Source organism: Myripristis murdjan, chromosome 8, assembly GCF_902150065.1.
Source record: "Myripristis murdjan chromosome 8, fMyrMur1.1, whole genome shotgun sequence".
NCBI lineage: Eukaryota > Metazoa > Chordata > Actinopteri > Holocentriformes > Holocentridae > Myripristis > Myripristis murdjan.
Genome location: NC_043987.1, coordinates 29,694,552 through 29,764,040, shown reverse-complemented (window position 1 = coordinate 29,764,040; position 69,489 = coordinate 29,694,552). Strand labels below are relative to the sequence as shown.

General features: G+C 42.6%; 6 protein-coding genes across 13 annotated transcripts in view; 3 read left to right on the top strand and 3 right to left on the bottom strand.

Moving 5' to 3' along the window:
• Window positions 1–7,808, bottom strand: part of jmjd6 (jumonji domain containing 6, arginine demethylase and lysine hydroxylase) — a 9,874-nt gene extending 2,066 nt beyond the window's left edge. Inside the window, exons 1-7 of the mRNA XM_030056878.1 lie at window positions 7,653–7,808; window positions 7,370–7,506; window positions 5,654–6,042; window positions 4,356–4,642; window positions 2,574–2,709; window positions 1,731–1,869; window positions 1–663 (exon numbers count right to left, since the gene is read on the bottom strand). The exon at window positions 1–663 is cut by the window's left edge and continues 2,066 nt beyond it. Of these exons, the coding sequence (XP_029912738.1) occupies window positions 532–663; window positions 1,731–1,869; window positions 2,574–2,709; window positions 4,356–4,642; window positions 5,654–6,042; window positions 7,370–7,498 (1,212 nt within the window). The 5' untranslated portion in view covers window positions 7,499–7,506; window positions 7,653–7,808 and the 3' untranslated portion in view covers window positions 1–531. The remainder of the gene's footprint in view (window positions 664–1,730; window positions 1,870–2,573; window positions 2,710–4,355; window positions 4,643–5,653; window positions 6,043–7,369; window positions 7,507–7,652) is intronic.
• A 155-nt stretch (window positions 7,809–7,963) lies between these two features.
• On the top strand, window positions 7,964–10,646 carry mettl23 (methyltransferase 23, arginine). 2 transcript variants are annotated; one of them, XM_030056880.1, is made up of 5 exons: window positions 7,964–8,150; window positions 9,067–9,171; window positions 9,269–9,506; window positions 9,622–9,706; window positions 10,106–10,646. In XM_030056880.1, the coding sequence occupies exons 1-5, from the start codon at window positions 8,052–8,054 to the stop codon at window positions 10,185–10,187; spliced, it is 609 nt and encodes a 202-aa protein (XP_029912740.1). In that variant the 5' UTR covers window positions 7,964–8,051; the 3' UTR covers window positions 10,188–10,646. The 2 variants fall into 2 exon arrangements, with proteins under 2 accessions (XP_029912740.1, XP_029912739.1); XM_030056879.1 differs by having other exon boundaries at window positions 10,022–10,646.
• Window positions 10,647–10,829: 183 nt separating this feature from the next.
• Window positions 10,830–16,268, bottom strand: srsf2b (serine and arginine rich splicing factor 2b). 6 transcript variants are annotated; one of them, XR_003928565.1, is made up of 5 exons: window positions 15,687–16,268; window positions 13,804–14,128; window positions 13,041–13,288; window positions 12,424–12,489; window positions 10,830–11,160 (listed from the first exon to the last, which is right to left on the bottom strand). XR_003928565.1 is itself a non-coding variant. In XM_030056881.1 (3 exons), the coding sequence occupies exons 1-2, from the start codon at window positions 16,049–16,051 to the stop codon at window positions 13,819–13,821; spliced, it is 675 nt and encodes a 224-aa protein (XP_029912741.1). In that variant the 5' UTR covers window positions 16,052–16,268; the 3' UTR covers window positions 10,830–12,489; window positions 13,792–13,818. The 6 variants fall into 6 exon arrangements, 1 of the variants encoding a protein (XP_029912741.1); XR_003928566.1 differs by lacking the exon at window positions 13,041–13,288 and having other exon boundaries at window positions 13,792–14,128; XR_003928564.1 differs by having other exon boundaries at window positions 10,830–12,489.
• A 685-nt stretch (window positions 16,269–16,953) lies between these two features.
• On the top strand, window positions 16,954–25,906 carry mfsd11 (major facilitator superfamily domain containing 11). 2 transcript variants are annotated; one of them, XM_030056877.1, is made up of 14 exons: window positions 16,954–17,281; window positions 18,018–18,181; window positions 18,291–18,346; window positions 19,728–19,835; window positions 19,947–20,026; window positions 20,120–20,216; window positions 20,343–20,401; window positions 20,537–20,696; window positions 21,852–21,895; window positions 21,994–22,059; window positions 22,175–22,300; window positions 22,418–22,592; window positions 23,322–23,457; window positions 23,944–25,906. In XM_030056877.1, exons 2-14 carry the CDS (start codon window positions 18,086–18,088, stop codon window positions 24,103–24,105), a joined length of 1,365 nt encoding a protein of 454 aa, XP_029912737.1. In that variant the 5' UTR covers window positions 16,954–17,281; window positions 18,018–18,085; the 3' UTR covers window positions 24,106–25,906. The 2 variants fall into 2 exon arrangements, with proteins under 2 accessions (XP_029912737.1, XP_029912735.1); XM_030056875.1 differs by having other exon boundaries at window positions 16,954–17,365.
• Window positions 25,907–37,311: 11,405 nt separating this feature from the next.
• Window positions 37,312–55,839, bottom strand: ubald2 (UBA-like domain containing 2). The gene is made up of 3 exons (XM_030058230.1): window positions 55,555–55,839; window positions 48,830–48,886; window positions 37,312–41,987 (listed from the first exon to the last, which is right to left on the bottom strand). The coding sequence occupies exons 1-3, from the start codon at window positions 55,672–55,674 to the stop codon at window positions 41,616–41,618; spliced, it is 549 nt and encodes a 182-aa protein (XP_029914090.1). The 5' UTR covers window positions 55,675–55,839; the 3' UTR covers window positions 37,312–41,615.
• Window positions 55,840–62,795: 6,956 nt separating this feature from the next.
• foxj1a (forkhead box J1a) lies at window positions 62,796–65,525 on the top strand. Its single transcript, XM_030058657.1, has 2 exons — window positions 62,796–63,380; window positions 64,659–65,525. The coding sequence occupies exons 1-2, from the start codon at window positions 62,796–62,798 to the stop codon at window positions 65,523–65,525; spliced, it is 1,452 nt and encodes a 483-aa protein (XP_029914517.1).
• The last annotated feature ends 3,964 nt before the right edge of the window (window positions 65,526–69,489 follow it).

The window sequence follows — 69,489 nt, the reverse complement described above, 5'->3', positions numbered from 1 at the left end:
CCTTTACCCTGTGGGACAGTATGAACGTTAAGACTACAGCCCTAGCAATGTATTTAAACCACTGGCGATGGTTCAGTGTATCTTTTTTTAGTAAAAGACAAACCTCTAAAACGCATGCCCTATATCAGCTCATTTTAGAGAAAGCAGCTCTGAGAATTTTTAAGACAATTAATCCCTCCATGAGGGATCACCTTCCTCCCAAAACATGATCATCCCATCACTTCACACACCCCCTTCCTGTAGAAGCTACAGCGACAGACTGGATATTCATGTTAAAAAGCACAGTGGTGGCTGGTCTCCGGCAGGCCCACACCCTGGAGGATCCTCCTTCTTTTATCTCGACCACGGCTCTCAGCAGCAGCCATCTTATCTCAGACTGGGCGTACAGTTCTGCCAGATGCACTCCTTCCGTATCCCCACAAAAAACAAACAACAAATATGACAAACAAAGAAAAACCTAAAACTGGTAAGCGATGTTGCTCTGTGCATGAGTCGCGGCTGCGGCTGGGTGGAGCGGATGGGTGCTGGAGGTCACCGGGAGGAGCTGCGCTCCTTGTTGATGCAGTCGTCCTGGCTGGTGCTGTCTCCATTGGCTGCCATGCTGCAGGTTCTCCGCTTTTTCCTGCGGTGGGACATGGCGTCCCCCTCGGAGCCCGACTCAGCCTGCAGGGAACAGAGTGTACAGAGGGTGAGGAGGGGGTGGAGGAGGGTGTGTGCACGTGTGTGTGTGTGTGTGGTTGTTGACTGATATGTACACACACACAGCTCCGCCCGGTGACAGTGTTATGTTTGAATTATGTGGAGGAGGGAGGAGGAAGATGCATGTCATGTTTTCACACCTGTTGCCAACATGTCAGATTTAAAGGGGATTTCTGCTGTCAGCTCAGATTCCCTTGTCAGCAGAACAGGATAGCAGCGCATCAAAGACTTTCTGTTCTCTCCCTGTCCACTAATTTTCCTTAATTCTTACTTTTTAATCAGAGTTCCCACCATAGCCTTCATGTTAAAAAAAATTTGACTTTTAGATGATTTTCTGTAATAAGATCTGAGGGCATCCATGACCTAAAAATATTCCCCATTCCCGGTTTGTTCATGTTTTTTTCTAAGAGGGTGAACAGGCTGGTTTTCACTGCATTTGGGATAAAAATAACCATCTACTCTGACGAATATGCTCAAAAGTACTTAATGGCAGATTCCAGGTGATATGTATATCAAAGTCACTGATATTTCCCTTCCTTCTAACTGATCAAATCCTCGGACTCAGTCAATGAGATTTCATGAACACTGGGAAGCTGGATGTTTTTTTTTTTTTTATCTTGTGTGAATGAGTGCCAGTTTTGTGTTTGGTACAAACTTTAAACCAGTTTTTGTGAGTTTGTGCTTTTCACTACTGAGGATACAAACAAAGCACTGTAACTTTTCCCCAGCTGTGTCGTACTTTTGGGATCGACTGCCAGCTGAGAGGGTTCAGCTGAAAATGCCAGCGCACATTTAGCAAGAGAATGACCAACTCCGGAAACCTAAGACAGATCCCTTCCATATTTCCAGCTAAGAGGAAACACTAGACATTACAGTGCAACTCTGAACTGACTGGTGCCTGGTACAAGTGTACACCTACAGGATCAATCAATAATAAATCAACATTTTCTCCTATGCATTACCTTATTTATCTGTTTATGCACATAGATACTTTACTTGGTTTGTGTGTGTCTGTAGCGAACAGCACATACATCAGAGTCAGAGTCAGACGAGCTGGAGGAGGAGGAGGAGGAAGAGTCGCTGGAGCTGTCAGAGGCGATGCCAGTCGACTCCTGCAGGTCCACTTTGTCTGCCAGCGCCGCCAGGTCGGGCCGCTCCTGCTTCAGAATACTGCGGGACAGTGAGGAAGACAAAACTGAAGGGTTATGGCAGGACCGCAAAGCACGATTCAACACACACACACCATCTTGAACTGAAATCAAAACTAGAGCTCTGTCCTAAAGAGGAAAATTAACTGTGGCAAATCCTCAAAGAGAAATTCCAGGCTGTGTTGACACAAACTGCTGAACTACAGACACTAATTTCTTACTATTTACTATTTTGAAAACATATTCTCAAGGATTTTTGATTTTAAGAATGATTCATCATTTAATTGTCTTTTCTTAATGAAAAGCTAATGAATATATGAAATGAACTGTGCAGAATCACCACAAATTCTGTTTTTTTCTTCATTTAAAAACAAAACCAAATTTAAAAAAAAAAAAAAAACAAGGTTAGTGATTTTCTTGAGGAGCTTTTCCATAATTTCTCAGGGACAGTAGCTAAGCTGTGGAAAAGGAAAAGGGGCTGTGTGACTACGTTTAGCAATGTGATTAAAATGAAGAAATGAAGAAACCCTGAGCCAGGTGGAAAAAGAAGAACTCTCACCGTGTTTCCTGCCATTTATTTTCAGACCTCAGCAGTATTTTTAAGGACCTGCAGTCACCCTGAAGTGGCTCCAGTTTTTGTTTTACACTTTGTCTTATAGCGGGTATATATGTTGCATGACAAGCAGCAGTTCTGTACATTATGACTGAGACGTGACGCGTCCTTACCGATACCACTTCCTGGAAAGTTTGGGACGGCCTCGGACGGTCTTGTGCCACACGATGGGGAAGTTCGTTGTGCTGGCGAAGTTCTGGGTGACGGCGATTGTCGTGTCCATGTTGAGCACCACGTGCCACCAGCCGCCTGGAAACACACAGACCCACTTCCCATCAACAACAGGAAAGCCATGCTAGTGCTTTTCACTGATTGGTCATCTGCACGCTATGCCTTTAGGGAGGGTATGGAAAAAAGTGTGCAAAAGTTCCATTTGTTAGAACCAAGGAGTCGACATGTCAATATTTAAAACTTTAGCACTGTTCACGGTGGAGTCGTACACACATCAGATATGTGGTAAGTTTGGCTAAAAATATATTGGCACCTGTATCAGCTTTCCATAACTCGTACTGATCAAACTATATCGTAAACAAAGTACGGGTCATTTCCATACACAGCTGGCCTAAAGCAGCCAATCCAAACTAGTTTAAGTAGCTGCTGAGCGATATGGTCAATGGTTAATGTTCGTTTTCATTGACAAAAATGAAATGAAAATGAATCAAAATGATGTTGAGATGATTTTTGCTGGGGTCTGCACCAAACAGATACATTTTCTTACATAATGAAGAATGTGACTTACAGGCCAGGGCATCTGCACATTAATTATAATGGATTTTGTCAAAGTTTACTTTTATCAAGACATTTCATCCCCTGATGTTTGGATAACTGCGCTTAGCCACATTGTGATTTCAATGTTTTGTTTGATTGTTCAGCCCTAATTCCGATCACACCCTCGTTTGGGTGTGTCGCATCATTTGTTGTGGTTGCCATCAGCGACCCGTGAGGACTCCAAACGGCGGGCATGTGCCAGAGGAGCTGAGGCTTTAATCCACTCTCAGTGCCACCTTAAACCCAGTGGGAATTAGGGGAATCTAGGTCGCATCAATATCACAGCATGCTGTCTCCTTGACTGTGTTGTCACGCGCCACAACAACAACCAGCCATTCCTCTTGTGACCCCGCCTGTCACTAGAACGCCTGTGAAGTCAGGGAGATGCACTGTCAGTGTTCACAGGTTTAAAAAAGAAAAAAAAAAAAAACACCTCAAACTAGTTTGGTGTCTTATTGTGTCGCTTTAAAAGTTCAAACAAACACACATCTTACTCAGCAGCTCAGCCCAAACAGTGATTCTACACTTTTGATCTGGGCTATATTTTGCTACCGGTGAGATGCTACTTTGGTTATTTTAGAGTGAAGTGTTCAAGACAGCTAGCTTCATATCTCAGGTGTGGAAGACAAGACAAACTCAGATCTTTCTATGGATTTGTCATGTGATGGTTTTGCTGCAGGGTTTTTCATGGTTTGTTTCCAACATTTTTTTTGTAAAATAATGGTGTCTTTTCTCTCTGAATGCATAACTACAAAAGAAAAAGAAACACACTCACTTACATGAAATGTGCTTTCAAAGTTGGACGTCTATTCTAAAACCAAATATTGAGATGTTACAGACCCCCAATATAGAGAAGTCAGGGCTACCCCTAACCCTGTCTACACTTGATATGGGAGATGAACGTGATGCGAGTGAAGCCTAGGATTACAGACCCCCGGTGGTCCCTGAACCCCACTTTGAGAAACATCGTCCTGAGGTATCGTGTCAAATCGTGCAGCCCAATTCCCCGATGGGGACCATTAAGTTTCATCCTAAATGGTTTCTAAACAAAGCAGATCCTATTAACAGCACAGCAGTGACCAAGAAGATTAAGACGGACGCAGTAAAGGAGCGGCCCGCTCACGGACCCGGGACGAAGACGGTCTCTCCGGGTTTCTGCAGGATCTCCAGGGGCTTGAACTCGGGGGGCCAGTTTGGCTGCTGGGTGCGGGGGTACACCACGTTGAACCAGGTGATCGCCTCGTCCTGCTGGTTGCCGCCGTCCTCCCGGGTCACCTTGATGAGTTCGCGGGGCGTATGGGTGGGGAAGAGGCACCAGCGCTTGTGTCCCTGGACCAAGGCGTTCCAGGCGCTGGTGCCCAGCGGGTCGATGTGGATGCCGGTGCCGGAGCGGGCCGGGCCCATTACGAACCATCTGGAACGGAGAAAAGATGAGAACGTAACTGTGTGTTCATCACACAACTGAACTTCTCACAGTCATCAGCCACTCGGATTTACAGTTACATCTTTCTTGTGGTTGTTCCTTGATTCCCTCCTGATGTGATTTTGTTTCATGAAGAACTGTTTTGTCTGTCAAATGCAAGTTGATAACAGCCAGTTACAGGTTCCCTACAACTTTCGTTTGAAAAACTGAACAATAATAAAATTAAATAAGAGAGAGGATAACTTGGAAAGCATTTATATCCAACACTAGGAATGAAGGTATACTTGGGAATAACTTGGGTTTTTTTGTGTTTGCTTTTTATTGGTTACAAATTTTTTGAAGTTTCATTAACTGATTAGTAGGAACATAAACACAGAAAACAATTTCTAGCTAAAAGGCTCCGGTCCGAAAACACTTATTAACAAGAGGCAGGGAGGCAGCGCCCAAAACTGTGTTTGTCTACTGTTAGTTAACCAATAATGGATTAGATGAATTAATACAACAGCTTTGTCTGTTTTCTATTTCAATGTTTGTAGCTGCAAGCCGCTGCAGAGCCTCTCACACCTCCCACAACCAGTCAGAGCAGGTTGAACCACCTTTCTGTCAGTGTTAAAGTAGGGCTGCATATTTAATCGTAATATTACTGAAACACTCAATATGGCCATATGCAATATCCAAATGACAGGTGCTGCAATTTTTTGATAGAGGTAAAATGTGTGACAATGTTTCAAACCAGAGATTTTTTTTTTCTTTAAAAAGAAAAAAAAAAAAAAACAGTTTCTTAAGCAAAAAATAAAAATTGTAATGCAAAAATTATCATTCCTACTATAAATGTCAATCATACGTTCGCACTGTCCGACAAATTAATTACAACATGATTTACCGTCTTGTTCAGCCCTAACTCTCAATAAGCCATAAGGTTGTGTTTCATGGTATTTAACACTACATACAGCCGTGTGTGTGATGTTAACAGACCAAGAGGTACAGAAAAGCAGCCCAAACCTGTAGGGCGGCCTTCGCTTCTCCCCAGCAAACTGGAACAGGTCGTCCATGAAGAAGACGGGCACCTGGTAGTCCTCCAGCAGCTTGCGGCGCTTGGCGTGCTCACCGTAGCTGCTGTCGAAGATGTAGAGCGGGCTGTCGTCCCTTGTCGACTCCAGGTACTCCACGTAGTACTTCATCTTCATCTTCACCGAGTAGCCGTCGTTGTCCTCCCCACACTTGAATTTCTGGTTGCGGTATTTGCGTTTGAGGCGCTCCAGAGTCCATTTTTCTCGGGCGGGCCAGCTTTCCTGGCAGTTCAGCAGTACAACAGGCTTGTAAGGCCTCTCAAAGCGCTGGATGAACGCGTCAGGAGAGAGCTGCACGGCATCCACCCGCTCCACGTTGTCCTGGTAACACAGCTTATGTCAATGCACAAAGCAAACAGGTGTGTATGTTTGAAAAAGACATTCTTGCATTAAGGAGTGTGAGTTGGTGGGGCAATGCTGGGTTTTACAAAAGCTCTTACCCAAGGCCCAAACAAAATCAGAGAACTGCATAATTACAACATCATGTGCTTGAAATGTAGCCAAGAGATATTTTAATCAGCTGAACACACAGAACCGCTCCCTCTCTTAAGACATTAATATCAAATCTCGTGAACGGCTCTGCTGCACTCCCTTGACTGTCCAAAACCAGACAAAGGACTAAAGCCGCCTCAGGCATCTAAGACTCTACAGCTACAGGAGAAATGATCTGACATGGCAGCAATCTCAGCAATGTTGACCTCTACGACATGCATTTTTGTTTCTGTTTCTGGTAAATGATGAAACCTCACTTCATACCTTTTGACAAAATGCTGGCTGACTAAAAGTTCAAAGCAGTAAATCAAACTGCTGACATTATCAAGGAAGAATTCTATGTGCAATACACAGATTTCACCCAGCGGTGCTGAGTGTAATGCAGGCATGAGGCGTCAGGGATAAAAACGGATTCACTTAGGTATCTGCATTCTTTTTAATACTGAATCAGTAATTATTATTATTGAAGGTAATTACTGAATTACAAACTAAGGAATCCACTAGTACCAAATAGCCTATGTCATACTAGGTTGTCAGCAAGGGGAATAAATCACCAGTGTATGCTTCTACTTAAATGCCCTACTTTCATGATATAATATCACTGTAGCGTGAACTTTTTACATTTTCCATAAATTGCACCCAAAAGTCAAATATCCCTAACTTTTTGTGAGTAGTGTATGTATACATGTACGTATGTGTATATATGACATATATATATATATATATATATATATATATATATATATATATATATATATTTATTTATTTATTTATTTATTTATTTTTTTGGTTTGTTTTTGTTTTTGTTTTTGGTAACTTAATGGTATAGCACTGTATAATGTATTTCTTCACTTTTGCGTCTGTTTTATCATTTTATTTTCAATTTCATTTCTTATGTGGACCTTGTGTCTGAATAAAGATTCAATAAGCGAGTCTTAACTCATTTACTACTAGGAATAAATAAGGCAGGATCAAACTGTATTCCCCCCCCACATTAAAGACTAGAGTTGATGTTTTGTCAGTGCAGCAGGCAGCAGCGCGTGCCGGGGGCCGGCTGCCTACGTGACCAGCTGCACTGCCGGGTTTTGTAACGTGAAGCGGTTAGCTAGCCGCGGCGGCTAACGCTAGCTTAGCGTGAAGCGTCTGACAGTCTTACCTTGACTGTCCGGTGTGACAGGTCGAAAGTCTCACAGTAGCCGTGCTTTGTCCAGTCCACTGAGTCCTTCAACTCGGGCCTGGCACTCCGTTTGGCCTCTTTAATCCTCTTCTTACTCTTATGATTCATTCCTCCTCCTATAATCAAAGTGTGAGTGGTGTTGGTTTGTTAGCTATCTAGCTACGCTGCGATATGTGGAGAAACACATTCGCTAGCCTGCGCCGGTTTCCCACCCGGGTAACTTTGTTTATTCAACAATACATCAAACCCAGAAGTAGCTTACTGTGTTAAAACGCGTACTCTGCTGTGTATCCACCAGTGTGATTACTGTTTTACAACTACCTGCTGTACAAAATTAGATAAACACCCAGCAAGAGCACCTCATTAGCTCTAGCGTACGATGTGACGCGATTGCAACCGAACTTGACTGACAGTGTGAGGCTCCGCCCTCTGTCGGAGCAAGAGACAGCTTATTGGTCAGAGCCACGCGAGAGTGAAATCACTGATTGGGTGAAATGTAGAATACGCCTTCCCGCCAGGACTATACGTAGATTTCATTGGCTTTTTTTTTTTTTTGCATGCCCCTCTGTTGGGTTTGGTTGATGCTGAGAGGAAGATGAAAGCGGTTTGATGTGAATTTCGGGTTACAAAAATAAAAATAGATGATGAATATGCGGCTACAATGGACCACAGTGGAGCCGAAACAGCCAGTATAGCACACAGAGTGTTTACATTTGAAGAAAACAACACCCTGCCGTCTCTAACCGTCTCCATACCCGAGGTTTGTTGTGTTTTTGTTTCGCATATCATCTCCCCATGTGCCATAGTCCAATACAAAACTGGTCAAAAATATAAAGTTTTGCTCTCGGCGATCCTGTATACCTGGTAGTACACACATAAATATAGTGTACGAAAGACTGGGAGCCGCTCTTCAATTCGGCATATGTCTAATACACCAACAAGCATTTCTTGTAATAATATTTAAAATTTTAAAACTGTCCCACCTGTCATTAACAATCAAAATAATCAAAAATGATGACTTCGGATGAACAACATGTGAACCTCTTCAATACTTCAATTCGATTCAGTACTAACATGCTATCAATACTACCATGATACTTGGGTGCCGATTCAATAATGTATTGCATTTCGTAAGTATATTTCTATTTTTTTTTTTTTTTTATAATCCTTGTTTATAGTGTTTATATTGCTTACTGCTATTTATCATGTGTATACTGTATATTTCTTCTAAATTTGCACATTGACCTACCTCTATGCACATTTTATACATCCATGCACACGGTTTTTTCTGTTTGTTTGTTTTTTGTTTGTTTGTTTTGCACATTGCTTTTTGCACACTGGGTTGTACTCAGATCTTATTCTTTCTTTTTTTTTATTTTTTTTTTATTTACTTAATCTGTAATCTGTGGATACTGCTGAGAAAATGTGAATTTCCTGCGGGATGGATAAAGTATCTATCCATCTATCTATTGCGATTCTACATGTATTGCGATTCAATATTACGATTTATTGCAGTTTTTGTTCTTTGAATTATCCTCTAGTTGGTGGATGTAAAGCTTCACGAGGCTGTCATCCTAATGGTTACAATGGGTCATTTCATTTAGTGATGTGAAGTTAGTCTTCATTTCCTGCTGCTCATGTAAATGGCTTCTCATAAGTGTGCTGGATGCTCCCAGGTCCTCGATCCACAGTATGGCATGTATGTGTGGCCCTGTGCGGTGGTGCTGGCTCAGTATCTGTGGACGCACGCCGAGGAGCTGAGGAACAAGACGGTGCTGGAGGTGAGGCGCATGTTTCAGCTCGTAATGTGAGAACTGATCAGAGTCCAGCCGGTTGCCTTCTTGACCGTGGACTGGTGTCTGGCACATTTCCTCGCAGCTCGGTGCAGGTGTGAGTCTACCAGGTGTGGTGGCTGCAAAGTGCGGGGCGAAGGTGATCTTGTCGGACAGCGCCGAGCTCCCACACTGTCTGGAGAACTGCAGGCGCAGCTGCGAGGCCAACAGGCTCCCTGATGTGCCGGTGCTGGGGCTGACATGGGGCGAGATTTCACCAGATCTCGTTCTCCTTCCTGCGCTGGACATCATCCTGGGATCAGACGTTTTCTACGAGCCAGAAGGTTTGCTTCCGTCTGCAGTCACATTTGCTGCCCGTAAAATAACTTCTTAAAGTGGAGTCATAATCAACATTTGATGTAAAACTGCCCCCTCTTACTTTTTTTCTACCTATTTTAGATTTTGAGAATGTGATTGTGACCGCTGCGTTCTTACTGAGGAAAAATCCCAAGGCCCAGTTTTGGACAACATACCAAGAGAGAAGGTACTCTCGTTTTCTTCTTTTGTTAACAAAGGCAAAGTGAAAACATGTCATGTATCTAATCCTTATTTTGCTTTTACAAATCAGTCAGTTCTATTACCTTGTTTATTTTCTGTATAGCGACTTTCACCTTTAAATATATTTGGACAAAATATTGGCTATCCACAGGTTCAGTTAAAAAACAACAAATTGGTCCCAAAACAACATATTGGTCAAACTAATGTGACCTTTAAGAACCTTTATCTAAAGAGTGGGATAGCTCAACACTATCGATCTATATTTATTTTTAACAGCCACATGTTCCCTTCTCGGTTTCAGTGCTGATTGGTCCATTGAAGCTTTGCTCCACAAATGGAAGGTGCGGTGTGTTCATGTTCCCTTAGAAGTCTTTAATGCCAACAGAGCTCATCTGGCTGGATCAGCGCTGCCGGGGAACCACACCGTGCAGATGATGGTCATCACACTGAGGACAGAGGACAGCTGACACACACTCAAGCTCAAAAAGATTTCTTCTGGAAGAATCAACTTTTATTTGCCTGTAATACTGATAATTATTTATGCTTCTCCCAATCACTGATTTCCAGTGAAATCTGTGAGACATGAGGCCCATGTGAACCATTTTTAATGTTGGGATAGTCTTAAGTAGAGCTAAAATATGATAAAAAAAAAATGAGGGCAATTATTTTTACAATTGTGACAGCGGTGTGAGCCACAAATGTAATGGAAATGCCAGTTCTGGCATCATAATTTTCATTTTCAGTGGAAAAAAAAACAACTTAAAATGACTTTTGCCGGAGCCTGTACCAAACAAACATGCTTTCTCAGGGCGTCTCTGCAGCGCCACAATACTTTTCTAATGATGTTTTGCCTTTCTCAGTGTCTGATGAAGCGCTAAGGTTGGAAATGTCATATTTTGGTGGTAATAAATCCACTCTGGGAGGAACAGTGTGTGCAGATTCATCTTTCTCTCACCTTTATCAATATAATTTGGATACTGCACAGCCATACTGCGATTTTGTTAATATTTTGATCAACTGTTCGGTCCTAACCTTGAAACACTGAGCCAGTAACCTTTTATACACCGTGTGCATCACTGTGCATGTGACAATTAAAATCCCAAAGTCCATTTTAGACAAAACACCAACTCTTTAATGAAATTCACATTGGTGTAAACACACTATCAAGAGGAGAAAAGAATGCAATCTGAGCAGGACAGGGTGCATTAATTCTGGTAGAAACATTAAGAAAAAGGGAAACAATATACCATGCTTTGACAATACAAATTACCAGATGGAAAAAAAGGAAAATCAGTTCTGCAAAAGGGAGAAATTGCAGCGACCATACCATGGGCAGTCACAGGAGCATTCTGGAGAATACTGGAAACATCCAAGCACTCAGCAGAGCAACACGCCACCTTAACAGCTAACCAGCAAAACTCAACTGCTACACAACTGCGCCTAGTGCACAAAAAAATACAAGGAGGATTAGAATCGCAATTAAAGGGAGAGAAAGAAAGAGACCTAAAAACAAAGTCTAGAGGCTAGAAAATGAGTACCATGTTTCATCAAATTAAACAAACATGTAGAAACATGTTACGCCTTAAAATATGTGATGACCTTTCACTGACCTGTTTTTTTAACTTAAAAAAATAAAAAAAGGAAAGGAGAATACCGGTGTGTCTGTCTTCATCTAGTTTACATTTACCAGGGTCATTTAACAATGCATGCCAAATTCACCATTTGATCTTTATCGTTTTTAAAAAGTTAAATGTAACAAACCCTAAATAAGACGACATGGATGTAAATGATAAATAATAATGGACCAAACCAAAAAAAAGGCATGGACTTCTTTTTTCCTGTGGAGGCTGTTTCTCAGGGCTGAGAAATCATGTCATCATTTGACTGTTTATTTTCAAGACTTCAGGATTAAAAAAAAAAAAAAAGATCATCTATGTGACAAATTGACGGGGTTTTCCCAAATCCTTCTAAATAATGTGAAATTTTCACATTAGTAGATGAAAAAATCCACATTTTTTTTACCTGAACGTGACAGATTTTAAATAACAAATTGCCAGTGGTTAACATTAAGTGGTGAGTCGCATGATGAGCAGCCACCCTCCTCTTCATACTTTTATTGGTATGTTGGATTGTGTTAGCTTTTTCTAAGCAAAATAATGATTTGAGTCAGGAAGCGGGAGCAGAATTCAGCGGATCCAGACCCATTTTGAAAGAGAAACATGCAGATTATAACCTCCAAGTTTTAAATGGCAGCTTAAATCTGTGAAATTCCACATTTGGGCCAAAGTTTGCAGTCAACGATATATCAGACTTGTGAGGCCAATCGCTGGAAGCAAATGGCTTCTTCTGAAAATGAGTGCTGGTATTTCCAACTATGCTGACAGAAGCACAAGAACGCAGAGGAGAGGTTCACTTAAAACCAGCGGCCCTGACTTGGAAGACAAACACCGGTATTATCCTTTAAACCACTACAAAAAAAAACAGGCCAGAACACAGGATACGGTCCTCTGGCTAAACCATACAGATCAGGAACTCTGCAGTCTAGCTGTAGGTCATGAAATCAAAATCATGAGCACGTTATGAAAAGGAAATGGGTAAAAAAAAAAAAAAAAAAATCACAGGACATTGATGAAATGAAAGTTAAGCCTTTTGGGGGCCAGAGAAATACAAAAGAGACCAAGGCATGGAAGACACAATAGTAACCTTTTCCATCAGGAAACTGTTGCTTGGGTGGGATCCAGTCTTGGATTTGAGCCTTCAAGTCTTCACCTGGAAAATGTCAAAACAAAACAATGGTGAAAAGGGGAGAAAAGTGTTTTATATATTTACTTAAAAAAAAAAATAATTAAAAAAAACTCCATTATTGATGTGCCAAAGCCCTGCATCATTCCCATCTCCCTGCAGCACGCAAATGACATGTTAACTAGGGTTGGACCGATAAACTGACCTTTTGTTTAAAATCTGATATTAATCATTAGGGCTTTCATTATTACATATTACACTTGATCAGAATTCATCCCTTAACCTGAATTGATCCTAATGAGATGCTCAAATTGGATTCCATAAGTGTGCATCAATTACTATTAACATTTTAATTGTTATTATCCTGGGTTTCAATATCTTCTGTTAGATATTTTAAATTTGGTTTTGGCCTTTAGATCAGTCAAACCCTAATCTCAGCTTTAACAAAAATCATCGATGATGTGTAATTGGATATTTGTTGTGCTGAAAATGGTGAATATGGACAGACGTGAGCAAGAAAATGGGAATAAAAAGGAGAAAAAAAAATGAAGCAAACATGGGATAAGAGTTGGACAAACCTTGGTTCCCCTCAGGTACCATCGTCCCCTGGCTGGGGACACGACCTGGAGGACTGTAACGTCCCATGGCGGGCAGACAGACGTACCTCAACACCAAACCCCAACACTGACTGCAAACTCCAACCCGCTGCATAGCAACCCTCACCAGCAGCAGGCGGCCCGCGGGCAGCTCAGCAACACACCCCTTCTACCTGCTCATACTGCCTCAGCTCAGCTCAAACTCCACTTTTGCAAACAGGATGCCGCAGCTTGGGAAGGAGAGAATTCCAGATTTGATTTACCATTTACCATTGGCTTGATATCGATAAGATAAAAAAAAATGAACCAGGCGTACACTGGGTATGGCATGCCGTAACAGTGAATGCAAGAACTTACGCTGCAGATCAACTTTTAGGGCGGAAAGTCCCCCGCCCACTAGCTTTTTTTTGGTTTTGATTAACAACAGCGGCTGGTTCAACCCGAAAGTTGCCAGTCATCGTCGCGTCTTTACCAGATAAGGAGGCCAGAATAACAGGAACTTCAAAATGGTGGTTGAGTAGCTGCCAAAGCGGCTTGGAGAGTGTAAACTTACAAGCCACAGCCAAAATCTAGCAGCATTTGGGCTTGTGGCTTGTATTTCACCTCCCATTCTGATGCCACTCTCTAAAAAAAAAAAAAAAAAAAAAAAAAAAAAAAACACTAGAAAAAGGAATAGAAGTTAAAATCTGAATCATCTTTATCAAGAAACAGCTGTAAAATGTTCATGTCTTGCCTTCAAACCTACTCTGTTGATGATGCATCAAGGAGAATCGCCTCCATTTTCCCCCGCTGACTTGGGCTGGCTTTTCGATCTAGACCTGGAGCCTCTTTTCGATGAGGGCGTTTGGCTTCTGGACCTGGACTTGGACTTGGACCTGGACCGGGACCGGGACCTGGATCTGGACCTGGACCGAGACTTGGCCTTGGTCTTCTTCCTCTGCGGGGAGTGGGACTTGGAGCGGGAGTAGGACCGTGATCTCGATCTGCTGTAGCGGGAGCGGCTTCTGGATCGGGAGCGGCTCCTGCTGCGGGAGCGGCTGCGTCTCCGGCGTCTCGGGCTGGGGGAATAGCTGGGTGCATTCAGTGGGTTGAGTTATCATCTTACAATGTTTTAACAGCTGTCACCAAGTTACGTGTCACTGGAGTTCATGTGCAGCGGCAGCAGAAGAGGATGGCTGCAGGTCTACTCTGTTGTTAGTATGGATCTACTGTTAGTATGGATCCAGGCCCCCTGTGGGTATCACTAGATCAAACTTACTGTACTTTTTGCACACAAGTTAATGCAGTAAAACCTTTGAGGTTTTCAGATTTGTTACCAACAACAGATATAGCTATAACTATGCAGTGACTTACTGTAGTGCAACTCACTAGTAGCCCAGACAACATATGTCCCCTATAGAGCTGGTACTGAAGGCTCCTGAGGTAAAATTCCCCATTCATATTTGCCCTAGCGAATGTTAATGGCCACAAAATATTTCCTATATAAGGTGCACTTATGATCAGCTATGGAGTTGTTATACGACAATGTATAATTGCCCTTCAAGAAGCCATTATGTACTCTGACTTCAACTTTGTTTTTAAGAGACTGACTTTATTCCTGATGCTCATGCAGAAGTGCAACATTACCCACAGTTCTTTTATCAAGTTTTACCAATCAGAGAGCTGTTTCCGTGGTGACAGGAACAGCATTGAGTGTGCCTGGAAGTCTATGACAAAACAGGTTTTTGGTTTGTAGTTGCTCTAGCATGACTTTGAGTCAAACATTTTGTGTTTTTTTTAGGTATGAGGAGAGAAGTATCAGCAGGGGCCAGGATAGGAATTAATTTTTTCCCTTGAAATACAGTTAAATACACAGTTTGCATGAAAATTATGATGCAAATATGATCATTGCCACTAATAACCCAAATATTATTGTATTGTATCTATCAAAATGACCGCAATATGATTCTTTTTTACTATATTAGGCAGCCCTACCTGCCTGATTCATGCCATTTCATGAACTCCCATAGTCTTCTGGTAAATTTGGCACACAGCTAATAAGAGTGTACAATACATCAATACTGTATCAATATTGTGATCAGAGAGCTAATCTGGTCTGTTATTTAGAACACTGTAATATTCAATAGTGTTGTCTTTTCATCATGCAGGAATGATTTTCTGTTACTCAGAAAACTAAAATGTTTATTAAAGATCTCTCATATGTTAATAATAACTAAGCGCCAATACCATCCCTTCCATGTTGTGACAACACCGATATCGCGGTATTCAGTCAGCGATATGGTGATATGTGGTTTTGCCAATATAACCGAGCCCTAAATCAAACAGACTGTTAATCTGATGCGAGAGAACCGTGGAGAAACGCGGCGAGGCGAGTGTGAGGTTTCAAGTTTATAACATCATTTAATTGAAAAGAGAACTGTTTGGATGTGTTGGATACGAGCCGAAGTGAAGAGTGGATGCTGCTGTTTCTAAAAAGCTCTTGAGTCGTGTTGTGTGATGTGTGTGCGCTTCCCGATACGAGAGAGCGCCTCGCATTGGTGCGTTTTCCAAATGGATTCTGGCACCCCGCTCTCAGACCAGCGACAACGGAGGATTTCGGAGTTTTTAAAACCAAGGAAATGTGCTTACCTTCTGCTTCGGCGGCCGTGGCCCCCGTACCTCCGGGCAGGGGCTCCCCGCCGCCCTCCTCCACCGTGATGGGAATCGGGGGGTCTCCCGTACCGGGCCATCTGGACCCGCAACTCCCGCCCGTCCAGCAGCGCGCCGTCCATGGCGTCCATCGCGTCCTCGGCGTCCCGCTTGTCGTGGAAGCGCACAAAGGCGAAGCCCCGGCTCTCCTTCGTGTAGCGATCTCGGGGGATGTAAACATCTCCTACCCGGCCGTACTTCTCAAAAACGCGTCGGAGAGTTTCGGGCGACGTCCGGTAGGTCAGGTTGTCCACTTTGAGGGAAGTCATGCCCTCGACGTCGGGCGGAGGCCGGCCGTAACTCATGGCTAATCTGCGAGGCCCGACAAGCCTTCCTGAGAAAGTTTAGACGTTAGCCAGGTAACGGTGACGCTACCTGCCCGTGCGACGGTACAAACACACGATGACGCAGCGTGTATTGACCTCCTCTCTGTGAATTTGGGCTGAATTAAACGCACAGCCACGGAAATAAACGAGCCCTTCTCGGCGGTTGTCCGGAAGATTGAGCGGCTACGATCTGCGTCAAGTCCGCTGACGTAAGTACAAGCAGACAGGAAGTTTACCGTCAAAATAAAAGCATGAACTATGTCCCCAAAAAAAGTACAATATCTTAATACGAGTATATTTCGTATTATTAATTATTGTATATTTAATTGAGATTCACCCATGTATTTTGTTTTCACTTCTACACCATGTCAATTATTTTCATTTTATCCAGGTGTTATTTTGTAGACCGGAAGTTTTATGTATATGTGTTTATGGATGCATATTATCATTTTTTTTATTGTTCTGATCAGCACCTGTGATTGTCATATTTCGTTATTGTTTCTATGACCCAGTGGTGTTAAGAATAATAATAATAATAATAATAATAATAATAATACATTTTATTTATGTAGCGCTTTTCAGAGAACTCAAAGACACTTTACAAAGAGATATAGGAAAAAGAAGCAGTGTACAGAGGTATAAAAATAAGAAATATAAAATCAAAGATGCAGTACATAGGAATATAACACTCAAATATAAAATCTTAACACATAAAATCACGACACAGGATATTAATCACACACTAAAAGCAGTTAGTTTTGTTTGAAATATTTTTTTTGTTTTAACCCGGAAGTCGAATTCTTCCAGACGGATGTTTCCATGGTCTGCGTTTAACTTTTTTTTTCCTTATACAAAAAAAAAAAAAAAAAAAAAAAAAAAAACTGGACTGGGTGTTGTTAGTTATACAAGTTGCCTTCCCCACTTAATGTAAATCGACGAGGAAGCGGCACACGGAGACGGACACACGGAGGATGACACCGAGGTGACGCTCCAGTCAGCTGATTGACTCACATGACAGCCTTTTCCAGTTTCAGGATCGGGAACAGATACTGCCAGATGCGGTCAAAATGCTCAGAAACATTTCGCTTTAGTCGTCAGAAAAGAGAAAAGTGCTTCACCTTGTAGTTAACTCGCTAACTTGACGGAGGCACGGATGGCTGCGGGTGTCGGCTGCTCCCCACCGAGCTACCTGTGATGCGAACCGGGGCGGTGAGTCTGCACAAACCGGAGCAGCTACGGGGTTAGCTTGAGGGGGAAAAAAACACAAAAAACAACAAAGCTTCAACGTAGCTGGTGAGTTATTTTCCATGATGTACCTTTTTTAACTTACATAAGCGCAATAAAGAACTTTTTACTCGCAATTAAAGCCAGTCATAGCCCTAAATACGTTCCTTTCTCTTTTGAAAGACTGCAGCCCCAACGAGACTAACTCCATTCAAAAATATGCGGCTTCATGCTGATTTGCTTGTTTTGGAAAAATACGTACTCGTTAGAACATGAATAAAGACACTATAGGAAATAACACGATCCGCTTTATCATTCGGCATATAATTAACACACCAGGCAATCTTACTTTAAAGAAAAATCCAACTTTTATGGTGACTTGTTATGTCATTTCCAACAATAAACCAACAAGGCAGCCGATTAGAAATGCCAGGATTTTAAAAAATGCATTGAAGCTGGTTGGATCACTTATATGCCGAATTTAATCTTGGACACCCCCGAGTAGAAAAAGTGCTCAATATCTCTAATCGATATACATTTGTCGATCATATTGACAGATTGCTCAGTGGTAATCTATTTTGGTGTGACGCTTGGTCATTTCAAGAGAGGAATGTGGGAGCTCACAGTGTTTGACTTTTGCTGACAGATCCACCGAGGAATCTTTTTGGTGTTGTGCTCCTCTCTTATGTGTGTTTTTGTGTTTTTTATTCATAATTCACAGATGTGCTTCTGACTCCGGTACAAGTTTGCATTCATTTCCTTGGAGGGGTTCAGTGTGACGCTGCCAAAATGAGTCCGGAGGGGAAGGCGCTCCTCAACATTGTCATTCTAGGCTTCGGCTTTATGTTCATGTTCACTGCTTTTCAAACGTGCGGCAACATCGAGGTGGGTTTGAATTTTTTCCCAGGTTGATCACGTGCACAACCAAATCTCTCAGCCCTGTGCGGTCGTGAGTCATCATGTTGGCACTAATCCATTTCCTCTATCTTTTCAGCAAACCGTTATCAAGAACTTCAACAGCTCTGAGTTCCATGGCAGCGGATACACAAGGTAATCTGGCCGGATTACCACACGGCCACGCTTGTTACACTTCACATCTCAACTCTTGGCTTATGCTCTTTACGTTGAGCGCAGCGCTTCTCCAGCTCTGACTGTGAGCACATCCTCTACTTAGAACATGTAATCAAAGAGGCCTCAGACATCATTTAATCGCAGGTAATCAGTTTAGGGAACAAAGCTGACATTGAGCTCTGACATACCAGTTGAGCTGAGGCTTCCAGAAATATCCCTCATGCTGTATATGACTGTGCCGCTGCCTGTTTTTAGCTGTTTCTTTCTCTTTTTCCTTTTTTTTTTTCCCCCAGAGAGTTTAAAGCTGCAACGGGCAAGACTTTTAACTAAAAATGACTAAATTACGACTGAAATACTAAAGCGTGAGCACGACATGACCGCTGGGCAATGACGTCCCTCAGAGGGTTCATTTACATTCAAACCTTCTCACCAGAATACATGGAGGCCTAATAGACATGTTGAATTTATTTCCTGCCTCAAAAGACGTTGGCTAAGCCTTTATTTGAAATATTTTGAAAGTAGCGTTGTGTACGTTGGCGTGTGTAAAATATGTCGCCTGATGCTTGTGGCGTGCTGGAAGTGGAAGAAGATTTGATGTAAACGCAGCTTCTTTCTTCTTTCCTTGCAGCTTCTTATCAGACATATTCTGGATTAGCAGTAGCTAGATTACGAAATTATCTGCGTTCCCGGGTCTTCTGCTTTCCCTTCTTGAATGGCGAACGCAGACTTCCACCACCTGCTGGTATGGAGAGTCATTTCCTCTCATGCAGGCGCAGAACGTACGCTGGCTGCCGTGTTTGCGGTGTGTTCAGGTGCAACTTTTTGGCTCCAACACAGAAGACGTGAGGCGACGCAAAACAGTCGGCCTTTGTCGCCGCTTGTTGCCACATTTGATTCGCATGTGATGATTTTAGCCCCCATAGGAGCTATTTCATTGTAGTGAGACCATTTTTGGAGCTTGTACGACATCACTGTATAACATGACCCTTTGTGACCTTTAGGATAATCACAGCTTCATGAAACTTTACATCCACAAACTAGAGCATAATCCAAAAAAAGCAAATTGACAACAAATCTTAATATGGAATTGCAATACTTGTAGAATTGCAGTACAGCCAAGTATTGTGACAGAATCAAATCGAGACACTAACATAGTTCGAAAATGTTCATCATCCCTACTTTTCACATGGCAAAAATCAAGGTAGAAGACAATTTTTTTTTACCTATTTTACCTAGGTAAAATAGGTAAAATAAACATCTTCTACCTTGATTTTTGCCTGAAAAAAGTAACAGTAACTCACATGAGACACCAACATATCGTCCCAGCCCTGCTAACTGTCCTGTCCTTCCCCACTTGAAGCATGTCCATCATCTATGGAGTTTTCTCTGCGTCCAACCTGATCGCCCCCTCAGTGGTGGCTGTGATTGGACCTCAGCTGTCCATGTTCTTCAGTGGACTTCTGTACAGGTAAGCAGCCGGTACAGCCTGACCTGCTTCTTGCATGTTGTCCTTATATATTTGTCTGTTTGCTCATCCAGGCTCCTCATGTGACTTCATATTGTTGTTTTTTTCCCACAGTGGGTACATTGCTATGTTCATCTACCCGTACACATGGAGCTTCTACACGGCCTCTGTGTTGGTTGGAATCGGAGCAGCAGGTGAAGTGATCATTTCTACCTGGCAAATTAATTCTGTTGCACCTTTTAAAAGTTTTCTAATCTGTATGATTTTTCTTTATTTTTGTGTTCTAGTCCTGTGGACGGCTCAGGGAAACGTGCTCGCTATCAACTCCACCGACTCCACCATTGGTAGAAACAGTGGAATATTTTGGGCCCTGCTGCAGTTTAGGTAAATATTTTTTACTCTATTAGGTTTATTAGTTTTATAGATAACTGTGTTTTTTGGTGCACTTTTGAGTATACATACATTTTCAATACAGAGAGTTTTTCCAACATCCCTTTTCTCTCTTTGCAGCTTATTCTTTGGAAACCTGTACATATATTTTGCCTGGCATGGACACGTTCATATAACAGGTATTTGGCAACGTTTTCTTATTTTGAGTGTCAAAAATAGGTCTGGTGAGCATGTTTCATACTATTCGTAGATTTCAGTTCCCCTTCTTTTAGGAAATCTCATTTTAAGCGCGTGACTCATGTTCTGTGTCCCAGACGAGGACCGCCAGACGGTGTTCATCTCTCTCACGGTCATCAGCCTGGTCGGGTGCTTCCTTTTCTTCCTGATCCGGAAGCCCGAGCCTGAAGCGGCGCCCTCGGAGACATCAGAGCCGCTGCTGCCGACCGAAATCTCCGAGAGTAACTCCACGACGGGGTGAGTGTCATCCCGCCCCGAGGAGGAATGATACTCTCTGTTGGAACAGTGCAGGGCAGGATGGCTGACCTTCAGCTGCAAATGCTGCCCTTTGTTTTCTGCGATACAGTCACCACGACAACCAAATGCGATTTGGGAGCGGTGCTGGTGCAATCGCTGAGAAAAAAAAATTTAGACCTGGAGCCTCTAAAAATTTTATTTTGTCAAATATTAGTCATCACTAGTTAATGTCATGTACCTCTGATTATAAAGGGTATGAGTATGTACATGACTGACATCCGTCAAATGTCATGACTGACGCTCGACTGACGCTCAACTGATGTCAGTCATGTTTAACAGTTTTACATTAGCTGGCTTTCCACTGAGGCGCCAAACGCGGGCGTGCTCGTGTGTCCCAGGGCCAGTCGCATTTCCATTGTCAGTTCTGGTCTCCTCAGTGAGTCTGGTGGGGCCAGTTTCCAGGTTGTAATGCCCCACTGAAAAAGAGAAATGAAGAATAACTGGCCGTCCTGGTCAAACGAGGACATTTTAGCTCTGATCAGTACATGCACCGTGCCAGGACTTCAATTTTGCAATTGTGCAGAGTCATTTTGGCCGGGCCTTTTAGTTACAGAAGTTAAAACTGTACCTCGATGGTTTCCAGCCGGCAGTCTCACTAAAGCAGAAATGACTGATAACACACTGTGGAAAAGGACTAGCACGTCTGGTTGATTATGGCACTTATTAAATCTTTTTCTTAAGCGTCGTCAGTGCTGAGATAGCTTATCATTTATACGTTCCAGTTTCTATTTATTACAACACACGGCTTCTAAAGACATTATAAATCCACTTGCAGCTTATTATGAGTTACTTGCAAGTGATTTTGATTGCATTAAATGTTTTGACTCTCCTGGTTTGGAGAGTTTCAGTGTCTCATGGTCCAGTTACTGTTTCATAGCATCTTACAACCTGACAAAAATATAATGCCGGCACGTGGAATCACTTAACACTTCTTTGATTTTTTTTTCCCACGCAAAAGTGAACATAAGAGCTACACAAAATATTGACTGTTGGCATAAATTACTTTTCAAAGCCCATGAAAGCTGAATCCTAGTGCACGTTTCTGTTTGCGCCACAGCTAACAAAGTCATGTTTATATCTTCTTTCTCTTTGCAGGCCGTCTAGCGTGGGCCTCTGCTCCCAAGCTGTGGACGCTTTTGGTAAGATCATATAATATTGCACATGAAACGACCATGAGGCTTTTATAGCCCCAGTGTGGCATGACCGTGTCTTACATAACTTGTACTTTCTCTTGCAGTCAAAGCGTGTAAACTGTTGGTCACCAAAGAGATGCTGCTGCTGAGTATCTCCATAGCGTACACCGGTGGGTAAAAGGTCAACGGTGGAAGACAATGAAGTTAGAGCAGATATAAAACAGATACGGCAAATTAGAACGATTAAGTTTGAATTCTTGCCCTTTGCTCGCTCTTTGCCAACAGGTTTGGAGCTGACCTTTTACAGCGGGGTGTACGGGACGTGTATCGGAGCCATGACGCGGTTCGGGCAGGACGCCAAGAGCTTGATTGGCGTCTCGGGCATTTTTATTGGCATGGGGGAGATCTTAGGTCAGTCTGCTTTGCTGTGCTGTGTCCTTTTGATGATCTCAGCACATGAAAATACAGAGAACTTGGAAATCTCACAAGGCGATGACGTCTTTTCTTTTTGTTCCCCTGCGTGGCCAGGAGGGGGCTTATTCGGGATGCTGAACAAGTGCAACCGCTTTGGGAGGAACCCCGTGGTGCTGCTGGGCCTCATCACGCACTTCGTCGCCTTCTACCTGATTTTCCTCAACATTGCCAGCGATGCTCCTCTGGCCCCAGAGGCAGGGACAGATCTGCAGGCTTACATCAACCCCAGGTACTAAGAGCGCCGCAGGCCGGAAATAGACCAGAACTAACTGAGATAATGAACGAGAGGTGGAGATCAGGTCTGGAAAGTCTGGAAATGTGCAGTGTCTTGGCACTCTAGGCCTAAATGGGTTCAAATGCGCCATCCAAGTCTATGATAAGCTGGAGCGTCCAAACATAAGAGGCCTCCTTCCAAAAGAAGCTCACAAAACACAATAGACACAGGACCTAAATCTTAAAAAAAAAAAAAAAAAAAAAAAAATTATTGCTCTGCAGTTACTATAAAACAGAACACGACAGTCACTCCTGAGTTATGGCTCCTGCATTCAAGTCTCAATGAATTTTGAAACTGCCCAAAAATATATCGTCATACTGTCCTGATTTACATAGAAAATACACTTTTTGTGGTTTTATATCCTTTTGTTGAATTTTATTGAACATCAAACAAAATGAAGTCAAGGTCAAGAAAAAGTATTGGATTGTGGGAATCCTGAAACACAGATTATAAATGATCAGACCAGCAGCGTCCCTGAAGAAGACCAACTTTTCCCTTTTAGATGTTATTTGCAACTTACAGGAGAGACCCAGCTAGGAAAAGATGAGTTTTGTCGTTGTTGCTGCAATTCCTGCAGGCTGCCAACAGAGGTCCCCAAAGGGCATAGATTAGTTAGTGCCCCTTTAACTTGAGGTTGTGCTGTCCGTGTGTGTGTGTGTGTGTGTGTGTGTGTGTGTGGTTCAGCGTCGGCGTGGCGTTGCTGTGCAGCTTCCTGCTGGGTCTGGGCGACAGCTGCTTCAACACTCAGCTGCTCAGCATCATCGGCTTCATGTTCCGCGACAACAGCGCCCCGGCCTTCGCTGTCTTCAAGTTCATTCAGGTACATTAGAAAGTTACAATAATAATAACATATATAAAGGTCAACTGTGCAAAACTGCAGAGGGTCGATTGAAGGCGGGACCTTTTAGACTCGTGGAATAACGATGTAATTTAATTTAATTCGAGGCCATACTGATAAAACCCCTGCTTATTTCTAAATTTGGACCATCAAAACAAGGATTATTTAAAGATGATTATTATTATATAATGATTATTATTATAAACATAGAGTAAAGATTATAATCGATCAGTGACTCAGGCTGAATTTGAGGACCGTGGAGACTGAACCAAATTATTAAACACATTATTTTGTCATTTTAGTTCAAACGGTCCTCACTTGAATCGATCCTCAGAAACTTCATATGTTTTATATCTCAGAAGCAGAAGAGGCTGTTTGGTCAAATATCTCTTTCCAGTTTGGTTCCACTTTGTAACCTGACTTTGTGTTTTGTTTTTTGTTTTTTTTTTTTGTTGTCTCCCTCCACAGTCCATCATGGCCGCCCTGGCCTTCCTCTACAGCAACTTCCTGCCGCTGCACTGGCAGCTGCTCATCCTGGTGCTGGTCGGCTTCCTGGGCTCGCTGTCCTTCTTCGTGTCGGAGTGGCTGGCCGAGTCCAGCAGGCTGGACTCCGACTACGACAGCATCTGATCTCGCTGGAAAACCCGTGTGGGTGGACGCCTTGGTGTACAGAACTCCGCCTGCTGTCTCTCGGTTGGACCAGACTGACGCTGTAATTCCTCCGTCTGGGCTGGACGGAGCCGGGCGGCGGCTGCAGGACTAAATATTTATTTCAAAGCCAGGATTCACCTCGTCACAGGCACGGGACGGGACGGGACGGCGTACGCACAAGACTCCCTCATTCCTGTGTGCGTGCATTTTCAAAATCCCTGTGAATACATCAGCTAACACTAATAAACATTAGTACACTTAGTTGAATCAGACATGAACAAATCATAATGGATAGAGATTGATCCTGCAGCCCTGTTGTTAAGTAAAAATGTTGCCTGCTAGACTTTGAATTTGTCACGGTCGACTTAAACATCTCTCTGCACGCCACAGCACAGAGAAGAAGTTGCTCGGGTGCCACATATCGACTTCTCCCTGCGAGTTTTTGCAGCTCACACGCATGTTTCACATCTCAGGCTCACAAATGGCATGTGGTGTGCAGAAATCAAGACGATGAATTTTTTTTCCTCCCCTAGCAGGACAACTACTCCCAGGCTCTTCTAGTCTATTTTGTTTTTAAATATTTTTTGAAGTGCAATGGACACTGTAATTCTGCGTCGTTCACTCTACACGGATCAGTTATTTATATTTCTGCACGGGACGATCTCCGCTGTTCGCTCTCCTCGTTCCTTTTGTCGCTCACGGTTCACAGTTCTGCTGGTATCACGAGGCTGTCACCGGTTCGCAATAAAGGCTGTGATTCCTGCCCTCGCTGTCGGTCCGAGCGAGTCACTTCAGCAGCGGGATCTCGTTTTGTTCCACTCGAGGACTCGCTGAAGCCGCCGCTGCATCAAACGGGAGCAAAGCGTAAAGGGAAACACCGGGAGATCAAACTTCCTATGCATCTTTTTTTTTTGTTGTTTTGTTTTTGTTTACGCCGTCAAATGTCATTTTCTCCTTTGTCGTTCCTCTCCTGAACATGTTTTTCTTCTCTTTTGTATGTGTGTGTTATTCATTTACTCATCCACTTTGAGTGCTGTGTAATTGGTTTAGTGGTAATAAGATCCAAGAGGCCAGTGACTAACTCCTCGTCTTGAGGCCAACCTGGGACTCCTCCTCCTCGTTCCAGGAACCTTTTCACGATTTAAAGTCGGGCCTCGAATAATTATCCGAGGCTGTTTTTGATCGTGCCAAAGAAAGAAAGAAAGGAAGAAAGGAGTCCTCTTTTTTTTTTTTTTTTCTTGCAACTTTTACCTCTTTAGCCCTCGCCATCTCCAAGGAACAAACATCAAGGTGCAACGAAAAGGGTGCAGGGGGAGCAATTTAATGTTATTTTCACTTTGCTAGGAAATGAGTTGACACTTTTTTAATGCCAAGGGTGGTTTCAGATAATTCTCACTAATTCACAACAAGTTGGCACCAAATCAGCAAACAGTTAAATACAGGCCTTATGTGTTTTTGTGTTTGTCTCTCAGACCATCATGTGACAGTGGGATAGGACAGCTGAGAACTGGATCTTAAATGCTGTGTTTTTTTTTTTTTTCGTTGAAAGTGTCAATTTATGAATTGCGCTCTAATGTCATGTAAATCGGAATGAAGGTTTCGGGGGTTTGCTTTAGGTTTATTCACGTTTAGTCCATGTTGAATGCGTTCTGTCTCTGGGATATTAAGGGAACTAACTGCCTATGTGCTGTACCATGAAGGTGATTTTATACTTGAATGTAGAATGACACCCGAATTTTCATGCTTGCTTGTTTTTATTATCAATAAAATGTTGTTTTGATTGTTTGTTTTATGTTTCACCAGATATGAAAGGCTAGAAGTGGCCTTAGCTTAACTTAACCTTTTTTAAACTCTTTTTAGGAGTGGTAGATGGCAAGTTTAGTCGCTTATAAACAATAATTGATTGAGTTATAAGAGAATAAAAGTGATATTTCGATGGGAAGAGCCTTCGAGGTGTTTCCAGCCGCTCCTCCGGTTGCTATGGCTCTGCCTCCCGTTGCCTAGCGACCGCGGACGCTGCGAGTCCCGACGCGCGGAGGATCTGGCAAGTCAGAAAGAAAAAAAAAAAAAAAACATCCGGTCACACTTTTCAAAGTAAGACCATCTGTTGTGGCGTCCTTTTGTCCGTAGTTACTTGTCAAGGTAATACAGGTTACTCTTACTGTAGGCTACTGTCATTTCATTAATGGATAGCACTTGGTCTTTATTTTGATAATTATTAATATGGATAATATGAAGATAGAGGGTTCGTTTTTGTGTGTTATTCATTTATTTATTTTTCTTCTTTTTGTTCTTCACCAGACTGTCCTTTCCGGTTTGGTTTGGGTTGAATTTTCTGTTTGTTTGTTTGTTTTTTTCTTTCCTGCTACCCACTGGTGGGGAAAACAAACCAGTGAGCCAGCAGCCAGCACCTTTTTACTTTTTCACCAGAATGAGTTGAGCTGAAAGCCAACATTTTGAGATGGTACTGAACATCTTTAACTTTGACCAATTTCATGCTAAGAGTTTTGTTTGTTCGTTTTCCAACAAACTTATCTCTTATCATGGTGGAAGGTCTCAGAAACAGCATTTTAGATCATGGGAAAGCCAATGTAATATTATTACAGCTGAAAATAACCTATCCACTCATTAGCTAAGTGTAGGGTAGCCTGTGTGCCTTTAGGCAGCTAATATAGGCTTGATCAATAATCGATCAAACTGCGCAGGAGACCAATCCACAATCAAGTTTCACTAATAAGAGAGGCGAATATAAAGTTGCGACGCCATGCGCTTTTATTTTGAAGTCCAAATCGCTCCACTTCCGGCCGGAGTGTGTCCAGCTCGCCGCAGCTTGGACCCCCTCGGTCCAGTCGGACAGCAGAGGTGAGGCTGTTTCCACGAAATCAGGAGACAAGGCTCAGCAAAGACTAAAACTATTTCCATCCATTTAGACAGTTTGTCTCGTTTTTAATCGCTAAACTGTAAAGTTTTCTTCTTGTTTCCGTCTGAATCTAATAAAAAAAAAAAAAAAAAAAAAAACAGCTGCCTGTCTCTCTGTCAGAGGAGGAGGAGGAGGAGGACTTGGTGAACCTGACAGGTGTTGGTGTCCCGCTGCAGGACAGGCTGGACCGGCTGGAGCCCCGAGCCGTAGGTAGGAACCAGCGCACCTGTCTGTCCATCCATCAGTCTGTCTGTCTGTCTGTCAGTCTGTCTGTCTGTCTGTCCATCCATCAGTCTGTCTGTCTGTCTGTCAGTCTGTCTGTCTGTCTGTCCATCCATCAGTCTGTCTGTCCATCCATCAGTCTGTCTGTCTGTCTGTCTGTCTAGTTATTAACAGAATCACATCCAGTCAACATTATTAAAACAAGATCTAGTTAGCTTTGAGGGATATCAGTTCACCTCTTTGTGATTGTTTTCGGCTTCCAAACTGATCTCTGGTGATTTTTGCTGATCTTTACCCGGCACACCTGAACGTATCACCTTTTTGTCTCTGATGAGGTCTGATGAGCGCCACACTTTGCCACATGCAGCTGGCGCCCATTATCTGTCATGTAGACATGCTGTGTCTATATAGCAGCTACTATACACACTGTGTGAATTACACTGGGTTTCTCTTACAATCAGCTGTAGGGGGAGGGAAGACCCACACATGCAGGGCTGTGAGTTTCTGATTCATATCCGACTTGTGAGACTGCAGTTATATTTGTAGGTCATGGTGTTGGCAAGACATTTCCTGAACTATACCTCCTGTGTTATCAGCCCAAATGACTACCTGCGGCTGCAGCAGACCAGAGCGTCCCTCCTCTTTTTCCACACTGTGGTCACCGGTTGGATATCAGACATGCAGGACTGTCTCCTTAAAGGCTGAGTTGCACCAACAAGGATTCATTTGATCTAAAATCAGCTCCAAATCAGAGTTTAGCACAACCAGGTTTAAAATTACTGAATCCAGGTTTCTTTTTAAGCTGTTGCACAATTAACAACTAATCCTGGTTTAGTAAATCCAAGTTTAGAGATTTAAACCGAAATTCAATAAACCAAGATGGTGATGCTTGCTTACCTGGAAAAGAAATATATGAACGAACGATCGCATAAATAAACAATGAAAAGGCATAATTGCAAGCTGCTCCGTGTTTTTGGTGCAACAAATTGGAGTTAATTGGAGCCCTGCAGTGTGCCAGCTGTTTGTTTTTGTTTCAAACATGTTTGAAAAACAATAACATGTAGAAATATAAAAACATTTTTAAAATAAAATATGAAAACATCCTTTGCTCTTTGACCAAAAATATCATCTTCATCAGTCAAAGTGTTGATTTAAATATGTTTGACAGAAATACAGAGACTTTGCTGTCGGTTTCGGAGGGTTAACCTCTCTGTGGGATTCAGGGACTTTCATTAAGAAACCGACCTCCTTCCTGCCCAAATCTGACAGCGTCCAGCTCGGACGGTCCCCGGCAACCCAAACTGAGCAATGCTGCAGGGAGCGTCCTCACGGCCCCGTCCCTCTGACCTCTGACCTCTGACCTCTGACCCCGGCGGGGGGGCAGATGTTGACAAAGACAACAAAGCACAACCCGAGGCTGAGAGATAAGACGCGTCAAGCTGTTACACTGTCGGCACATGAGGCGTTCGAGGTCCGCGGCTGAGAGTCAGTCACTGTGCTGATCGTACGCAGCCATCACTTTAAATACTTAATTTAGGTTTCCTGTGAGGCTGTGAGACTGAGTTGGCAGAGCAAACTGTGAATTTTCTTTAGGGCCCTCCAAATTAGGAATGTGTGTGTGTGTGTGTGTGTGTGTGTGTGTGTGTGTGTGTGTGTGTGTGTGTGTGTGTTTGTGTGTGCAATGAAACAAAGGAAATTCCTCAGGTGGATTTGAATGCATGCCTCACCCTTTGGCCTTAAGTTCAACCTAAACAAATGGCAGAAAACACATAAAGATTCGTATTTAATCACTTGTTTCAACTGTTGCAGCAAATATGGAGCGAAATAATATTGCACTGAGATGCCGAAAATGTAATATTTTGTCACGCAACACATTCCCATGGGCTTATTTTGAATGATATGACTGGACTTGATGTGGTTTGTGGTCACAGATGAGGAAACACTGGTAAGGTAAACGCCCGTATCAGCTGGAAAACCTGAACGTTAAACCAGTGGAGAAGTGTTAAATAAAAAGGAGAGGCTGTCAGTCTTTGTTTTGTGTTTCATGTAATTAAATTCATTAATCCTGGCAATTCATATAACTATAAACTTGCTGTATTAACATATGGTTGTTGTTGCAAATTAAAGTGTTCATATCTCTGTAGGACCGATTCAGGCTGTTGCACCTGGATTATCCAATTTTCCCATTGTCCAAATCTGCTGTATTTTCTGTTTTGTGATGTGCTGCGTAACACTCGGGTGTAAATTTCATCACAGGGACAGCAAAAAAAAAAAAAAAAAAAAATTGAAAAAATACTTTAATTTTGGCAGTGCTGTCTACTGCTGATTTTACTGTCCTGCTCTATATAGATAAATCTGGCACATGAACGTGGTCTCACCCTCTCCAGTTCAGGCTTTTTCTCCAGGCTGTCTCTGAGTTGTAAATTATCACACTTTTCAGTTGTTTTTCCACACTAATAAATAAAGGAAATTAAGGAAATTTTCTGGGCACAACTATAAATATGTTGAAACAAGGCAAATTGTGCCACTAGTATCAGTAAACAATGGCCACTTGATTCAAAAGAAATTCTGGAAATAAGATGATTAGCCCTGGAAACAAGTGGGGTTATCTCATCCCATTGGCAGTTTTTTCAGTTTGAAAAAAAAACAAAACAAGATTTTAACACTGAAGTTGAGACTGAATGACTTGGTAACATGGAGATTTTTGCAGCACATCTGGGTTTATGATAGCTAAGCAGAAGGGAAATATCAGGAGCAGGATGCAAACGGGATAAATGAACAGCAAATCGAACTGACAAGAATGAAATGTTGAAAAATCCTCGGAGCAAAACAACAGTGTGAGGTTAAACTGACGTAACTGTCCCAAAAAATTCAAAAGTTATCTGTGGCATGAAAGCAGGAGGCATTAAGCTTTATGTCTGTTACTCTTTAAGCTGTCGTCTCATTAAAAGAGTCAGCCATTAACTGGACCTGACTAATATTGCACTTGGAGCAGGAAACAGCGACCAGCGGCAGAATCAGAACAGACGCCACGGGGGGTTTTGACGGCAAAGCCGACCTTTCAAGAACAAAAGTTTCCCTGGCAGGTTGATCGGTGAGGCCTGGCACCGGGCCTGATCCGTGTGGCGTGTGGCACAGGCTCCACAGCTTTGGGAGAACGGGGGTCCCAAAGGGGTGAGGCAAGCTGGAGGACAAGGGCACCCTGGGGAACGTCGGCACGGTAAAGTCAGCGGATACCGCAGCTGACCCAAAGCATGCCCACACGGGACATGAATGATTCAGGTGGGATTTTCAAAGATGGAGCATCACCTGGTCCTGCCCAGCGTTCACCTGAGAGCTATTCATACCCTGACAACCAGAGTCATCTCTGCAGGGGACTAATTACCCCTGATCACACTCACACACAGAGAGAGAGAGAGAGAGAGAGAGAGAGAGAGATCAGGGGCGAGATAGGGAAAGGCATGGGCAAGTCTGGGCAACTTCACAAAAACACCTTTAACATTTTCTGCCATCAACCAAACTCCATCAATCTTTAACTTCTCCCATTGGTCCACTTTGTCTCTTCACAATAAGAGCGTGGAGTTGGCGTAGCAGCACAGGTGGCACTCCTGAGCGACTGCAGGAAGTGTCTTTACAGAAACCTGAACAGAGACACTGGGGTCATCTGAGAAGTCGGGGTGGTGCCCGTCCCCCTTTGTGCTCCGCTTGTCATCGACGGCCTCACACGGCGCTGAGCAGGACGTGAAATATTCACCAGCGACAGCCAGAGAGGTGCCTTGTAGCACCTCTGTCCTTTGGACCAGAACCAGACGTTCTCTCCTGAATAGATCTTTGCATATAGACTATAAAAATCTCATATGTATGTCGTTTTGGATAAAAGCATCTGCCAAATGTGAATTGTATTTGCAACTGAACTGAAAGCTAAACAATCTTTCCTCCTTGTTAAAGAGACCGTCCTTCGATCAGAAGGCGTCCAACCTGCCAAAGTGTCCTTGAGCAACAGCCAAGGACAGCGGCTGCGGCTGTTCTGTGGCTCTAGGTTCCCTATGAGGATTCATCATATTAAAGGCACATTACGTAATTTTATTATCTTTTAGTACCATTTAGCAGCTATTGCTATCTATGTCTGCATTCAGACTTGATTACAAGCTTAGTGGTATTTAAGTTATCATAGCTAGAGGTTGTATTTCTGTACCACAACACAACTTACGTTGCTACATATTATATATGCAACAAATCATATTGGTCACAGAAGTTGAAATTGAAAGTGAAAGTAGTAGCAGTATCTTGCTATTCGCTAAGGCTAACTAAGCAACACACAGCAAATGTTTCTAACCTGAAAAACAATGGAGCCCACATCAGCCTGGCTATGTGTGTGTGTGTGTGTGTGTGTGTGTGTGTACTGCATTGGAGCAATACTTTCACACAAAATAAAGTGCCCTTCCCTCTCTCTACAGCTGACTATAAGAGAGGCTCAATAATAATTAACACAATAAGATGGCCTTATTTAATTTTATTTAACCTGTTTGTTATTCTTAAAGATATTTATAATTGAATAATTATTGATCTCACACATTTTTATATTTTTAGACAAGATGCAATTTTTTAGACAAGCAGTTTTTAAAAATATACTTAAAAAAAAAAAAAATGAAGGGAATTTTCCCCCAAAAAAAACATAGTGGCGGGATCCTGTTGCTGTGTAACCAGCTGTGAATATCATCATCATCGTCATCATCATCATTATCATCATCATCATCATCAGTACCATCTGACACCAGTTGCCTCCCCGAAGAGAAGCAGTTCCAGCCGTTGCATTAAGGTTAGTGTGAAGTTTGAATAATAAAAAGCAATAAAAAGCAATTAAATTCATATAATCAATATTAAAATGTTAAAGCAAATGATTGCAATACATTTTAATTTGATCATTTTGTATGGCTCTCGAAGGATGTTCTAAAAATTGAAATGGCCCTCAACAGGAAAAAGGTTCCCTACCCCTGACCTAAACGGTTGAAGGGATGTATTTTTGTCATCATCAAATCATGATGCACAACAATAGATAGATAGATAGATAGATAGATAGATAGATAGATAGATAGATAGATAGATAGATAGATAGATACTTTATTCATCCTGCAGGAAATTCGCAGTTTTTCAGCAGTATCCACAGATTACAGATTAAATAAAATTAAAAAAGATAAAAAAATAAATAAATAAATAATAAGATCTAAGTACAACAGAATAAGATCTGAGTACAACAGAATAAGATCTAAGTACAACCCAGTGTGCAAAAAGCAATGTGCAACAACAACAAAAAAAACCAGAAAAAAACATGTGCATGGGTGTATAAAATGTGCATAGAGGTAGGTCAATGTGCAAATTTAGAAGAAATATACAGTATACACATGATAAATAGCAGTAAGCAATATAAACACTATAAACAAGGATTATTTAAAAAAAAATAGAAATATGAACAATTTAAACAGAAGTATTAACAATTTAAACAGCAGTGGAAAATAACGTAACCTGAGGTACCAAAAATGGTAGAAGTAACTTTTTTAAACCTTTTTTTAGGAGATCAGCACTGAGACACAGTTGAGCCTGACTGTGTCCTCCGCTCAGCAGCAGGTGGAGCAAGAGACTCAAAATCTTACATTTACAGCATTCAACCCGTCAGACCCTGTGATGAGTCCATGTGAGCAGCAGGATGAGTTTAAACCTGAGAGACAGCGACCTCTAGTGGCGTAACTGGGTCACTGCCAGGTTCAAGACACCACGTGGTTTGTTCCGGGCAGCTCAGGTTTACACAGAACTGCAGCTGAGCTAATCTTAGAGCAACATATATGCTGACAAAACATCACCAGACAAGGAAACGCAGCCATGACACAGCAGCCAAACTCTTTGTGTCCGTTGGTGTTTGTTTGATTGATTTGTCATGGCCTTAAAGGGGCACTACACAACATTTCCTACGGTCAGTTGAACAAACAAAAACGTGGAACATGCATGTCACCTATCAGTGAGTCCAACAATGATAACGTCTTCATGAATCTACAAATAAGACCATTTTCCCTCTGTTCACTTCTCCTTAGATACCAAAGTACATGATTTTTTTTCATAACTTCACTGTTTTTGCCACCTTTAGTTTAACTAAATCATACTCAGAGGATAATAACACAAAAAAGACACATACAGTGGGTAAAAACATTTGTGGTATCAAATCAAAATGTATTACAGTCAGTTACAGTAAGGAGCTCGCCATAAACAACGCTGAATTGATCATTTCTATGATAAATGAGTATTCAGACAAACTGCATCATGTCATCATGTCATGTCATTGATGGGTAGATAGGGCTAGGTGATATGGACAAAATCAAAAATGATATGATATTTTTTAACTGAACACCTAAATAGTGATATTGTGATGATAATTAGTTTCACCAGATATTTACACAATTAGATTTTTAATAAACAATCATCAGTAGTGTGGATATGATGACTAAGCAGGTTGAGGTGCATAGAGGACCACTTTGAGCAGTTTAATAAGTTCAGAAAAATGCATCCCCTTACTGTAATGGAGCCTCTAACATCAGGAAATAGCACCATATTAGGATATAAACAGTCCCAGATGATATCTAGTCATGACATCATGTTGATGTATCACCCCGCCCTACTGGTAGACGTGTTAATTTTTAATCAAAAAGCCAACATCAGCCTGAAGTATCTCCAAGCTGATGTACCAGCCTGCACCAACAGGTCACATGCAGCACATGCATCTGTTCCCACAGGTCTGCTTGGTGGTTCGGTGTCGACCCGCACATGTCTGCCCTGCGAGGCTGGTGTGTGAAGGGCCAGCAGACGGGATATCCAGCGCCGACCGCTCAGATGGTCTCCTCATGGTCAGTGAAGGCACCTCCGAAGCTTCTAGAGTCCCGCTCTTCAACCCCCGGGCCCTGTTATGCAACGGGTGTTAGCATAATGACCACATGGCATTGTGTTATGTCTTTAAACTCGCTGCCCTCGGCCGGCTTCCTCCCTCTGCACCGTGGAAGGGGAAGGCAGGGAGGGAGGAGGTTAGCGGTATTTGGGAAATGGAAACGGGAGAAACAGAAGGAGAGATTGATGTCTGGTCAGGTTGGGATCGGGGGGGGTTGGTTGAGAGAAAAAATGTTGGCTTGTGGTTGTTTGAAGTTTGAAGAGGACTCCATGCCTCAGAGCAGGGGTGGTGTGAGGACGAGAGGTGGGGCACGAAAGGAGATGTTGAGGAGGGGGCCGTTTGGTGAGGAGCTTCAGCGCAGGAGGAATGTTTTTGTGTTGAAATGATGGCGTGGCCAAGAGAGCATGTGAAGGGCAGTTTAATGGTTACACCTCAGACAGTTTTCGGTGCTGGTGCAGGCCGCGCCGTCGACAACCACCCTGCGCCTGAGAGGCTGAGGGGAGGGAAGTAAACCCAGTGTGTGTGTGTGTGTGTGTGTGTGTGGGGAAGCTGGTTTAATGTTCCACACTGGAAAGAGAAGCAAAAGTTACTGAGTTACGTAACAGCCAGCGGGGCAAGTCTGGAGCTGCCTGCAGAAGTAACAGAGGAAATGCTGTCTCATTCATCACAAAGCCTCAGCTCCTTACATCTGACACTAGGAATCACAAACTGCACAACCTACAGCTCGACTGCAGTGACATTGTCCTTCTATTAAAAATCCTATAGCATCCAGTCAGCGTGATCACCATTACACTTGTTGACTATGGGGAAGTCCTTGAAAATGACCTGATTTAAATGCAGCATTTGGATTGGACAAACATAGACGAATATGTTCTTATTCTTATTATTTGTGCCCTGTGTTTCTGTAAAGATATTAAAACATCTGACAAAAATATCAGCAATCCGTGGCTTCAGTCGAAAAAGTAGAGGAACCCCACTGAAAACAAAAGCCTGAATGGTTTATGTACAACGTGCTGAAGTGATCCCAGCCTGTATTTTGGATCTGAGTTGGAAATGTCAAGGACAGGTAAGGTGTGTTTGGTGAGGTGTGCAGTGTTTGTTATCGCATGTCAGGGCCAACATGGCACGCTGTTCCCGTGTTGTGACCTGCAGGCACGTGCAGGAAAGGCAGGGCCGAGCACATTTGAAGAACTTTCACATGTGCTGGCTTTATATAGACACGAAGCTTTGCAACAAAAATTGTCTTATAATAAAAAGAACGACCTTTATCACTGGTACCAAAATGACCCAATACTCAAAATTTCTTATGTATTTTTATAGAACCAATCAATTTTAAGTTTTTAATGGCTTTTTTAGGATTTGTTTAGTATTTTGGCTGTGACTGTACTAAAAGAAATTGCACTTGAGGACCTAGAGTGATTTGTTAATGCAATATTTCACAAGTGCATGGGATGTTCGAAAACTTTTTTTCCACCACTGTATTTTGTTTTGTTTTTTTGTTTTTTTGTTTTTTTTAAATTACCCGCTGCAGAGACAGAGAAGTAGCGTGCTCTCCAGTTTGCAGTCACAGTGAATTTGGTGTCAGTGACATTACAGGAGGTGTAACATAATGGCCCAGTTCCATTTTTTATAAACCAGCTGGAAGTGTTTAATAAAACCAATGTGAACCATTCATGCGCCGCATATAGGTCAAAGATCTAATGTGGCACATCAGCCAGCGACAACAGAGACAACAGTGGGGCTTGTTTTCTATGAAGCTCTGTTCATAGAAAGTGTGCATTAGTCATGTTTGAGTTTGGTCGATCATTTTAAGCTAACTTCAGCTAACAACAAGAAATGCCGTCATCAGCTGAGCCACTTTTAACTTTTGATTCACAAATTTTTAAATGCAATATACAATAGTTTTGAGCACGCTCCTAATTTCGTTGTTCTTGTACAACGGCAATGAAGGCTTTCGATTCTATTCTGAGTACAAAAATGGAACAAAAAAGCCATATTTGACACAATTCTCAGCTAGGGAATGTTAGTTGGTCTTCCCCAAGTCATGTGAGGTTGTGTAAAAATTCACTGAAACAGTTTTAAATGGCAAAAAAAAAAAAAATTCCCCATCTCTGAAACAGTGAGAAGTCACCCCCACCTCCACCTTTCAGTGCATTGTTACACCTCTTGTAAATATAGGGGCTGTCATGGGCTGACAGTGGAGGGCACCTGCACACGTAAAACAGCCGGGCTCATTAATCTCTTCCACATGGCGTCCCCTTCAAATGTCACAGCGCTTCAGTCCCTTGGCATTTATCTGATGGACATACCTCGCATCTCAACATATGAAATGTCTGGCCGCAGCTCTGCCTGAGCGTGGCAGCCCTCCAGCGCTGCGCCACGCTCGGGGTGTTGCATCATGAGGGGAAACACACTACTACTAGCAGTGTGTTGTACATCCTGTTCACAGAGACGCCGGTGTGAGGGCGGGGCGAGGCAGGGCGCGTGACTGAAGAAACTTGAAAAGCAAGCGTAGGTGTACTTGCAAAGAGAAGGCGGGGACAATTTCCTTGAAATAAGGCCACCACTCGGTCTAAATTGTTTCCTGCTGCAGGCGAATGTGGTTTTAATTTGTGTCAACTGACTGTAAGGCTTTGTAACCCAAGTGTTTGAAGATCTGTACTCATAAAAAGGACTTGTCTGTGTTCTGGAAGAGGCTAGATTGTTGTGGTTGAAGCATGAGTACGCTCTCTTTTGCGATTGTAAAACTCCACTATTTCTTCCTCACTCACTGCAGATGTATGTTGCAGCTTTGTGCAACAGTTTTGTTTTTTTTTTGGTCTTATTGAGAAAAAGTGTTGGCTGCTTCTTTAAAGCAGTCATGTTAGGACACTTGGGTCCATCACACATCAGTTTCACTAACTGAAAATTGACTGGGTTTGACACAGAGCTGCGACCACATCCTTCCTCAATCAACCGCTTTTACTAATGCAAGAGAAACTTCAAGAAAAAAACTTCACCAACCGCAGTCGTGTTATTATTGTGAGGCCTCAACCGTCTCTGTTACAACAAAGACCAAAACAAGTGTGATGAAACGCATGTCAGGTAGTGAAAGACAGGCTCCAAACAAACGTAGCAGATCATACTTTGTTTTATTAAACATATAAATACAAATTCAACAGAGGAAATTAACACAAAGTACTTGAGAGAAATCTATATAAAAGAGCCATGGATTAGAACAGAATGAATTTCTGAGGGTCCGTGAGAACAGGATACCGTTATCCGAGTGATCCGCACACTTGATCAAAGCAAAGTTTTCACCAAGAGACCAAGAAATCCTGAAGGGGAGGTCAAATGTCAGCATGGACATTTTAAAAAAAAACACCCAGGTTGTAAGTCACTGGGGTGGTGAGGGCTGTTTTGGACACCAATCATCCTGTCAACTGGATTTTACTGTAAAGTGAGACTTCTCGGTGAGGGGGGGGGCATGTAAAATATTGTAATGAGAAGGGGTCGGATCCCCATGGGAAACCATAATCGCCCTCCACTGCCTGGTGTATTTCCATAACAGAGCTGAGCCAGTAATCCACCCTGCAGGAAGCGCTTATAATGGCTCCACTGTTAGCCAAACCTCCACCCCCCACCTTGTTCAATACACACACACACACACACACACACACACACACACACACACACACACACACACACACACACACACACACACACACACACAGAAAGTACATACCAACATCTCTTACAGAAGACAGCTTCAACTTTCACCACAGCGATTTTATCCACAGTGGAGAACAGCAGAGTCTGACAAGGACCACAACTGATTTTCATGTAATTTCGACTTAAAGGAGAAAAAAATCCACTCTGCAGCACACTTAAGCTGTTAAATATGATCAATCTGTGACGTGCAGATGATTCCAGGAGTCATTTTACAATGTAGATTTGCAATTTAACTCCACTTTCCTTCGCTTATTGATGTCCTACGTTTCCCAGAATGCCTCTGAACAGACACGTTTCCAATTAAAGGTCTATGGAGGCTTCTGTGAGTGGAGTTTGGTTGATTTTTTAAAATATAAACGTAGGCTATTTCCTTCACTTTTTCATCTTAATACGGGTTATCTGTTGTTGCATGGATTCATTACTGACTGAACTACAGTGAACAAGTATAATTTTGCACACCGCCTGCCTGCCTCTCATTAATAAATGCTGTAGCACTGGAGTCATCATATCAATAAACTGTTTGGAAACATATCTGTGTCTTATGTCTATATATTAAATGTCCATTTCAAGCTTTGCTGGAGAAACTGCATGCATCTTTGAATTGATTAATGTCACTAATTAATCGAAACATGTACAACTCATGTATGACTGTTGAACACCGCTATCGCAGCTATAAATCTCTGTCATCTCATGTCATCTATATTTTAAGTTAACAAAAATACACCAAACAACGAAACGAGCTCAGAAATGTGACGTACATCAGCTACACATTTTTTTTTAAAACTCTCCTAAGTGTTTTTAGGGTGGATTTTTTTCTCCTTTAAGTCACACGCAACAAAAACTCTTCTTAGCATCTATGTTGCACAGGATAATGTAATCGTATCAGGTCCTGAATCTGAACAGCTGACTCAAGTGAGCAATTTTATAAGAAATTGAGTTTCAAATATCACACTGGTTCCTCCCAACCATCCCAAAAACATAGACAGCTCATTCCTGCAGGTACAAAGGTATTACTGCACATTCAAACAGAGGGCCATTAACAAAAAAAAAAAAAAAAAAAAAAAAAAAAGCATAGAACAAACAGTTGATTGTCTGTGTGACGATGTGAAGAACATAATCAGCTGGAAAGGGTCCATTTCATTTTTTTTTTTTTTTTTGACGGTGGAAAGGATTTCTTTCTGCATGCCGTCCCAGCCTGATGTGGTCAGTATTGTTCCTTCCTTTCTCTGGCGGTGATCATAATGTGAAGATGACTTTTCTGTCTCTCAAAATTCAAGTTAAAAGTCACTACTAATCTAACGGTGATTTTAATTTTTTTGTTTGTTTTTGTTTGTGTTTTTTTTTTAAATGTTGTGACACACATGGGGGATCTTGTATGAAGAGCATGCTGAAGTCAAAGACGGCTAAAAGAGTCTTGTCCCTGGGCGAGAGGCTTCACGGTTTTCATTACACTGGATGCTTACTGCTGTGTAAACTTGATTCCAACAATTGCTTAGGATTCACTAGTTACCTGGACTGATGTGTCCAAATTTCACCTGTCCATCGAGCTGTGGTGTAATTCCCTTTCTTTTGGCAGGAATTACCAGCGAGAAGCACCAGTTTCTACTTGTTTAAACCCATTGATCCTGTTTCTGTAGTAGAGAATACATTCAGAGCGCATGTGGGGCCTCTCCCATTCAGACAGAGGTAGGAGTGGTTGAGCTTCTGCAGGTTGTGTGGAAAATCACTGAGTTGGCCTCTACCGCCACAGACAGAGACATGGTGGAGGTGCTGGCAGCTCACGCCCATCTATGTCAAAATATTCACCAATCAGATTAACGCGTTTGTGAGTTTGTGAGTCGACGGCGAGCTCTACATTTTTGCACTTTTGTTTTGGCCGAGGCTTTATTTACAAGTGAGTCAAAATGTTCCCATAATTGTCACAGATAAAACTGCCTTGCATTATCAAAAACAACAGGAAAAAGGGACATCGATCCGCCCCGCCTTGTTAATGAGGTTGCTGGGTGGAGTCGCCACACCAACCGTCAGGAAAAAGAAAAAAAAAAACAAAAACAAAAAACTAAAATAAACTAAGTTTTGCTGAAGTGATGCCTTGTTGACAGCAAGCCTAGGTGACATCATTACCCCTGCACAAAGTCTCTTCCTTGACAGACACAGGGTGAAATTGTCCCATTAAAACAGAAAAAATACTATATAAATGTGCCAGCCTTCTCTCTGGCAAAGTCGAAAAATCAAATTATTGCAAGCTTTGCTGTTCCTGCAACCGCACTGAGGCGGCCAATCACGTTCGTCTCAATAATTCATCCGTGTTCGTCATCGTTTTCTGACGTGTTCCTAAACCTAAGATTAGTGTCTGCACATGGAGCTCCACCGCTCTGCAGCCACTGAGTTAACATTCACTCAACCAGAGACTTTTTATAACAGGAGATGGGGCACGCCATCTTTGAAAAGCCCCCAGGCAGTGGGATCAGAGCACTGTCTCTCTGAACGGGGAGCCTATATCAAATCTTCTGTTGCGTGTATTATCGTTTGTTTGCCACATTTAGGGACACTGCAAACGGCATGCAACACAAAGTTGTACGATTTGTTCAGGCTGACATTGGCGCCACAGAAAAATAAAAAAATTTCAATCACCGCGCTAGCCACAGCCTCACGAAACAACAAGATAAACACATTCTGTTTTGTGGCAGCCCTTGCCGTGGTAACTGTAAATAGTCATGTCAGGCACGTGGTCGAGCTACAGAGGTTCTTTTGAAAAAGCATAAATTTGATTTTTAACTGTGTCACTGTCAATCGTAAAAATCAAAGTAATGTAGCTCTGCAAAATCTGACGGTGACGGTGCTGCCATCTTTAGCCTTTCAAATCTCCTCCTGTTACATAAAAAAAAGTCTCTGACTCAACCTGATGGCTACAGATTAATACATGATCTATAATCCTACCCACACTATCCACATAATCCATACCACAAAAAATGTGTGTACTAAAATATTTTTACTTGGGCTGTCTGAGACTCCGAGAACAAACCAGAACCAGTTTGATGTGAACAACATTCGGGTCTGTGGTGTCAGCTGGTTTTTGCCAACTTCCTGTCAAGATCACTGGAACGCTTCTGAGCCCTATGGGAAAGCAAATATCTATAACAAAAAAAGAAAAAGAAAAAAGGACCAATCACAAAGCACTTCAACAGATCACATGGCTCCAATCCTAAACAAATGTAAGTGCTCTTTTAGGTCCTGGGCTTGCTTGCATTGATGACCAAAAAAAAACCCAACAAAAAAAAAAGAAAAAAGAAAAAAAAAGAAAAAGAAATTCATGTCCCAAAAGTGCCTTTGGGCTAAGAGACTCCGGCGTTCTGATGCTGTCTTCATCACTTCCTCAGTGTTGTTAGTGGTTGCCCCGCCCCCCCACTCAGGTTCTTCCTAGGCTTGTTTGACTTAAAATGGAGACGGAGAGGATAAAGGTTTCTCCTCAGAAGCCGGACTGCACATCATCAGTTTAGAAAACCCAGAGAGGAAAACAGTATCTTGTCTTTTCCCACATGACCCCTCAGACCCGCTCTTCCTCTCAATTGACCCTTGACTCCGCCCCGACCACAACCCTGCCCCCTTTGAACCCTCCCACTCCCAAAACAGATTCATTTGGCTACACTGGGCGCCAGCCAACCCCGCCTCCCTCCCCGCCCCACCCACCCCAAGTGTACAGTCTCATCTCTGGCCGTGGAGCGCCGATACAACGGGGGGCTGCTGGGAGTTGCTGGGCTGAGACACAGGGGGCCACATGGGAGTCTGGTGCATGTGGTGGTGGTGGTGGTGATGGTGCTGGTAGTGGTGGTGCATGTGGTGGCCTGTGGGCGAGGAGGGGGGCAACCAGGCCGGCTGGTGGCTGGGCGGCGACGAGGCCCAGAAGGAGCCGAAGCCCGACGTGGACGTAGGCGCCGGGGGGGAGCAGGCCATGGAGACCTGGGCGGGCCCGCTCCCCGTGCTGCCGCTGCACTCGGACGCTCGGAGCTTGGAGAACATGGTGATCGCGTCGGGGAAGTTGGGTGGCGTGGCGGGAGTGTTTCTTGGAGTACACATCTGAGGAGGAGGAGAAGGGGGGAGCAACAGACAGGGTGCAAAAATACATTTTAAAATCAATCTAGCATTTAGGGTGAACAAACTGTTGGAAATTTAGGCTAAAAATGACTATTCTAGGTTTTAAAATAATCCAAGCTGTGTTGTACTATTTCAATTTAAACCTACATTAAACAGTATTCAATACATAATGTAATTTGTGATTAATTTCATTAAGTTCATCCGCTGTACTGAATTATATGTGATTCAAAATCATTTTCATGGATGGACAGAGAGAAGTAAGTTGGCAGCAGTAATCATTTCATTTTTTGTGAACTGTGCTGAAGCTTTTTTTACACGGGCCTACTCACCAGAGATGTCACATAAAAGAAGCAGCAATTTTAACAGAGTTGGTAAAAATAAATAAATAAATAAATAAATAAAAAGTAGCTCTATGTTAAGAGGACAAAGAAAACCAAGAGAGGAAAAAGCCAGCAATTCTCTCAGTGCCATGTTTGATAGCTGCTCCAAATAACAGAGTTCTCACTGAACCTTTAGCACACTGAAAGTGGAAATTTTTCAAATGTTTCAAAAGGCTTGGGTCTGTCCCTTATTTTCTTGCAATAAACTCTTTCATTTTGCTCAGTCCAGCTCAAACATGCGGCCACTTCAAACCACCTCTGAGGCAGTTTAAATTCAATCCCCAATTTACATTTAATTCTCAGTAAATAGAGCAACAGAAATAAAGATAATGTGGGTTTACTGATAAAAAAAAACCCTTCAAACCAGATTTTAAGTTTGCTGCATCAGGATTAACAGAATCCAGGTTTAGGCTTAATGCTTCTTGGTGCAATCCAGTCTTAGTATTGCAAACACATATCAAACCGTGTTTACACAATAGATGTTTCTGTTCAAGCACTCTGGTCGACAGCCATGTATTATTTACTATAACATCACAGGAGCCGCATCACTTGATCTGTATTATTCCAAATGTTCCTAGATGTAACTTTTGGTTAGGATTATGAGTCTGATGAAGAAAATAAAAAAACACGATGAAAGTTACTGTTCATAAGATCATAGATTACACTTGTAAAGTAGAAGGTAAGCTGAATAAACTGGAGAAGAAATGCGGAGCCACAAGACAGATGATATGGGCCCTCGATTATTTTAAACAATCAGATAGAAAGCAACATTATAGCCGATGCAATTTAATTACAGTTGATCCGTCAGATTGGTTTATGGTGCTGAACGAGTCTTCTTCATTTGGAGAACTACACCTTTTGGCTGAGCATTAAAAACGGTAATCAGAATGTTATTTCAGTGTTTCATTTCAAATAAAAACAATATTGCTGCAACAAAATCATAAATGTATTATAAAAGCAATAGACAAGTGGAGATGTGATGTCATTTACTACAAACGCACAGCCTGTTCTATCCCTTAATTGTAAGTGGCTACAAATTATCTATCTTTATCTTTAGCTGCCACCAAGCCCAAACTTGGTAAGCTCATAAAAATAATATAGCAGACATATGTCAGGGTTGGGAGTTCATGTCCATGGTGCTGCTGGCCTGAGGGGGTGTCCATCTGACCAGCATTTTTTTAAAATGGAGCAATTCCTCAGTTTAACAGCCACAACCTGAACCCCAAGGACTCAGAGAGCTCCTTCACCTGGAAGACTGTCCTACATCGAACTGGATGTATGTGCCATGTGACGTTGTGCTAAATGCCAAATGTCTTCAATGGAGGACATCAATTAAAATGCAATTTGGAAAGTGGTGTGGTGCTGGCAGCCAAATCACAGAAACAAACACACACATCCGTACAAACACACGGGGATCAGGTAGCCGCCAGATATAGAGGTGGAGACCTCTCAGCTGTGCAGGGGGAGGCCAAAAGGAGGCCTGTTCTATTTATAACAGACTTCCAGGCACACACATGCATACACAAATACACTCAGCACAACTCTGAGACATGCATGCATGCATGCGTGCGTGCGTGCGTGCGTGTGTGTGTGTGTGTGTGTGTGTGTGAGACTGGTCCGGTCCAAGTCAGTGTTTTACTGGCTAACGTCAGACACGACTGAGCAGGTTTCCATGCTATCTGGGCTCAGGATGTCAACCTGAAGAAAACTAATCTCATACCCTTTACTTAAAGGGTTTGCTCTTGAAAAGATACCCCGTGTTGTTTTACTTGTCGACACATCTGGTTTTGTTTCTATTCAAAACACCTGGTGTGTGTCCTTAAGTTGAGCAAATTAGGCAAGAGATGAACTGATGAATAGAAAGAAATTAGTAAAAAGTTTCAAGAAAATAAGCACAAAAAACAACGAAAATGAGCTACAAAATATTTCTAAAGAGGACCCCCTGGAAGACCGACTTTGAAGAACCACGGGTGTAAATATCAACCAGCTTGTGTTCAGTTTAATTTAAAAACCCCAGGAGCAGCGAGGCTGGAGAGGTTAAAACAGCAACAGACTCTGAGCCGCTTCTGCTGAGGAGGCGAGTCTGGACCGGCCTGATCTGACACCCACACGACCCCGACACGTACACACTAACACACAAACACCTCTGAACAAAAATACACAAATGCAAACACAAACCCACACAACCCAAATGTGATGTGGTGTCTAGGACTGGAGAGATATGGGGTTTTTCCAAGGACAACAGTGATATTTTTGGATTCAAACTTTTCATTTTGCTTTTAGTGCCATCAAACAGTATCTCAAAGTTTGTCCATTTTTGTGCACAAAGGATTCTAAAAGCACGACAGTCTTTTTCCAAGAATTTTACTCTTGTCAGGGTGGAACCAGTGACCATATAAAAAAAGTAAATGAAAATAATTATTATAGTCAACATCTTAACACAGCAACCATGGAAGCTAATCTAGTCCACCACGATCTGCAGCTCACAAATCTTGGCTGTATTTTCGCGTCTAAACTGACCGATGGGACTGGAGCAGCATTTGCTATGGCTGCTACAAAGCCTGTCACTGTGCTCGATCTCATCAGCGTCCTCTTGTACATTCTCTGCCAAAAATGGTGTTTTTCTTTAACTTTGAACTAATTAAAAATGCCATATAAACTCAGTATTTTGGAAGTGGTTACTATTTGCTCTCCAAAGGGAGGGAAAACCGTGAGCAAACAGGAGATGGGTTGTCTTCCTTTTTTGGCAGAAAAGTAATCAGATTTCAATCTAGCTGACTGGAGACACATCTAACCACCGACTGTAAAAATAGGCCCCATTTACACCTTGTATTAAAATGCCATCTGTTTCCGGACATGTTGTCTAGATATGGGAACATGTACGTTAATGCAAGGTGTAAATGCGCAGAGAACTCCCTGTGATCAGAATGCGATGTGGTCTGCCAGACCACACATAGCTCGCATAAGGATACGATCTAAGCCAGGTGTCAGTACAGTCCATACAGCTGGGACACTTTCAGGAAATAAAATCCACCCAGAAGTTTAAAATATCTCCGTGCCTTTTCTTCCCACAAGCTCTGATAAAGTTATTTTGAACCAGGTGTTGTGACTTGCCGTAAAGAAGTTCCTCCACCTGGACAGCCATGACAGCCAATGAAAACACACTCAAAAAGTTTTTTATTTATTTATTACACTTTAGTTTTTTTAGTTGCAGTGATTAGTGATGTAGTTGCAGTTTTTGTTGCCCCTGCCTACTGAGATCCAATCACAATGAAGCAGCATCCGGATAACGATTAACACCTTGAATTAATGATGATAATGCAAAGTGTAAATCCAAGTCCTGATATCAGATGCCATTATCCAGATAATTTATCCAGATACAGAGAATTACATTTTAAATGCAAGGTGCACGAGGCTGTAATGTGGTTAAATCTTATCCAGATACATGAAATGGCCATGCGCAAATAGGGCCTAGTAGTACTGCACGCGCGCGCGCGCACACACACACACACAAACACACACATGTTGTTCCTGGTGTACACATGACCCTCATATATCACGTCCCAACAAAAAATGTCATCTGACTGGTTCTCTCTGCCTTAACCTTCATCGAAACGATAAACTTGAAAAGCCGCCGTGTCGTATATGATAACAGAGCCGCTGAGGCATCGTCCCAGCTCTGAACCGGTTGCAACACACAGCCAAATTCAAGTCGAGACCCTTGAGTTTAAAATGATTTTCTCGGAGCGTCTTGCAGACAGATCTGTTGTCAGCACACAGTTAATCTTTGATTAAGGGCCACGCTCTGTTCATTATTGCTGCAACACTGAGCTCTTTCTTCTCCACGCCCAAGTTTTCCCAACATGGCTCCACGAGGGCCTCAAGGGTCCAAGGAGATCGCAGAGAAGGGAGTGGGGGGGGGGGTTACCAGATCTGGAACGAGCTGGCTGGCAGCTGACGCTCGTCCTCAGCTCCCTGCTTCTTGTTCTTTCACTCCGTCTCTGACCTCTCTCTCCTGTCTCTACTCTCAAGCATTCAGCCTTGTTTTCTTCCATCACTCCTTCTCCACACACACACACACACACACACACACACACACACACACACACCCTCCAGGCCTATGATGTCATGGCACTGCACCCAAAATAATAACAAACTCCCGCCCCCGCCTCTCACACACTTCCTCGCTCTATGAGTTAGAACATGCCCCTCCCAGTGCTACTGAGAAGCACGTACTCTCCAACCAACGAAAGGACTGGGACACAGACGACGAGGGAAAAAAAGGAAAAAGAAAAAAGAAAAAGAGGAGAGGCAGAAAGAAAACAAAAACACTGTCTCGCTGTTACAGATGTTAGTGGGGCAAGGCGGCAGAGTGCATGCTGGGCCTGCGTGCTCAGGATGAGAGTGTTCCCAGATCACGGCAGCCACGTGGGGAAGCACAGCGTCGCTGGTCATATACAAATTCAAAACACACACCCGTATTGGCTGTTAGGACAGAGTATTGCATAAGCAGCACTGGAACAAGGACAGAGGCAACCCTTGTGCTATTGTTCTCCTGTGTTGAATATAAGTAAAGCAAACCAACCGTTGCTCTGTGGACGGTGACGTATGTTGGCACGACACAGACAAATTACCTAATTCACTCAAACCACACAGAACTATTCGTCAAGTGAATCCTTTCCACAGCCTGGTAATGACAATGATTTTATTACCAATGAGCATACCCATCCAAATGGACAGTTTCTGTATTTTTGAAGTTCGGCTTTATTTCTGACTCCAATGCTGCTGATGTTTATCGGTAAATAAACCGGTAAATTTCGCTGATTGTGTTAACACTGAGGAACTTGCTACTAAAAACTGGGCTTCAGCTTAACTAAAGACAGCCTAGGAGAAAAGTCAGAAATACTGCCTAACGTCACAAAGACAGAAGCCGTAATTTTAAATAAGGGGACCTAGCGCCAATTAGCTCTATTAATGTAACAGCAGCCAAATGCGTCTTTTTTTAGCATGAAACTTAAGAGTTCAGAGTTTCATGCCAAAAGTCCAAAGTGATGTGAAATCATATGTAAACGAGAGGTGATTTCACATCAAGGGGTGCATGCCCTGATTTGGCCCTGCTACATGAACAAGTTACTATGTAAGAAGTCACTTTTTGCAATAACAAGCAACTTAACTTATGTTTTTGCACTGCCGGAAAGCGAGGGCTTATATATCACCATGTCGGTGCAGATGAGCATATCTTTAAATCAATTTGGTGGATAGCCGCAAACTTTGGTGATAATGTTGCTGCTAGCTAGATGATGAAATCTGTCCATTTTGGAGATCCCATGACCTTCCCTCTTGTGCCACCAATAGGCAATATCTTTAATGTTGTCTACAAACCGAATTTATCATTCCTGTGAAATTTGTTTACAACATTCATGTTGGCTGCATGATACTTGTCAGCTTTGATGACTCCGTGATGTTCCCTCTACTGCCACCAGCTGGCACAGCAGGGCAACTGCATTACAAATAATGCACTCGTTTACATGTAGTAGTTCCTTGTTCAGTTATTCAGTTATTTTGGAAAACATTACTTTTATTACCTTTTACTTAAATCCATAAAGTTTAAAAGAAAACCTCACGTGGCAACAATAAATGACGTGTTGGTACTTAACTGGTGGGTTGCTGACTTGATGGTTTATCTTACTGATGCTGTGTTGTTGGTAAGCAAAGAACATGTAACATATAAGGTGTAATGTCAGTGTCAGCCATGCCGTTGTGTTGTTATTGTGCCTGGTGCCTGCAGGAACAGGAAATGAGGTCCGTGCAGAAACTAGTGGCTTGTAGCATTTACTCTGTGTGAGTTTGATGTGTTTTTCTAAGAATGGAGAGTAAATCGATTCAAAGCTTGTTATCTGGATTCAGGCTGACTTGTTGTTACTTGTGCATTTGCTGTCAACAAACATGGAAAACATTTGCTCAGCCTGAGTTATTCCGATAGATTCAGGTGAAAGCTCTCTTGCCTGCAATCATTTTTGACTTCACCAAAATGCATCACCAAAATGCAAATTTAAAAAGCATGCTTCAATGTTAGCTTAAAAGTAAACTAACATGGTACTTTTACTAATGATTAACAGTACCTAATTAAAGCTATTATTTACAATTTAGGAGCATTAACTTAATAAAGAACCTAGTTACTTTCAAAACTAACTCTCCCCAACACTGCACATGATTTGCTAACACAGAATAGCTGCGCTTGTTTTGGCTGCTGGGAATAGTGCTGGTGTCTGACGGCCAGCTGCAGCTGCTCCAGTCCAGCAGGTCAGTGGGTGCATTCACCTCCCTGCTGCTGCTGCACTGCAGCCATGTTGTGAATCAGCCTCCACTTAGCCACTGACAGGATATAATACATGCCTTAAGACGATGTTTCTTTTTCTTTTTTAGGGAGGCAAACGCACTTACCATCTGGTGGTGGTGACTAGGGATGTTCGCCTCCTGGAAGAAGGAGCTTAAGGCCGTCTGTGGGGAGAGAAAGAGAGAGAGGGAGAGGGAGAGAGAGAGAGGAGCAGGGAGAAGACAGAAGCGAGGAAAGAGAGGATAGCATGTTTTTATGAGCTCTGGCACTTGCTTTACTCAAACCATGCACACATAAAATACAGTAGGCACACATTTGCCTTCTTCCCCTGCCTCAGAGAGTGTGGTTCCCCCCCATCCCCCTCCTTTCACAATCAGCCTACGGGTCAGTTGACTGAACTGGTCACGTGACCCCAGGGTTAAAACTATTATCTTGCATACTGTGGTCTAAAACAGGGTTTGTAGACCACAGAATGGCCTGGTCAGCCTGGATGAAGGCTAACTAACTGCGAAGGGGAACTGAATATAGACTGGGAGGCTGAAAAAATGGCAAGTCGCTGAATTCTAAGTTTCACGTAAACCAAAGTTTCCCTCAACTGTGCTCGCTTATGCTAAAATATCAATGCTCAATTATATCAAACAATAGAGAAGTGGAAAAAACTGCTGTCTCACAACGAGTTCCCAAAATCATTCAATGGAGGTCAAAAACCTAACTGGCCAGGGAAAGAGAGAGAGAGAGAGAGAGAGAGAGAGAGAGAGAGAGAGAGAGAGAGAGAGAGAGAGAGAGACGCTATAAAATGTAAACAACAGGTTTCAAGGCTACCACCCTGTGCAAACAAGGAAATGAGCTGGCTAACTTGTATTGTTCCTCTTTGTTGTGAACACAGCCAAGGCTGAAAAAAAAAAAAAAAAAAAAAAGACATGACCTCCTAGAAACAGAAACAACATACTGATACCAAGCCAGCCAAAACACAGACTATCCCTTCAACTGACTGGTAAGCTACTTTGCTCCCAGCAGGGAAAAAAAACCCCACTCTTCTTAACTCTGACTAAAATGTGATTCATGTGAATGCTAGGAAAAACAAGGGTGAGTGCTGGTGATGTCACTGTTGGTAGAAACAAAATCAGCAGTGAACGCTGTGGCCTAAATAAATCCAAGTCTTCTAGCATGTGCAGTTCAGCCCAAGCATTTCATCAAAAGTATGTATCAGGTTATGAGTGTGAGCCCCTTTGCTGAAGGCCTCTTTCTTGCCAACACTTCAATGAATGTAGTGGTTTCCCCTCGCAGCCTCCCTCCCCCAACACACGGTCTCGTTGTTTGACAACAGCAGCGGCAGTGCAGGAATGTCTGCCGTACAACGTGACACACATATCAAAGCGTGAAAGTGCTCTGCTGCCATTGTGCAACGAGCCACTGGGTCCACGCCGTTCTTTGTCTTTGCATAGTTTATTTTCCGAGCCCAGGTTTCGTGCACGTTAGTCACAAGCGCCACACTGTCAATTCGCATTTCCTGCTGCTGTAAACACAAACACTGGTGAGTGAGTTGCACAAATAAGACCACAGAGGAGCTAACCTACATATGACCGGCGACGTTACAAGGTTTCAATGGTGCTTTCACTGGGTAAAAGATCCATTTACATACAGAGCAGTTAAAAAAATATGCAGAGAGGAGACATAACATACTGCTGCTTATGTAATGTGACACTACAAGAGCGGATGTAACAAATTATACATACTTTTACTACTGTACTTTAGCAGCCTCTGTGTACTTTTCATTATCTGGGGGTAGTTTTAAAGCCAATAGTTTAGCTTTTAATTCAATGCATTATAACTGATTGGACTTCCACATACAAATAAACATAAACATGTTCATTGTGAAATTCAAGCTTGGTGTGAACAATAAACCAAAATATTACTGATAGTGTTAAGTGCAATATCCAAATGAAAGGAGCTGCAGTTTTTTGATGAAGTAAAATATTTGGCAAGATAGTATTGTAAATAAAGTATTGTGGTGTTACTGAGATGCTGAGGCCTACTTTGTCTTCTCCAGACATAAAAACATGTTTGTTTGATACAGACCTCAGCAAAATTCACATCATTGCTTAATAGTTTTTTCAGTGAAAATGAAAATTACAATGCAAAAATCATGGATCATATCACAATATCTGTCAAAATAATCACTGCATTCATACATGAAGGGTGGTTTCTAGTTTTGGTTTTTATTTTATTTGTGTGTCTCTGTGTGCTGCTTCTTGTCTTGTCCTGAAGAAAAGAGGAAAGTTGTAACTGATGTATTCGTGTTTGCTGAAAACACTAAAACTGAAATTTTAAGCACTCCAATGTTTCCATCACAGTACCTGAGTTAACATTTGTCCATTCATCCAGCTGCTGTATTATTGGTTTGCATTAATCTGGCTGTTGCTTGTTGCAGAAAAGCAAAAGCAACAAAATTATTAAGTAATGCAGACTGGAACTTTCATTTTGTTTTCCCAGAACAAATTGTGACAGGAACAGAAAAAATGTTATTTGTAAGACGCTCAACACAACCAGTAAAAACAAAGTATCACATTGCGTGTCGGCTCGCTCTAGCCACGTCAAATCTGTTATTTTACATGAGCTACTTTTCACTCAACTTACTTTTTTTTTTTTTTTTAAACAAGTAGTTTTAGTTCTAGTTAAGAAAACTAGCATATTTCAGCACAGTAACATTGCCTCTACTTCAGGAGCATATTTTGGTCAAGTCACTTTAACCTGTTAAGAACAGAGGCAGTAAAACTCAACAGGATACAACAAGCCTGACACCTGAGCTCGCGTCCAACTCATCACATAAACAGACACAGTTGCTTTCACTCAAACTGTCATGTTTAAATTTTAGTCACGTGTTTGTTATCAAGAGAAACAGAATGAATACACATTGTTCCTCCTCTGCAGTTTTTTGTTTCTCGTTTTCTTTTTTAATATTTGTTTTAACTTGTAACTGTAGTTAATGTATAGCCAGTGTGATGGTGCTTTGAAAAGGACCCAACAAATAGTCTAATCTGTTACGCATTACCTTACTGGCAACATGCAGCAAAGGAAGTTATGCTGCATTCAGTGTTACGGCTCGTAAGATTACAACAACTTTCTGGCTAAAGCATTCAGACCTGTTTGAAGCGGTTCAGGTGCCATGACATGAGTTTTCTCAAGACTTTGGTTTCTCCTAATAACCTTTTCCACTCCAAGCACACGTGCACTTTTTGAGTGATTCATTTGAGGTCACATCTAATGATCGACCAAATATTACAATGTCAACCACAAAGAAAAAAATCCAGCACAAAGCAAGTCCTGCCATGATACCACAAGAGCTGATTGAAGTGCTGATTGCAAAATGGCTTACATGATGAAACCAGCTCACTCTGCTTGTTTCATGTGAAATGACAATGTTATTCCCTGCCCTTAGCCACAGATATTTCCTTGTTGGTGACATCAGAATGCAGGAAGTGAAAGAAAGTGAGGTAAGGCACAAAATATCACATTCCTAAGCAGTATTTCCTTTCTGAAAACTGAAGGGAGCAGTGTTATCTAGTAGTATTTACCATTTGAACACTCATGTGAACAGCATTTTCAAGTAGGGAAGCCTGTATACTTTGTACAGTCTCTCCCATAGGATGCAGTGTTGGCAATGTTATGGAATTGAACGAGAGGCCTCGGGGAAATGACTGAGGACGGAAGATGCTCACAGCGAGTGCTGAGAAAAATCAGGCCACTGCTGTCACAGAGAGGAACAATAGCCTGTTTACTACGCTTTCACACTGAGTCCAATCACAGAGAGGAGGGAAGTACAATAAATCCTTGTGTACACCAGTCTCATACATCCGCACTGACCAGTTAACCACATGGGAACGATTTAAAACAACACACCTTTTAAACTTCATATTCTAACTACGCCTGGGGGGAAAATCTCTCTTTTTAGAGATCAAAGCTCATGGTCTGCTTCAGTGTCTTGCTCAAGGACACTTCAGCAGGGATAAAGGCTTGTCTCTCTAGACAAAAAGTAGTGCTGCGCAATATATAAATATCTTATGGATATCGTGATTTGAATCTAGATATCAACTGGAATGTCATTATAATAATATCAGGATATGGTGTTAAGTGTTGTCTTCTTTGTTTTAAGGGCTGCAACACAATAAAAAAAAATACATTTTCTGAATTTATTAGCTGTGTTATTGTTTGTCTCGACCTGCTTGGTCATCATTTCAATATTACTGATAACTATTGTGTGCGAAATATCTTATGGAAGCAGCCTTACAATATCAATATTGAGGTATTTGGTCAAAGATATCATGATATTTGATTCTGGCCATATTGCCCTGCCCTACTATGAGGCCATTTTGCCATCCTCTGTGCAGGAATCTGACAGAGTAAACCAACTGGCTGACGTCTCTAGAAGCCAAAACAACAACAACAGCTACATCCCAGGATAAGTCAAACCCCTCCACGTCTGGGAAAAAGTCGCTGCACTGTGATCCTGAGCAGGTTGTCTTTAAGAGACTCGTCCAAACACCGCATCCACTACAGTCAATCAAGCTTTCCAAACAGTGGCAGCAGCCAGAGAGGAGCTGAGCCGAGCCACCTGGCCCCAGCCGTGGCCAGACACTGACCGCAGCAACAACAGATTGGTCATTAACAGGCACAGAGGTGTGGTTTCGGGGGAAAAACCATCTGGAACCAAAGGCTTGGTGTCAAAGATCCTTCAGGTGTCCTGCAGGCTGTTCAACAGGCCGGATGAATATTTCAAACCAGTAGCCAGAGGCCTGCCTCATGTTTATGTTTTCATCTCCAAAATTTTGGAAACCCAGAGCAAACACCTACCCAAGAGACCATTTGCATTTTAAATTTAGTCATCTGGAGGTAGCAGTGGAACAGGGAGTAAGAACACATTCACAGCATGGCACCTCAGGTTTCTGTATGGCAGCAGCTGGAAGGATAATGCATCTTAATCAGCCTATATATAGCTGCCTGTCTTTAATACATGCACGCAAGACCAGGATCAATGTTACACTACTTAGCTGTGAGTACAACTACAACGAGTGTAACCTCTTTATTTTACCAAAATTAAGTTATTTCTGTAAGACTAAGGCACATATTTAGACATAATGCACACACTTTTTTTTCAACTACAAATAATGCACAAGTAGTATTAATGTACAGAATTATACATAATGTGCACACTTTTTTGAACTAATTTCTAAGGCACATTTTTATATTATTTCTTTTCCTATTTTTTATGTAATCCAATTCTTCTTTTCTTTTTCATTTTCTCTTTCCTACATGGTCATTTACGATACCAATTCATACTTGACACTTATACCCCAGTCTCTGTTTGGTGTAATGTTTGTGCCACTATTGTACTGTATATATGCATGCGATTTCATGTAATGTCTATCTATGTTAAATCACTGGTTATGTATTTGTCTTACTTCGCCAATAGAAGGAAGGGGGAAAAGAGAATTTGAACAGCTGCAACTAACCCAATTCCCCCTCGGGGATCAATAAAGTATTTCTGATTTGTCCTCTAGTGACATTCCCACAAGCAACAACAATCATGTGGATCTAGCAGTTGATTGTTAAATTAAGTTTTGAGTTAAATTATGGTTACACTGCAAAAAGTCAAAATCTTACCAAGAGTATTTGTCTTATTTCAAGTAAAAATGTCTTATTTCTAGTCAAAATATCTCATTACACTTAAAATAAGACATGATCAGCTAAGAAATAACTTGTCTTTAGACAATTTTCACCTGTTTCAAGTGAAAATTTACTTGAAACAAGTTAAAATTTGCTAGAAACAAGAAACATATTCTGCCAATGGAACAAGCTAATTTTTACGTGTGACACAAGTGAACAAGCAAATTTTTACTTGTGACACAAGTGAACAAGTAAAAATTTGCTTGTTCACTTGGCAGAATTTGTTTCTTGTTTCAAGCTAATTTTAACTTGTTTCAAGTAAATTTTCACTTGAAACAGGTGAAAATGGTCTAAAGACAAGTTATTTCTGAGCTGATCATGTCTTATTTTAAGTGTAATGAGATATTTTGACTAGAAATAAGACATTTTGACTTGAAATAAGACAAATAATCTTGGTAAGATTTGACTTTTTGCAGTGTACAAGGCAATTTTCCTCTTAGCAGTGGCTACCAAATCTCCATTCTCGCAGGAAGAGTGACTGAAGGATTTTTATTTATTAGCTGAGTGTTGAAGGTTATATCTATTATCTCATGTGTCATAAATGTAACGTCAGTGCCAGGCTAAACAAACAAGCCAAACCGGCTAAACAATGACGAGTGGATGAATGGACGGATGGATGGATGGATGAGTGGCAACAAAACAAAATTATCAGATGGGCCTTGTCTGTCTTGACAAAATGGCATCAATGATTTTGGCGATCCACGTTTTAAAATCAGTTTATGCTCTCGTGCACAGCCGTCAAAGTGTAGAACAGTGAGAAGCGCTCGAGCGGCGACATGTGACGGTTAGATTTTAAAATCCACACGGAGGCTAACAACAAATTAGCTTGACAATGACTCGGTGAATTCCTGTCAAGAATGTAAACAAAAACGGCCATTGAGTCGTGTACCACGTCCACAGTGGCTGGCTAGCTTAGCTCATGTTAGCTTCCAGAGCGCATGGTCGCATGGATGTGGTCAAAATAGTCAACCTTTCACACAATTAAACCGCTCGGATCCCCTCGGCTGTTTGTGGATATACAGCCACACGTCGACGGAGCACACTCTCGGCTGTGTGGACGGAGGTTGGTGAGTGTAGCCGAAATAACACAGTCAACATTAACACTCACCTCAAACTGCCAGTGGGCCGCTTGTAAAAGCTGCTTCGCTTGATCGGCGGCGCAGCCAGCAGTCAAAACAAACTGGTTGATCATTACTTGATGCCTGAGTTCGTCCATATTCACCGACATGACCGCTTCTTCGCGCAACCTACAGTTGCTTTAAGGTCGAAAACAAAAAAAATATAGAACAATACTAAATGTCCACTTCTATCAATATGTTTAAACAGTCCCCTCAAGCCAAGTCCTCCCTGCCAATCGCCCCCCTCTGTCTCCGCAGCTTCCAGCAACAACAATATTTTCATGTCATCACCAACAACAAAGACGAGGTCGGCCGCTGATTGGACAGACACAGTGCGAGAAAGTACTAGCAGAGCGCTCATTGGCTGTCGCGGAGAAGCGTTTGAAATCACTGGAGCGTTTGGTGCTGTACTCGTGGACACACGCCGGTGAGCGGAGTCGAGTCCAGTCCGTATTAATTGTACCAACTCCCCCCCGCTGTATTTACCAAGGGTGTAGAACCACGTGCTCTCGCCCCGGTCCCGTTACGCTGACGTAGCGGCTTCGATTGGCCGTTTGACGTGAATTCATGCAGCCAATTGGCTGATTTATTGGCAGGTATGTGAACCGTGCGCTCCCGTTGGCCACGTAGGTCAACAGTGTAAATATTTTGTTTACATTCACAGTTATGGAGCCTACAGCCGCACGGGGACGGTCATGGCGTCAGTACTAAAACTGAAATACACCAACACACCTGAAACATAACATTATTGATTATGATTATGAAATTGGAACGATTTGATAAACTAGTATACATTTTAAAGCTTTTTTTTTTTTTTTATCAAAGTGCTGCTTGATCCACCTATCGAGGCCTATCTATCTATATCTTAATATTAGTTTTATGCCACTTCTTGGAATATTCAAGTATAACATTTATGACTTGATCACTTTTAATAAAATCCCCCACCCTCCTTGTTAGCCTATTTTCAACCTATTCTGTTTGCAGTATTATTATTATTTTTAATTCTAATTCTGTCTTTTGTATTTGATCCTGTACTATCTTCTGATTACATACTCTGTAATTACGCCCTGTATAACTTACTATTGTTGTTCTAATTCTAATTTCTATTGTTGTCAGTCCGATGATATTGTTTGCAGAGTTGTTATTTTTTTCCTTTTCTTTCCAAGATCAGAATATTTCACAAAGCGAGGTACAAAATACGCGTATCATGCCCAGGCTGTGTCACACTGTAATAGGTGCAGGTGTAACATGAATATTTTATTTTAACGATGTATAAGCCTCATGTTGGACCTGTAACTTCACAATAAAACAATACAGCCATGAACAAAATCGTGCAGCTTGGCCTCTGAATCTAACAACCCTGAATCTAACTTCCTCTGCTGGGCCAGGCCTGGTTCTTACAGTAATATCATCATGGCGCAGCTCTTGGCCACAGTTTGTCAAGCTGTCTTTCTGCTGCCGGGCTGAATAATTCAGCTTTGGTGTGGGTGAAAGCAGGTGACAGAGGAAGGCTATCTATTATGTATTGTAGGAAGGTGTTAGCTGGATGTTATTTGGTGCTGGCTGGCAGGAGCCTGCAGAAACCCTCACACCCTGATGAGCACCGCCTGCCCAGTGATCACATGTTGCTTATCTGAATGCATTTTTTAGGGACATTTTGACGTGGGACATCCTGATGCAGGAGTAAAACGGTCCAGCAAGTCATGTAGGTAAGTAGATAGAGAAAGTCATTTTAAGCACAGAGGGAAACATCTCACACACACACGTTGCCCAATTCTCAGCGTTTCAGCACTTTCACTCAAAACCACAAGATTAGCTGGAAATGAGTGAGGCCTGTTTTTTTTTTTTTTTTTTTTTTTTCTGAGGCTGAGATCAAGATGTTCTCCTTACACATGCAATCTGATACCCAACGCCTCTCGTTTCCATTTCCTGGAGGTGCTGCTGTCCAGTCACCTGACCTTTGTGTTGTCAGTATAGTGGCTTCTCTGATTGGTTGAAGAGGATCCCCCCTCGGGAGCATTTCTCCACCAAAACAAGGGGGAGGGAGTCACATTAAAGCTCCCCAGTCAATGATTAACATTGAGCCAATCTTGACAGAGTGGACTTTGTTTCCTCCTCCTTGGGATGTTCTGCTTGTTTTCTAACCCATGCGGTGACCTCCATATTGCCCCTGTGACTCACAAGCCGGCCCCCCCACCTGCCCATCTATCCATTTGTATATGTGACAGAGGTCTGAATGCTGGTTCAGTGTGAATTAACACAGTAAACACACGACTTAAAGTTTCCACAACAGCCTATGGAGGTGGGGGCCCGCCGGAGAGGCTGAAAGGAGCTGTGAATGAGCAATCAGAGGCTGTAAAAGTCCATTGTAATGACTTGTTTTGAATTGTTTGGAAACTCGGGTGCTGACATGGTGTGGGTGGCAGGGCTGTCATACACTTTCTCTCAGGAAAGAATCAGCAGTAGGAGGTCTAAATGTGCATTTTGGGCACATGGATCCACCTGTATACATCTGAATAGAAAGCATATGCCAGTGACGCTTTACTGGAAATCCTTATGATGCATTATTAACATTATAAGCTCAATATAAGCAGTAAAAAAAACTTTTCCACGACATGATCAACACACCAACATCAGAAAATTATGTTCAGATTCAGATTCAGCGATCCATAAAATATTCAAGGTTTGTGCATCTTTTTATGCATTTTGTCTTCTATGTCAAGCTTTATGTTTCACTTAAGATGCTTTATAAGGCCTTATTCACATTAGACCAAGTATAATTTTACAAATCTGCTTAACATATTAACTTTCCACTTAATCTTGAACTCAAAACATGCCTCATCCATCATTACATCAACAGATGTAATTACAGTGAACCTTACCTCTGTAAAGTCTGGAAACGCTCATGGGTGTGTAATTGGATAGTGTCTAGCGCCCTCATCTGTCCAAGAGCTGTCATTGCTTTTGAGCACAAAAAAGTGGAACAAAGAATGACTGTGCATTTAAGACTCTGCAACAAGGAGTTCAAGTCAGTTTTTGTGTATTTTCTTTGTGCTAATCTTTGCTCGAATTCACTCAAGGTTAACCTTTTTCCAATGGGAAAAAAAAAAAATCAAACTTAGAGCTTTATTATGGCCTTAAACTGAGTTTAAGCGGTTATCTCGGACCACTGCCAATTCTTTTCTTTCTGATCTCTGTAGGTGAAATAAATTGCCCTTAATCTCTTCAACCCTGCTGCTCCCATCGATGAGTTCGTCATTACAAATACACGCTGTGCGGCTGAGCTTTGTTCAAACCAGCAGAACCTTATTTTACATTCTAGCGGAGATCCCAAGGTTTCCAAAGACACCAATTATGTCCTGCTGAGTTACATGGAAATGTGCATAAAATGATGCATAAGACATCTGGATATTTTGTGTTTGATGTGATGCTGCAGCCATAAAACAATTGCATGTTGGGTTTGAATATTTCACTCAACGTAAGCTTGATGTGGTTTCAGTGAAGAGCTGCAACCAGCGGATACCGAATATGGATGTAACATCGTCATCCAACATGGAAAAATCAGTTTGTTTGTATTTTTCTAACTCTGAAGATTCTTCAGGAAAATTCTACTGCAAGTCAGAGATCAAAGGGTTATTCATCTTTTTCTGCCAACCACATCTCATTCTGTCTGGTTTTTCTTTTCTTTTCTTTTCTTTTCTTTTCTTTTTTTTTTTTAATGCAAATCACTAGCCAGAATATAGAAGCTGTTGCAGCTAATGGAGCACAATATAGTCTGCATATAGTCACTGTTTGGTCTGTTAACTCCTGATGTAATGCACCTTTTTAGTTTGGATCAAACAGCTCAAGCAGTGTGTGTTTTACATGCAGAGGCTCAGAGGCTTATTTTAGTAAATCCCTCAATTTTATTAAAAAGCTGGTATTTGTGTGAGTGTGTGTGAGTGTGTGTGTATGTGTGTCTGCCCCCACTCCGTCTGCATGCCTGCCTGCCTGTCTATCAAGTCCACCGACCCACTCCGCCTGCGTCTTGCCCTAATCCCTGCTCTGTCCGGAGTCAGGGCCGGCCCTCCCACCCTGCCCCGGCTCTCTGTGAGGTTCCTGTGCTTGGCTGCTCTCGGCCTGACCTCTGACCTCTGCTGTTCCTGGAGGTGATGTGATGGAGGGGCGTCAAGGCGGTCTGAAGAATCTGACTTGAACCATCCAGGCTGGTCGGGAACATTGACCCTTACAGGGCCGGACAATGAGTTGCATCCTTGGGGTGAATTTTGCGGTCGAGTGGAAACAAGGGTGCTTAGAGTGAAAGTGCTCGGAGACCTTGGCCATGTTCCTGCTCGCAATCGCTCTCCTTCTGTTGTCAGGCTCTGATTGGCTTGTGCTTTTTTTTTTTTTTTTTTGCTTTTTGTAGATCCTCACCCAACTTTGAAGCAGGCAGCAGGCTATGGACCCAATCTAAGACTTTCAAGTCTGCCTGTGTGTGCAATCTGCCATAATCTCAGTTCTCTTAGGATTCTTGTGTCTGTGCTTGATAATCTAGCTGCATACAGGACATATGATGACAACGAATGAGAACACACTGTTCTGGCACCATTTCTGAATATATTTAATCAGTAACAAACTAAAAGTTGGACCCGGCATTTGGACTTACAGGGGGGGCATGTGTGAAGGAATGCACTTTTGTGCATAAGACAGAAAGGGAGAAGAAGGAGAAACAAAAAGGTTTGGCCCCTTGAGCGTTCTATTAGTGTGGCTGAGTGGTTTCCTGAGGCACTTGACAAAGGCAACTGTAAAGCAATAAAAAGGCTTCCTCATCCCTGGAGTCCTGTCCCCTCTTCAAAGTTGGATGTGGAGCACCATGCGCTCCTGAGCAACTTTGCTGCTTTAAATGGGTCAAAAACGCTCCAGAATGCCTTATCTTCAATGCCGCCTCACAGTTTGCCTTGTGCTCTCTGTACAATGCTTTTCTTTTTTTTTTCTTTTTTTTTTTTTTGTACGTGAGCAAAAGGGATAAATATTCAAATTCAGCCTCGCAAACTGGAACTGAACAACCGCTTTCGTGAGCAAAAACACAAACATATTTTTGTTGTCTGGCCTACATACTGTCCTCTGTTGTTAGGAGAATATCAGATTGAATATGGAAAGTTCAGGAATGCCACCCATGAGTTACAAAGAAAATTCAGTGGAAAGGGGCCTGCAGATATCAGGTCAAGAGAAAAAGAAACTATATCAGTGGTTATATGGGTTGTGGATAAATGTTATCCTTTTATTTAAACTGATATACTACAATAAACGCCTGTTTAACTTCCAGACAAAAAGAGAAAGAAAAGGTGAAGTTGTGTTGATGATTTTGCATTGAATTATAATTTCACTGTATTTTGCAATAGCCCATTTTAAAAACTCATGTTTGTAAACATGCATTAAATAGATATCTAGATAGATCTGTCTAACATAACTGCTGTATTGCACTTGTTTTTGTATTTGATTCATGACTTTACCATGTTGATTTTTGACTTTTTATTTTAATGCTTCCCATAGGCCTACTCAATTGTTTTGCATAATTTTGCATACTGTCGCTGCTCTATTTGAAATGCATCAGCTCCTGCCTTGTAATGATCGATTATTTGTTTGCTTCACCTGTTGCACTTTATTTTTTTAAAAGTGCCGTGCAAATAAATGTATCATAGGAAAAATAGGATAAGGCTGGGAGAAACACCTGTTATTAGCCTGCAATAGTCTATTCTGTAATTGGGCTCGTTTGTAGGGAAATTAAATAGTCGTAAAAGAGCCAAGAGGGACCCCTGGGGTGCCCCTGTCCCCAGTTTGAGAACCCTCTGCCCTACAGAGCCAGAGTTGACTTGAGAGTGATTAAAAATGAAGCGCCATAGAAACCAGCAGGCCAATAGAAGCACGGGAAGCTGTTTACAAGGGGGTGTACCGTTTCTATGGTTGCCGGACAAACCTCCTGCACCAGGTATTAAACAGATCCTCCAGCCGCTGCCTGCCGTTATAAAGACTTTACTTTACAGAGCTGCGACTGAAGAAGCGCCGACCAGAGCGCCAAGACAATCCACAGGAATTTCTTTCTTTCCTTTTTTTCCGCTCTCTCTCTCTCTCACTCTCACTCTTCCTCTCTCTCTCAGGAGTCAGTCAACAGGTGCAAAATCCCACTTCAAGCAGGTTGGGCCGCAACTGGAATTTAAAAAGTCGCAGTTGGTTTGGAATTAAAGCTCCTTTCTCAACATAACAGCTGACAAAAGGTGAGTTTTAATGTTTAATTCAAGGAGATAAGATATTTTCTTGCCAAAGTGATACCAAATAATACCAAAATGATACCAATGATTTGTTATAATAAATATCTAAGAATGCGGGATATTATTTCTATCAGAACTGAACGTTGAAAGTTAAATTTCGTAGTTTATTCTAATGCTATCAAATAAAATAATTGCATAATCAGCCTAATGATAGGCCTATATTTTGTATAGTACTATGGTATTCACCATAGGCTACTGTTTTATGTTATCAGTCTAATTATTATTTGATTATTCACTGTATAGTAATTCTTTGGTTCAGCTCTTAAGCGAATGAAATTTTAAAAATGGAGGTGATCGGTGGATTCAGTTTAAGCTGTTTCATCACGAGAACCGCTCGACTTTAATTTAGTGAATTTCTTCCAGAAGGAGGTCCCATCTTAATTATTTGGAGGTACATTATAATTATTTTATTTGACGGAGGTTTTCATAGATTTTCATTCCTTAATTCCCACGAGTTGGTCTGAAGCCTTTGATGCGGCTGGGGGTGATGAGCGCTCCTTACTGCGCTGAGCGTCAAGTGCGCCACTGAGTTTTTCAGGAAAGTTCTCTGACCTCCAGAGAGAGGAGGCTGCTCCACTCAGCATTTCACACTTCACTCGTATGATCCTCTCTAAATGTAACTCCCACGTTTTGACATAATCCACACATCCAGGTGCTAGACAGACATCGCGTATAGGAACTGAATGGGAATTGGAATGGAAATGACCGATCTTTCTATTTGCGCGCGCGCGCGCGCGCACACACACACACACACACACACACACACACACACACACACACACACACACAGGCTCTGTTTTCAAATAGGGCCGTCACTGTCCTGTTGCACTTTGTTGAAGCTGGTGTATATTTTCCCTCCTGTCAGGCAGTGGCAGGGGGAGGAGAAGGAGTGGAGGGGCAGACAGGAGAGGTGCCGGAGAGCCATGCTGTCTCTGAGCTGTGCCGACCCCTGGCCTGAAGGCTCAGTGGGGCTGGAGGAGGAGGTGGTGACGGCCGCCGTCCAGGCCGAGGAACGGGACGGCCTTAGCAGCAGCAACATCAACACCAGCTGCTGCAGCTCGGCGGGCTCCGTCAGCCTGGACGACAGCCTGACCAGCCTGCAGTGGCTCCAGGAGTTCTCCATCCTCAGTGCCAACGGGCCTCAGCAGGCCCCGCTCTCTGCCCACCACCAGCCTCACCTCTTTGGCCACCAGCAGCTGGGCTCTGAGGCCCCGGCGTCCCCTCTGGCCGGGGACCCCGCCTCAATTGGCATGCCCCTGACTCCAGGGAAGCCCACGGCCGCAGCCTACAGTCGGATGCAGTCCCTGCCTGGGATCGTGGCCCACGGCCACTGTCCTGATGAGGTGGACTACAAGACCAACGCCCACATCAAGCCGCCGTACTCCTACGCCACACTCATCTGCATGGCCATGCAGGCCAGCAAGAAGAGCAAGATCACGCTGTCCTGCATCTACAAGTGGATCACCGACAACTTCTGCTACTTCCGCCACGCTGATCCCACCTGGCAGGTGAGGGACCAAGCACACACACAAACACTAGAGCCTTCAGATACACAAACACATGTTGGCTACACACACATAGTCTACTTCACATATGAACACAGGCACATTTTTTGGCTCAATATATTGGTAAACTGATAAATTGGTCTCAACCAAATACAAATATACTCTTAAAAAAGGAGTCTATGTGGCTAATTTCAACATATTTATACTACTTTCCATATGTTGTGCACACATGCACATGCACATAGGCAAACACATATACATGCACGCATATACATCCATAATACTGTACATACATATATACACAGACTCTCTCTTATGCTCATTTCCTTGTTTTCTTTCTACACATTTCTGTCTTCTTTCTCTCACTTATGGTCCCTCCTTCCTTTCTCTCTCTCTCTCTCTCTCTCACACACACACACATGCACACACACATACACGCACACGTGCACATCTATTTACAGAGACAGGCTCATTAGACTAAGTCTTGGGACAGTCACTCAACAAGGATCTGCTGTTTGCCGCTCTGTGGCGTTCTCCGATGGGGCCAGGTCACAGTTGAGCACATTATTTTTTTTTCCTGTGTAAGCAGCAGTAAGAAGTCCATTTCAGAGGAAGGTAATATATTGAGAGTTCTGGGCCAGCTGCCACATTCTGAAGAAGTATTAGTGGCTTGGCTATGAGAGTAATTACAAAACTGTTGTGGCACAGCGATGGCAGTGAAAAACTTCCCTCCTCTACAAATAGGCTCCATAGAAAAAATGAGCTGTAGTGTTCAATTACTTTTTTTTTTTTTTTTTTAACCCACTGCATTTGTGTATTAAAAGCTGCAAGGATTTTCTGCATGAGCAAAGAGAGGCCATTGGGGGGAGGAGTAAACCAAGGGCAATATAGCATCAAAAGCGTAGATTCCCCCTTGAAAGGGCAGGAATTTTCAAGAAAAGTTTAATTTGCTGGATAAATGATTGATGAACCTGTTAGCTGTACTCCCTTGTTGAAGCGTCTGGCTCAGACATTTCAGAGCATTTTGTTATTGTAAGTCAGTACATGGGGCAGATAATATTTAACAAAGGTCATTGGGTCACCGCTCCATTTAGACTTCAGTGTGTGTGGCAGGGGGCATGAATGCAAGGGTACACAACACATTAATGTGATGCATGGTTCTCTGCTCTTCCTGCCTCACCTCAGAGAAATGTGCAGTCGGTTTGAGGGTGGCCTCAAACCGTTTGATGAAGCATAATCAGCGTGTGAGCTGTTGTGTAAAACACCTGTCCCTGTTTTCAGAACTCCATCCGGCACAACTTGTCCCTGAACAAGTGTTTCATCAAAGTGCCGAGGCAGAAAGACGAGCCAGGGAAGGGCGGATTCTGGAAGATCGATCCGCAGTATGCAGAGCGCCTCCTGAGTGGTGCTTACAAGAAGAGGCGAATGCCACCTGTCCAGATCAACCCTGCCCTGCAACACAGGCTGAGGGTCAACGCCCAGCCACAGTCCAGAGGCCCCTACAGCCTCACAGGTGGTCAGAGTGGCCTATGCGTCACCCTGGAGTCCCAGCAGCTCCTCAGGGAGTTTGAAGAGGCCACTGGTGCCGACCAGAACTGGGACCCCCATCTGGCAGAGGGAACCATGCTGGGGTCCTGGCCGGTGGGCAAGGGAACTGGCGGGCACAAGAGGAAACAGTCACAGGGCTCCAGAACTGGCGGCTCCAAAGCTCCCCGGCGATCCAGCTCCCCGCTGCTGCCTGTGGACGAGCCGAAGGAGCTGGGATCTCTGAAGGGGAACTTTGACTGGGACGCCCTGCTGGACTCCGCCCTCAACGGTGAGCTTAGCCTGGACGGAGGAGGACCGCTGAGCCCCATCCCAAAAGAGGAGGACCTGACGGTGCGGGGAACACACGTCAGCCCTGTGGAAGCCCCCGCCGGGATGGCAGACATCCACGTGTTGGCGGAAACCCAAAGGAACAATGAAGTGTCAGACTTTGATGAGGAGACCTTCCTCGCCACAGCCTTCCTGCAGAGCCCCTGGCCAGAAGAGGAGGAACAAGGCCGCAATGATTTCCTTTGTAGCTCAGCTGTTAACCTGGACCAGCTGTTCGACCTGGGAGACTCCCTGGGCGGAGACCTCAGCACCCGGATTGACACCCTCCTTTGAGGAATAGGTGCTTGCCAGGTTCTCCTTCGGCCCCAGTGACCCTTTGAACAAACTGTGATTGCAACAAAACTGTAGAAAAGGAAACAGCGTATAGGAACGAACCTTTTACACCCAAGCAACGCTTGAGCAACAAGAGTCCTTTTCAAAATGTTTCAAGTATTTTTAGAGCGTAATTTTGATGCTGATCAGTGCTGGCTCTTCTCATGGATGCGTGTTCTCGATGCCTACTGAACAAAGATGCCACAGTGTACTGCAATAGTTCACATCATTACAGGATTTAAAAATAAACAACAAAAAAATATGTTGAATCCCCATTTTGGGAACCGTGAAATTGGACAATAAATTTTGTCATAAAGACTTGAGAATAACAAACAATCCTTTGGAAGCAGGATGATACAACAGAGTCTTTGTTTACATTGTTATCATGCATGTTGTTTTCACTAGATCAGACTAGACGTTTGATGGATCAGCAAAAGGGCGATACCACAGCAAAGGGGATCTACCCAAATGAGAGGATGAGCGTAGGTGAGCTAAATGTCTTGGCTTTCTGATGATAACAGAGCAGCTGATCCAGACTTGCCTTGATGAAGATGAGGAAGTCGTAGCACTGGATCCGTGGCCAGGGCCGTGACATGAAGATGTGACTGACAGTGATGCAGCGCCGGTTGTTTGAAAATGGGAAGTTAAGCATATGAACATGTGAAAGATAGGGCGTCAAAACACATTTATGAGTACTTCAATTCCTAGTGAAGGCCTTTTGAGAATTTATGTTTTTATAAGATGTCTAAAAGGACTGTGACAGCAGCACTATGAGGAAGAATGAGATATTTGCCAAATCGTGTTTGGTTTCGGAGTGATTTATTAGTTTTCTTTTGAGTGGGGTTTTTGGTACTAACTATTCTCTGTATGCATTTTTTTTGTTTCGAAATAATTAAGATCAATTTACTAGATTAATAATTATACAAGATGAGTTTTTTTTTTTAAGTATCACAATTGTGTCACATGCACGGCAGCAGAGTTACATGACTTCTTGAAGTACTTAATAACCACTTTCTTCGCTCCTGTGACTTTCTAGCAGAGCACAGCAATGAGTAGCCGGGTCACGCAAGGCAGTAGAGGACAGATCTGAGCGTCACGTCGTAAAATTCAAACCAACACAAAACAGCTCAAGGCAAAAAAAAAAAAAATTCCCACAAAGAACCACCAAGACCTTAAAATGCCCACTTTGGAAAGGCCACAGTGCCTTGTAAATGAATACCTGACCTTCTATGTGCCAAGAACAACACTTGGGGCTTGACATGGTGGCAGTGTTACAACGCTGTGTTTTCATTAAAAAAGAACAAATGCATTTTTTTCACCCCTTTTTTTCATTTACTTTTACTTGGGAACATGAGGTGATGCAGATACTGAGAGCGGAAGAAAAACGAACAAAATAACTCGTAGTTTTGTGCAGCTGCTTCTACTTCTCCCTACACGTTGAGATCTTTTAGGACTAACTAAAGCAAATCACTTTGTATGCAAACAAGCTATAGTCTTAACTTTTGAAACTGTTTCAGCTCCATTTGTAGCAGTCGTCTGAAATAACTGCTCCTGGTTTGTTTATCCTCTGAAAAGTGTGAAAGTGCAATCAATGTACAGTGATACCTGTTGTATTTTACATTCAGTGGTAGGAGTCGATTCATGCGGTTTACTTAGAAAGGCCATTTTCCACCATGTAGTGTATTGTGAGGCGCGAATACACTTTGCTAGAAGAAAGCGCCCTCTGTAAAAGCATTGTCACCATGACATGTTGTGTATTAGCTCTCCCATCGGATCAAATAACACTTGTGCTATGAATGCTGACCCTAATATTAGCATCTTACCTCATGATTGGTTCTGTAAAGGTGTTGTACAAGGCACTGGATGCATTCTTTTACTTTCTTTTTTATTTTATTGTTTTCCATCTTTCTTTGACAATAAAAAAAAACTTCAAACTTAATTTTTTCTGCATCTCCGTTGTCTAAATGATACATTTCTGTGCTGCTTGCCGTCCCGCACTCCCTCTCTTTCACTGTTCGGGCTGTATGGGTGAGATTTACGCTAGCCTTTTCCTGCTCATCTCTTGTGGGCTCTGGCTGTGCTCAGGCACTGGATGGGTAATAGTAGCAGGGGGTGGCTGGGTCTCTCTTTCAGGGCTTTGTCTGTGCTCAGTCAGACTCTTGTTCCCCATAGCGCTTGGCTCTGTGGTCCCTCATCAGGTCGGTGTGGGGTCTAACGGGGACAAGTGTCCCACGGCCCCATATATCACTCCCTGTCTGCCTCGCTGTAGACCACACCGTCTCCCTGACCCTGCCGGGGATTAGCGAGGTGGCTCGCGTTCAGAGAGTCAGATGAATAGCCGCAGTAATCAAATGCAAATACACCGCATGTCATGAAGACTGCACCCCACCCGAAGGCTGTGAGTAGTCAGGCTCTCTATCAGTGATCGTGTCTGTCTGTCTGTTGTCATGTCACTGATGAGGTAATCATGGCTGTGAGATAGAGGACAGCGATAATGTGCTGAAACACTACACCTCTGTATGATGGACACCCAACACTCCGCGGGAAGGGCAAGATCCTCCATCTTCATGCCCGACCGTGATGCTCTTTCCCTGGAAAGGAGAGCTGAAGTTTCCCCTTCCCCCCAGCCTGAGCTCCTGCAGCCCCCCTGGACGGCTATCACACACTGGACTTAGCTCTCCAGCTGGATTGCAGGGCTCATAATTATAATGTGGCCTGCTAGTTAGATGAGAGGCCTATGGTAACCTGATGCAGGTATTATTCCCCAGCCCTGCTGACGGCTGCAGGTAAGGAGAGCCTCCTAGTGAAACACTAGCCCCTGCCGCTTGCTCCAACCCAGAAACGCTGCAAACTGAAAGTGCTAAACGGCAACACCCAGCGTGGCTAGGACGATGACGTACACGTTCACACAAGGGTTTAACTGGAGTGGGTTTCTGAAAGGCAGCACTGACATTTTTAGGCTGAAATTTCGTGCCAATATTCATTATCTTTATATTCTCATGAAAATATAGCATTTTTGTCAGAATTTCAGAGTTCCATTTGTGTCAGGGTGGGAAAGCCAGCTTATTCATGGTGCACACATAGGCATAAGAAAACTCAAAACCCAATGAAATAAAAAAAACACTGCAACAGAAACTAGAGATTCAACTGGAGTTTTGTAGTTTTTTGTTGTGTTTTGTTTTTTCCTAGACAGCAAAAATACATTAATATGCTTAATATTAACAACAACAGGACAATTAAATACATGTGTTTGGCTATGCTGTGGAGCTAGCTTGTGGAGGAGTGCACTCAGATGAATGTCTCCTCCTCTCTGGTGGGAAACTAGGCGGCAAACCAGCCCTTTTATCACCCACCAGGAGAAGGGAAAATACAGAGGCACTGCCTGTGAATCTGCCCTCCTCCAGAGCTCAGACTTGGACAAAAAACACGTGAGGAATTAGCACTCAATTGCAGATAAAACAGGTTTTTCAAAGGTTTTGAATCACCACAACGACAAAGGGTCCTTGATCATACAGTCATAACTGTGAACAAAAGATATGAAGCTGATAGGCCCAGTAGTCTGCAAGATTAGCTGCAGACAGATACACACAGCACACAAACAGACCGACACACACAGACTATCTATCACTGCCTGGTGGAGATAAATATTGTGCCAGATATTTGTAACACCTGAAAATAGCTGGTTTTCTACATTTTATTGTTTTTCTTTTGTTTTTGTTTTTTTTATTTTTTTTAAGTGGATCCATGTGCCTACTATCCACTCAGTCTTGACCAGCGGCCCATTTTTGAACCAAGACCCACCAGTTGATAACCAATAAACTCGACCATCGTGTGACACTACATTTCACACTTTTATTCAGTGATAGTGGGCATTCTGAAATAAGACAGACCTTTAAATGAGGAAATAATTTACCAAATAAATAAA

What these genes read in the sequence shown, in the direction of transcription:
- mettl23 (XM_030056879.1), top strand. Translation starts at nt 8,052, where the DNA reads ATGGACCACAGTGGAGCCGAAACAGCCAGTATAGCACACAGAGTGTTT. An exon ending in TAACCGTCTCCATACCCGAG is followed by an intron (nt 8,151 to 9,066) that starts GTTTGTTGTGTT and finishes GGATGCTCCCAG; the next exon opens with GTCCTCGATCCACAGTATGG. An exon ending in GGAACAAGACGGTGCTGGAG is followed by an intron (nt 9,172 to 9,268) that starts GTGAGGCGCATG and finishes ATTTCCTCGCAG; the next exon opens with CTCGGTGCAGGTGTGAGTCT.
- srsf2b (XM_030056881.1), bottom strand. Translation starts at nt 16,051, where the DNA reads ATGAGTTACGGCCGGCCTCCGCCCGACGTCGAGGGCATGACTTCCCTC. An exon ending in CACGGCCGCCGAAGCAGAAG is followed by an intron (nt 14,129 to 15,686) that starts GTAAGCACATTT and finishes GAATGCACCCAG; the next exon opens with CTATTCCCCCAGCCCGAGAC.
- mfsd11 (XM_030056877.1), top strand. Translation starts at nt 18,086, where the DNA reads ATGAGTCCGGAGGGGAAGGCGCTCCTCAACATTGTCATTCTAGGCTTC. An exon ending in TTCAGTGGACTTCTGTACAG is followed by an intron (nt 19,836 to 19,946) that starts GTAAGCAGCCGG and finishes TTTTTCCCACAG; the next exon opens with TGGGTACATTGCTATGTTCA. An exon ending in TGGACACGTTCATATAACAG is followed by an intron (nt 20,402 to 20,536) that starts GTATTTGGCAAC and finishes TCTGTGTCCCAG; the next exon opens with ACGAGGACCGCCAGACGGTG.
- ubald2 (XM_030058230.1), bottom strand. Translation starts at nt 55,674, where the DNA reads ATGTCGGTGAATATGGACGAACTCAGGCATCAAGTAATGATCAACCAG. An exon ending in CGGCCCACTGGCAGTTTGAG is followed by an intron (nt 48,887 to 55,554) that starts GTGAGTGTTAAT and finishes CTCTCCCCACAG; the next exon opens with ACGGCCTTAAGCTCCTTCTT. An exon ending in CTAGTCACCACCACCAGATG is followed by an intron (nt 41,988 to 48,829) that starts GTAAGTGCGTTT and finishes CCTCCTCCTCAG; the next exon opens with ATGTGTACTCCAAGAAACAC.
- foxj1a (XM_030058657.1), top strand. Translation starts at nt 62,796, where the DNA reads ATGCTGTCTCTGAGCTGTGCCGACCCCTGGCCTGAAGGCTCAGTGGGG. An exon ending in ACGCTGATCCCACCTGGCAG is followed by an intron (nt 63,381 to 64,658) that starts GTGAGGGACCAA and finishes CCCTGTTTTCAG; the next exon opens with AACTCCATCCGGCACAACTT.